Below are 72,089 nucleotides of genomic sequence, written 5' to 3'. Positions count from 1 at the left end.
ACCCATAGCTGTCCTTTTATTCCATTGTGTCAATTATGCATGAGTTCTGACCTCAGAGGCCAAGCCCCTAGAAACGATGGAAGCTGACCTAAAGACAAAAATAAACACTGGCGGCCTTTGAGGACCCAAAATTATACCAAATCATGACAAGTTGTTTCTACAGAAAGAAATGTTAAGAAAGTTAGTGGGCTTGTGAGGTTAACAATCCACTTTGGCTTACTAATCAATTATTTTCTTGTGAAAGTAAAGAAAAAAGATATTGATAGACAAGTTCTGACGTGGCAGAAGGAAAGCACCATCAAACCATCCATTAGCACTTATTTCTGATGGAAACTTCTAGAACAAAATTCTTCAGGCAGTTGATGATTTGCCTACTCCTCATCTAGACCTTTTTCCATAGCTATCATATCCACTGCCTGCTAAAAGCCAGTTATTGTTTAATTCTTATCCAGATCTCATCAATTAATCAAAGCAATTTGTCTTAGCTCACCGTGATATTTGAGTAATCTGGAATTGCTTTACTGATAATCAAAAAGGTTCTCTCTTGCTTGTCATTGGCACACCCTACAAGATGGTGATATAGTTGATGGTGATGACCTTTTCAGGTATATATTTTTTCAGGCATTTGCTTATACAGTTGCTTACACAAAGTTCAGTGGGTATAGCTGGCCACTTAAAGTGTTGATTATTTTTATTATTGCAAACATAAACCAAAATATATATTACAAGGTTAACAGGTAACAAAGGATAAAACTTTAAAGTTAAGCACAAAATGTTTAGTATAGCACATTAGTTGGTCCCTATGCAAGATTAAAATAACACTGGTGAACAATTTTGTCCCAAGGGTTGTGAAAGCATCCACCTTAATAAAAATATAAGTGTCCGTGAGTCTGTCTGTGTTCCTGTCAGGATGCTATGTATCTGTTATTTCAAAAGATGGCGCATCACAAATATTTTTAGTAATAAAATGCCTTGTACTTGTCATTCCAGTAGATGGCACATCACACATATTAACACTCCTTTTATGAGTCCCATACCAAATGGCATATAACAGAGAGATTTGCATTACTTAGTGCACTACAAGCATTAACGCTGAGGTCTACATTGATAACTTAGAATTTAACTCATCTTAGATGGGTAGCAGAGATGGTATTTTATACTGCTGAATCCAACAATGAAGTCAGATTGTTTTTCTTGTGAAGCCACCTTTGCATTTTCACAGTAAAAAAATAATAAATACAATATATATTTTTTATATTTTTAATCACTATTACAAAAAAAACCCAAGTTATGGAGACTCTTAGCTAATTGAATGAGTGGCACTTGTCCATTGAATCCTCAAAAGTTAGCTTGAAGGCTGTCCTTTTCCCAATAAATTCCTTTCCATACTTACAGAACAAGCTACAAATATGAACAAGCCATATGATAACATGAAATTACTATTAGAAACATACAGTATGAGAAATGTACAATAACTGGAACATTTGTAGAGATCTAAAGGTGACGTTTGCTTGGCTTACAGCATGGTTACACCAAATCCTGTTGTTTTTGTAAGTGTAGAACAGTGGATTCAAAAAGAATCACTATGTTCAGGAAGAGTGCTTAAAACATGCGCCTCAGTTGTTTCAGGAGAGAAAAATGTGCCAAACACTCCACTTAGTGATGGGAAAATAATGAACGATTCATATGAACTGATTTGTGAGTACAAACGAATAGGTTCAAAGCATTTCAATAGGACTAGTACTAAGGTACATGCATGTCCTTGCTGACGTTGTCATCATCTTCCATTTTGCTGCTGCTGTATGCTGGTGGATGTGTAAAGCATATGTGCAACAACCGCCTGACTCATGAGTCTCGACTCATTTAATTCGTGAACAAGTCACTCCCTGCGAATCAGTCCAATGACTCTCATTCACTTGAATCATGAATGAGTCCTTACCCGTGAATCAGTCTAATGATTCTTGTTCATTTGATTCGTGAAGGAATCATTACATGTCTTATTTTATGCATCTTAAATGTGTTATCATGCATCATGTACAGAAACAGGGCAATTTATATATAATTAAATATAAATTAACAAAAAGCAATATTAATTATATATTTACTTACACACATATGTACATATATATGAAACTAATGTATGAATTATTAAATATTTGTGAGGCGATCAGATGGGAACACATCCCTAAAAATAAATCAAATGAATCAAAAGAATCGATTCACTTTAGTGGGTAGCTTTAAAAAATCAATTTAGTAAATTGAATCGAAATGCCCATCACTAACGCCATTTGTTGACCCTTGCAAAGTTTATCTTTCATCTCTGCGTATAAGACTTGGACTTATAAAAACGTTTGTTAAAGCAATGGATAAAACACAAATGGAATTTATATACTTGATAAATACATTTCAGTGTTGCCAAGATTAAGTGGGGTATTTTTGCAGGTCCTCAGATCAAAGAAGTATTAAGAGATGGAAGATTTAAGAAAAGTTGAATGAAGCTGAGAAAACCGCTTGGCATAGCTGCTAAAGTGTACCAGCAAACTTTGCAGCCAGGATATACGGGCGGCTGCCCCAAACCTTTATAATGTCTGGAGTGTATTCCTTGTCACACATGTAAATGTACAGTATTTTCAAATATAAGTTGCACACACTCAAAAACATTACCTGGTAGAGATATTATGAAAGACACACAAAAATACAAAAGATTCAGGCATTTTCAACTTTGGGACAAAAAAAATATTTGTGTTCAACAGTCAATAGTTCAACCTATCAAGTCCAACAGAGGTAACATAATTTATTTTAATGTAAAGAAATGCATTTTTACTGCAGGAAGTGGTTTAGCATGAATGCATTGTAGAAGATAGTCGTCGCTTGATGCAGAATAAAGGCGTGGTGGTGGCCAAAGTAAAATAAATACATGTACATTTCCCTTAAAAACACTCAGACAAAGGGGGAAACAAGAGAAGTACCAAAAAATCCCAAAACAAACAGAACAAATGGTATTGCCTTTCTCAGGCTAATTGTACAGGAATGCACTTCTGAAACCCCCAGGCTTTCCTCTGCCAGTTAAATGCTTATCCAAGTCTAATTGACGGAAGGGGTTTTTAGGCCCAAGCCAGAAATCAGTTTTGGGGTTATGTTAGACAAACCTTTTTTGGCAGGATCACCCTCTTAAACTTCTAGTGATATCCTCCTGGAACTCCCACTGCAACTCAGGTATCTCTACAGTCTTGATCCCCAGCTTCAGCTTAAATGGCCAGATAACCACACTTGGCCACATGCCTGGTTATCACATACATATCAGTGCATCACATATAATGGGTGTTCAGTGGACATAGGCTACATAATTATGGCGTTCACTGTAAGATAGCCATGTAGACATAACAAAGACATCTTACAGAATCAACTGATTAACCCAACTAAAGTTTAGTTTCAAGACAATACTTGACATTGTCTGCTAATTTAAGTAATACTTTACAAAGATACTTTGCATTCTATTACAATGTGTGCCATATGTAGGTGTTTCTTTCAGCGGCACATATCAGGGACTTCTGTATCCGAGCTCACCATTTACTAAATCTGAGGCCTCTGTCACCATGGTCAAGCCTATACATAAGTCTATGTCAAGGAGTTTGAAAGAATGTCCTTGCAAAGCTTCAAGCGTATTCTCCAATTAGAGGTTCAGAAAATGGTGAGATGTGCTTGCTGTGCACTGTACTCCAATTTAATGGGTCCATTCTTTCTATTCAATACCTTGTATACCAACACGGCTGTGACTATATTTTCTTCATTTTAATCGGATTCAACAGGTTGCTTTGGGTTATGGACATTATGCCTCACAAAATCTCAAGGTGCTTGAATTACGTATCATTCTTCTTCATTGTGCTGTTTTAATGTTACTTACAGCCATGTATTTCCAATAAAACAATCAGACCCAAGGTAACAGAAATTATTGATGAAGGTTCTTCCTAAAAGGATTGTAAATCATCTCCTACAGGAGAAGAAATGAAGAGGCTAAACACATGAAATGATCTGACAAAGCAGTAAATATTACCAAGAGAGTGAATGTGTTTAAAACAGCAATAGGCTGAAGGTCTAGCAAGACAAACATGTCTCTGTTGGGTCATGGAAGTTAAGAACTACAGAGTAGAACAAAAGAGACCAGTGAGACTACTTTGCAATGGCCATAAAACAATTTTGCATCTCCAGAGCATGAATGATAAACCCAAAAAAGTAGATGATATAATGGCAAAGCCAAAACAACCCATTAACAGTACTGGCGAACATTTTCTTAAACATGGAAAAGAAGCATAAATAGCAACCATTCTGAAACAGTTTACTTTCTAGCAACATTAACACAGAGAGTGAATTGTTACAAAATGAATGACGGTGTCTTACAGATACCATTTCTTGATTTTCAATGGTCAAATACTTTAATTAACCGGTAAGAATCACATTCACGACAGTTAACATTTAGTTTTCACCAGATCATGTAGATGGTTCAATAAAATTATTGATCCAATGTCATTTTACATGTCATAGTTTGCCACTTTATTAGGTGTAGTATGCCTATCTAGTACCACATAGGACAACAACCCCTAACACCCAAAACAACCCAACTCTACTCCCCTACTTTTGCATAAAGAAATCTCTGAATCATGGATTCTACAGTCTTGAGCTTCACCTTTAGTTTAAAGGGCCAGATAACCATCCAAGGTAGCCTGGTCACTATAATATAGGATGGTCCAGATTTAATTATGCAATTTAATTACGCTATAACGTATTAAGTTTATTACATAGAGAATTCACAGCACCTGCACTGCACATAGAGATTTCACTTAAAATTCTTTTTGTTGCCAATAGATGGCAGCATCTGCCCTACATTCCAAAATGGCGGGGAGACAGTTGTCAGTCGAACAGTTGCATATATAGATCTGGACCACCCTGTATCAGGGCATCATATATTAAATATTCCTTTTGGATTTTATTCCATGTTGATTTGATAGCCTCGGGTATTGTGATTCTTTCAGACTATCAGTCACCCATTCATGTCCCTCTTCATTCCAAAGGTGGTCTACTTGACTAAAGCGTGGAAACTATCTGGAGTGACAATGAAGTCAATGAAATGCATGGAAAAAGCTTGACATGATGTGTGCTTTGTCACATGATGCATTATTCTGCTGGAAATATCCATTTCAAAAATTTTAAACTGTGGTCATTAAAATCCTCAACACAATGTGTGGATATGCATTAGCATTCAAATGTCACTCAACTGTAATTAAAAGGCATATTGTGTACCGCTAAAACATTTCTATCCTTAGCCTGTACTGTGTGTACAATGGATTCAAAGATTTATTCAGTTTAAGGCAAACTATGAATCTACAGCCTGCACGATATAGAAAAAGCAAAAATTTGTCCAATTTTGATACCTTTTTCCTTGTTCAACCTTCTTGTTTTGGTTATCGCATCTACAAGGTGAGACACAAAAATAACCGAATTGGTAAAAAAATATATATTTATTGATGAATTATAGCATTCTAAACATAGTCACCTTCTATATACTCCCCCTCCCAATCTCCACATCACTCCATACATATCTTCCATTGATTCAAACAGTGCTGGAAGCCTTCTTGCTTGAGGTGCTTCAACAAGCTTGCTGTTTCTGTCTTCACTTTATCCATTGAAGAAAAATGTGTTCCCTTCAGGTCACTTTTGATTTTCAGGAACAAATAAAAATCACAGGGAGCTAAATCGGGCAAATAGGGAGGATAATCAAGGACAGGAATGTTTTTGTCAATCAAAAACTGCTTTACGGAAAAAGCATTGTGCGCAGGAGCGTTGTCTAGTCTTGTCATGCTGTTCGCGTTTTTCACCTGACATTGTTGCGGCATCTCGTGTAGCGATTGTTGTGCAAATGCTGACTGAGTTTTTCACAGGATTTACCTAGCCGGTCGGCCGTTTGAAAGGGCATGTAGGAGGGGATATAATTCTATGATTCACACCCGGCTGACCTCCAGACGGTTTTCCAGGAAAGCCTCAAGCCCAGTCCGGTTATTTTTGTGTCGCACCTCATACTGTATATTAAAGCCTAATTTTCTTGTTCTTAGCTGCCACGAACTGGAATCCAGCATAGTCCTCTGCTGCTGCAGCCCATCAGCTTTAACACTAGATTTACCAGAGCCTACGAAAAAACTTGTAGATCCGGCCCACCTTAAATCCATTCGCACCTCTCCCTCAGCATCTTTTGTCCTGTAAATGTGCCGATTAAGACAAGCAGCAAGCAGCCTTCTATTTCATCTCCCACCGCCGCAGACCGTGCACAAACTTCTCCCAGCTCATGCCTTGATTGATTATCTGGGAGTGAAGTGCTGGAGTTTTAGAGTGGAAATAATCGATCATTATTTGGAACACATGCATTTCATGTGTGTTCCATTTCTATAATACAGTAATCTGTGTAAACACATTGTTAAAACAGAAACGTTTGTCATATTTTAGTAGTAAATGACAAAATGTTGGCATAAACTATATAATGAGAGACTGAGAGAATAAAAGTGAAAAAAAAAACGTTAACGTTCACAAGTCCTATAAATCTACACTGTCCGTTACAGACGCAAACCAAATGTTTGTGTGTACTGTATAATATTAACAATAAGAGCAGCTCACTACTGAAAACGGCAAATACAGGAGGCAGATGGGATCGAACCGGGGACTCTTGATTACAAGTCAGCAGATATTACCGCTACGCAACAGAAGCTGTTGTATCGTCCTTGAACCTTTTGTGAAAGTGTTTATTTGATTTTTGGACTTCAGGCTTCACACATTCTATAATTTATGCCTACATTTTGTAACATTTATTAACTAAAATATGAAAAAGTTTCTGTTTTAACAATGTGTTTACACAGATTACTGTAGAAACGGAATACACATGAAATGCTTGTGTTCCAAATAACGATCTATTATTTCCACTCTAAAACTCCAGCACTTCAATCCCAGATAATCAATCAAGGCATGAGCTGGGAGAAGATTGTGCACGGTCTGCGGCGGTGGGGGATGAAATAGCAGGCTGCTTGCTGCTTGTCTTAATCGGCACATTTACAGGACAAAAGACGCTGAGGGAGAAGTGCGAACGGATTTAAGGTGGGCCGGATCTACAAGTTTTTTCGTAGGCTCTGGTAATTCTAGTGTTAAGTTCCAATGTGAAGTGTGTTCAGAAATGTCCTCCACGTTTGTCAAAAGCTCTTATTTGAGAATTTGTGGATCCTCTGTTGCCCCAAAGGAGTGTGGCTATTCTCATCTAACATCTGTCATGAACATGGTGTTTTTGGTACACAAGTTCTCACATGGTGGATTTTTTTTTTGATTATTACCCCATTCTCTATGAACTTTAAAAACTGTTTCTGTGATGCTGATATTAGTTACCATGATCAGAGATGCTTAGGTCATTCATGTTGCCCTTACTAATTTTTGGTCAACAATTTTTTTTGTCATGAACCGAATGTGAGTTATGCTGAGTTGTAGCCACAAGACAGGTTGTTTGCAGTAGCAGGCCATTGGTGTTAACAAGATGTACCTGAAACATAAAGATAATTCAGAACATCAATAATGAAGTCTGATAGATAGCTCCTGAAAACCTATGCTTATCTTGTGGTTCAGACCATTAGCATATATATCTCAAATTCCCTTTTGGCAAGGTGCTGTCACCTGCCTTGAACGTTGATCACTTTTCTTGACACCATGCTGGAAAAGTCATCCGAGTGCTCTCTTTATCAGTTCACTTTCGAAGTGTATGCTTCTCTGGCACTTTTCACAAATGTTGAGAGTTGAAGAAAATTGCATGGTGATTAGACAGCCTGTCTTGGAGGAGATACAGACTCTAGGAGCATGGAAATTGAGTGACAATAAGAAAATAAACAAATAAATTATTGATACACGCTGATTTACTCACTTCCATGCCAAGAAGAATCTAAAGTGGAAACTGTTGCAGGGGATTGTGACTGCTCATCTATAACACATTCCCTTCATTATTTCCATACATTTGAACTATTGGTTGTTGTCAGTCCTGAGACTATAAAGTCTGCACACAAATTACATAAATTTAAAAGATGTAAAAAAAAAGCAATGGTAAACTTTAGATAGACTCTCTATGATTTTACAAAGTAGTAGATATTTGGGTTTAACCTTCAGAATTTCTTGGGTTCAAATTTGATGTTTGCACATTGTCCTTGCTGTTTTTGCAAATTCCTTCTATGTCTGTATAGGCTAAATGATGTTAGGCAAATTGATGGGCCCGTTGAGTATACATGCATGAGTGGGACCTTCAAAGGGCTGACGTCCTGTCTGGTGTTGTTTACTGCCTTGTGTCTAATACTGCCCCCATTGGCTTCACCCTTGAGTTTATTTGCAAATCAAAGCATTAATGTGTGTTCTCTGTTTGCTGAATGGACTGTTTTTGTCTTTGTACTCTTGAGTATTTAACTGTACATCATATGCTGGTGTAATAGTAAAAAGAACGGGAAACTCTGAGGTGGGTGGTTGGTGTCATATACAATAAGATGCTCCACAACAAATATGCCATATTATTTCACTCCTACACTCAGCTTGATCCTTTTAAATGGCTCCTGACAGTAAATATACAATTTTTTGGATACAAAACAAAATAATCTCAAACAGTTGACAAGTTAGCAGCATTCTGTATTTTAATGCATTGATGCCAGAAGCAATGATTTTACATTAACTTAAGTTATGTCAATATAACCACTGCAGAGAGAGCTAAGTCAATGCTAATAAACATACGCACTGGAGATGGTGGTTTAGTTAGGGGGGGATTGAAAGCGTGTCAAGTGAAAGGGATTGTTTTCTTCAAAAAAGTTGAAATTGAAACAAGTGATGGTGTATGTGTGTATGTGTATATGTGTATATGTGATTGAACGTGATTTCTGATGGACTTGTGCTACTCTACATTTGTCTCCTCCTTGTGCCCCGCGCTGCTGGTATAGGCTCTGGCTCTCAGAGACCCTTAGATGAATTAAGCAGATTTATGGAATGAACAGATGAAAAATCAATTTAGTGCATTTTGATTGCGGGAGATTCTAGAGGGGAAGTCTCAAACATAGCTCCTGAGGGACACAGTAATGTTAGGTTTTTACTGCTGCAAATTTCTTAATTAGAAGCAAATTATTGCTGTTAACAGAACAAGTCATTTAATTAGATGCCTACCTCAGCTCCATCTGCAGTCCAAAATATTTTTAAAAGTGCAGCCTCTGCTCCTCTGAAGATATCAGAAAGTGGCTTTTTGCCTTTTCAGCTTTTAGTGCAAATACGTCAAGTCCTTCTAATTTTGGTTAAGAATATTTGCTTCCCTTTTTCCTAACCAGGTGTCAGATAATAACCTGTGTATCCAACAGTAAAGCACCTGTGCATTTTTTATCATACGATAGCCGAAAAAATAAAAACTGTTGGAAAGGAGTAAAAAATGTACAGTCCAATCACCAAAACTTTTTGCTTTGGTTACTTTCTCAGAAAAGTGTTAATTTACAAAGACAGGAATTTCCAAAAAGGCAAATTGAGATCAACATCAAGCCAGCTAAAAAATGGTTTATGATTATTGGCAAGGTTAATTGCTTGAATAAATTATTAATTTAGGAATTGATTAAACACAAAACCCTGTAGCTCAGTTTCTCTTCTTAAGTTTATCATGGGCTCTTGCTGATTAATGAAATCGTTTAATTTCAAAACTTGCCATACAGACATAACCTGTTACTAAGTGTGTCTGCAATGAACCTTGTGAATGATCTACATCCACACTTATTTTTATATAAATTATTTCTTAAGTTTAAAATGTAGTAATTTTTTCTGTTATTTATATTTGGAAATGTAGGAAAAAACAATAAACTAACAAACAGCTTCTAGTGTAGGTTTATCAGCAAACAGCTTCATCCCGTGTGAATATGAAAAAGAATGGGAGGAATAGACAGAGATGATTGCAACTGCAAAAAAAAAAGATAATTTTTAAATACTTTGGAAATATAATGTCAATAATTACAATGATAATTGTTAACAATCACAATACACAATTACGGAGTACGTCTATAAAGGAGATGCATCTGCATGTAAGAGGTGTGAGGGGCAGAGGTCTTTAAACAGAAGCCAGAATCACAGTCATAAAACAGGCAGGGTCAATAGATCAAGCATTATATAGTAAAGGGGGTCAAACCAACATTCAGGGTTCACAGTGAAACCAAGTTGTAAACCAGAAATTCTTAATTTATTTTATTCTTTCGAGCAATACTGAATGTCAAGATTTAAGCAGTGATGTTAGATATTTATTGGTGATTTTTTGATTTGTTTTCCTGCATGTTTATAAGCTAAATTTGAGGATAATCCATTGTGTGTGTCAATACATATGAGTCAGGCCTGGCACAACTTTTAAACATGTGAAAGGTGTTTATGCTGGACTACACTTCATTTGGCATTTACACTTTGCGTAAATCAAAGAATGTAGTATACTTATAGAGGTTTTGCTTCCTCTTTAAATTAGTTTGTCAATCATTGATCATAAGATGGTGTCCAATAAACTATTCTTTGAAATTGTCCTTAACACTTGCAACACTTTCAAATAAATCTCATTATTCAGAAACAAAATAAAACAGTTTGGACGAATAATACATTTAATTCCACTTCTTCTTCTTCTTCTTTCGGCTGCTCCCGTTAGGGGTTGCCACAGTGGATCATCTTCTTCCATATCTTTCTGTCCTCTGTATCTTGTTCTGTTACACCCATCACCTGCATGTCCTCTCTCATCACATCCATTGACCTTCTCTTAGGCCTTCCTCTTTTACTCTTGCCTGGCAGCTCTATCCTTATCATTCTTCTCCCAATATACTCAGCATCTCTCCTCTGCACATGTCCAAACCAACGCAATCTCACCTCTCTGACTTTGTCTCCCAACCGTCCAACTTGAGCTAAACCTCTAATGTCCTCATTTCTAATCCGGTCCATACTCGTCACACCCAATGCAAATCTTAGCATCTTTAACTCTGCTACCTCCAACTCTGTCTCCTGCTTTCTGGTCAGTGCCACCATCTCCAACCCATATAACATAGCTGGCCTCACTACTGTCCTGTAGACCTTCCCTTTCACTCTTGCTGATATCCATCTGTCACAAATTACTCCTGACACTCTTCTCCACCCATTCCACCCTGCCTGCACTCTCTTTTTCACCTCTCTTCCACAATCCCCATTACTCTGTACTGTTGATCCCAAGTATTTAAACTCATCCACCTTCGCCAACTCTACTCCCTGCATCGTCACCATTCCACTGACCTCCCTCTCATTTACACACATGAATTCTGTCTTGTTCCTACTGACCTTCATTCCTCACCTCTCTAGAGCATATCTCCACCTCTCCAGGGTCTCCTCAACCTGCTTTTATAATACATTTAACTCCACTACTTATAGAAAATGGCATCAACTATATAATTATCTGGCACATACAAAAAAAAGCTAGATTGTGGTCACTGCATATCTAATAACCAATAATCCAATATATAATGAAAAAAATCATATGCCATTAAATGGAAAAAAAATCTAACCCCTTAGAAAAATAAAATAAACTAGCCAACCCACGGCGTAGCATACGCCGCATAATTATGTATTGATGGGTGAACACTTCCTGAAAGACACAGGGGTGGGTTTGAGGATACAACTGTAGGTGAATGAAAAGATGGAATTCTGGAGAGGGCAACATACAAATGTCCATAACTGACAATTGGAGGACCGCCGTGGCACGCTCATTCAGCGATTCACTTCTGCGACAAACAAACTGTTTTACACGCTGCATACAGTGATTCACATCCACGACAAACATGATTCTTCTTAGATGGTCCTGTCACATCCACCCTCGCTCTCAAAGCATACAAACTGCCTGGTCATGTGCCCGCTCGCAAGAGCAACTCACAGAGACCCGCCCACCAACTCTAAGACCATGGGATACCCCTTGCAAACTGTTTCACACGCTGCATACAGTGATTCACATCCGCGACAAACAAACTGTTTTACACGCCACATACAGCGATTCACATCTGCGACAAACATGCTTCTTCTTAGATGGTCCTGCTGCGTCCACCCTCGTTCTCGAAGTATACACACTGCCTGGTCATGTGCTCGCTTGCAAGAGCAACTCACAGAGACCCGCCCACCAACTCTAAGACCATGGGATACCCCTCGCAAACTGTTTCACACACTGCATACAGCGATTCACATCCGCAACAAACAAACTGTTTTACACGCTGCATACAGCGATTCACATCCACGACAAATGTGCCTCTTCTTAGATGGTCCTGCCGCGTCCACCCTCGTTCTCGAAGCATACACACTGCCTGGTCATGTGCCCGCTCGCAAGAGCAACTCACAGAGACCCGCCCACCAACTCTAAGACCATGGGATACCCCTTGCAAACTGTTTCACACGCTGCATACAGTGATTCACATCCGCGACAAACAAACTGTTTTACACGCCACATACAGCGATTCACATCTACGACAAACATGCTTCTTCTTAGATGGTCCTGCTGCGTCCACCCTCGTTCTCGAAGTATACACACTGCCTGGTCATGTGCTCGCTTGCAAGAGCAACTCACAGAGACCCGCCCACCAACTCTAAGACCATGGGATACCCCTCGCAAACTGTTTCACACGATGCATACAGCGATTCACATCCGCAACAAACAAACTGTTTTACACGCTGCATACAGCGATTCACATCCACGACAAATGTGCCTCTTCTTAGATGGTCCTGCCGCGTCCACCCTCGTTCTCGAAGCATACACGCCGCCTGGTCATGTGCCCGCTTGCAAGAGCAACTCACAGAGACCCGCCCACCAACTCTAAGACCATGGGATACCCCTCGCAAACTGTTTTACACGCTGCATACAGCGATTCACATCCGCGACAAACATGCTTCTTTCTATAGAAAACTTGTAATGACCTATATCCATGGATGATAAGGAATTAACTGTTCAGTTCAGATTCTTTTACTCACATGTAAAAAACACACTGAACCAGAACTTTGCAGATCAGGGCTGCGTTTGAAGACACAGGGAGAACATGCAAACTCCATGCAGGGAGGACCCGGGAAGTGAACCCGGGTCTCCTAACTGCGAGGTAGCAGCACTACCACTGTGCCACCATGCTGCCCGGTATTTAATCCTTTAAAAATAAAAAAAAATAAATTTAAACATCCCAAACATAAATCAAAAAGCCCCACAAATAAGAGTATAACTGTTAACCTCAGTTTCTGCACAGCAGGGCAAAAAAGAATCATGATCAGTCAAGAATTTACTAATAAATTATAAAAAATACAAGACAAATGCTCCAAAGTTTGAAAAGAGGCAAAAACATACATCAAATAAGGCAAACCACAGCAAACAACGTGCCAATATACAGTCCAAAAAAAACCAAATCCTTCAAACAAAAGCAAGTGATCAAAAAGTAGCCAGAAATTCAATACATAAACAGAAATATCCACAAACTCCTACCATAAACAGAAGCTCGACTGCTGGATCATGAGTCTGACTCTGAACATAAAGTCAAAAGGAGGACTCAGCAGCTGTGACATCAGGGAGGCCCCGCCTCTTGAGGCTCCACCCACAAGGAACAAGGAATGGAAGCAATTTAAAAAAGAACAGCACATTACTGCCCAAACAGAAAATACATGAAAATAAATGATGAAACTATTCATAAACAACAAAATAATAATAAAATACATAAATAAACATTAATACATAGCACTCAAAGCATCAGCTATGATCTTTTTTTTTTTTTTTCTCTTCTTTGCCATCATGAGCTGAAGTATGCTGTTGGTATTCATGGCACGCTATTAGGTTGCATTTGTCTGAAGAGTTTGTTTCATTTTCCACATGTGAGGCATATTCAGACTAGATAGATAGATAGATAGATAGATAGATAGATAGATAGATAGATAGATAGATAGATAGATAGATAGATAGATAGATAGATAGATAGATAGATAGATAGATAGATAGATAGATAGATAGATAGATAGATAGATAGATAGATAGATAGATAGATAGATAGATAGATACTTCATTAATCCCAAGGGGAAATTCACAAAAGTAGTAAAAGGTAGTAAAAGTGTCCAGGGAACGAGTCCATATAAAAGAAAGTGGTATTAGTGAACAGTGAAACTGAGAAAAATAGAGAAAAAAAGGCAGAAGATAAAGTCATACACGGAGCTGCTGGAAAGGCTGCCACTCGCGGCGGTGCCTGAGTCATTTCATTGTACACAATGATATTGATATATAGGATGCTTGCAAATTTCATCTGAATATTCAAACAAAAACTCAAAAATGAAGCCACTGTTAGCAACAGTGTGAACATAGCCTTAGTGAGTTAAACTTTCTTGTGTTCTAAATTGCTGATGCCTTTTATAGAAATCAATTTGAAAGGGAAAAAAAAGTTATGGTGACAAAATAAAGCTTTATACATTGTATATTCGGACTCAGGAAGGTCTAAAACGTCAAGATTCATCAAAATCTCGAGGTCGAAATTTTTCATGATTCTTATACTTTCTCTATACTATGTATGCGAGAAAGTAAAAACAGCAATTCCAGAATCTCTTATCTTAGAATCATGCAGTCTTACAATGAATAATACGTGTGGCCAATCAACTTTTCCAGCCAATAGCAAATCATCCCTGATGAAATGTAATGTAGTAATCAGGCATCAAATCAAAACACCAACAGTTTGTAGAGCATTGTGGAGCATCAGGATTATCTGAGTTTTTCTGAACTTTGTTGATTGTTGGAGCATCTCACACGTGTATACAACACAAAGATGAAGACTGTATCCACAAAAGCTGAAACTGATACTAGCTTTGGCAACAAAAACTATTGCTGACTACTGTAATATACTTTATACTGTAAAAGAGATATCATAAAATATTTTGAACAAGTTATTTTCAAATTTGTCATGAGGCAGCACCTTAGTCCCATCAGTTGATGAGCCTCCACTCTTCTGAAACTTCAAAGTAAAGAATGAAAAGGAAATATACACACACATGTTTAAAACTATAATTAATAATAAAAATAATTCATTACATTTACATTGCGCTTTTCTCATTGCTCAAACCACTACCACACAGGGAGGGCCTGGGATGTGAGTCCATGACCTTACTGTGAAGCAGTGGCACTATCGCTGTGCCATAATTTCCACTAGGCATACATGTTTTATTATTTTTTTCAGTTAACAATTGATAAAACAACTGATGATTCTTTCCATTAACCATATAGAAAACACAGTCTTGTCTTTGTGGGAATCACACTGACATGAGCTGTACTGCTGACATCCTTCATCCTTAATTCACAGCTGATTAGCAGCACGTACCCTTAAAGATACCTGTCGTTAATACTGGATCTTTTTTATTTACAAACAACATCCTCCACCACCCTTGAGACAAACTGTTAGTGTGCCTTTCAAACCGTAGCTATTGCTTTGGCTTATCTGTTGTTTTGGACACATATCCAAACTATTTTTTCTACAGAAACAGAAGAAAAAAGAAGCTCTGAAATAGCAGTCTGTTATTTGGAATAAAATATCATTCATGTCACTTGTGTTGGTGATAAAATGTCACGCTGTAAATTGGTGTGATCTTGTTTCATTGGCCTGTGTGACTATAGCACTTTAAAGAGGCCAAGTCCTCAGCGGAAGGCAGCTACAGCAATCCTGGCAATTTTCCCTTTTTATTAAATGTCAGCGCATATTTAAGGAACAGCAGAGAAAATTGCTTGTGTGCCATTGACCAAAGAATCCAACGGTCCACATTGTTAAAGGACATCAGTGTATTAATATTATAAAGTGTTTTTTTTTATTATACTGTAGAATTATTGCAACAAATCTGTAAAAGCAAAATACTGGAAGGGTGTAAAGTTACTGTGAACAGTAACAGAGTAGCTGGTTAATCCCGAAACTCTCCAGTCATAAACAACAAGCAAATCATTATCCTGCAGATGCAGATGACTGAAGCAGCATTTATTTGCAAAAAAGAGAGGACCGCCGATTTTAATAACATAAGCATAATTAATTAAGAGACATTGCTCATGTGATCTAAAATAAAACAAAAGGTTAACAGCAAGCCATCAGACATTAGAGAATGGTGTCTGATTAGAGAGAGAGAAAATGTTAAGGCAGAATATATTTGAACTCTTTCATTGTTTACCACCCTTGTCGGAACCAGCATTAAATGTCAGCTGCTGATGAAGGGCATCTTAAGGGAAAAGACAAAACTCTCTGTCCTGCTGGGAACAAACATCAGAAGAGGAGGATGTTGGTCCAAAACAAACTTATAATGATGGCATTGGGGGTTGTGTTCTCCTAGGGATGGCACCTATTTGCTAAACTTTGTGTGTTTGGTGATATCCTAACTTTCAGAATTCAGACCTTATACGTGGTACAGAATAGAAAGTAAGAGTACACTCTGTCTTCTATAACAGAATGGGTTTTTCCATTGCTGAAATGACAAAAGAGCAGAGACAAAGTGGACAAAGTGACAAAAAAAAGTCTGTCATAGACAGTGAGAAGGGAATAAATCAAGTAGATAGCAGCGTTTGTGATAAAAAAGAAAGAAGCCAGCAAGCTTTGGAGCAACAGGGCACAGTCAATAGAGAATAGCTGAAATGGAAGTCATGGGAGGGAGCTACACCTCTGGTGTGCAAAGCAACACTGCAAGGACCGAGAGCCTTGCAGTGTGCGAAATGCAAGACAAGATGCCATACAATGGTGTCCATAAAATAATAGCAGAGCCAGGGTCTGCAGCAACACAGCAGGCACACTGGGATGTGGAGCAACAAAGAACAAAGATAGTGTAGTGAGGACTTGACAGAATGATGTGGGCGAACACTGTAGACACATCATGGCACTGATAAACACATCTCCGACATAGGGTGAGGACTAACTCAGATGTCATTGTGTTGATGAACAGATCTCAAACAGAAGAATGTGGATTAACACTAGAGATACAGTTTGAACAAACACCACACAGGCAGCAGGTGGTAACAATGCAGATATCATGGTGAGGATGAGCAGCAGTGACAGTAAGATATGGGCTTGTACTGTAGATACATCATGAAGTACACAAACTGAGGACAGGATTAAGGACTGATATTCTTGACACATCCCACTGTGGACAAATATCATAAAGACAGCAGTGTGTAGAAAAGAACTGGAGAACAGATAGCATGGCGTGGACTAACACTTCAGATTTGTCATGATGTGAACAAATATGTTACAGACTGCAGGGTGTCCATGTAAAGGAGCCAAGATGTTAAAATAATAACGATAATAAAATGCGGACAGCAGGATACATACAAACACTGCACAAATGTCATGGGATGGATGCAAGGATTGGTGACAGAGGGATGATACTAACTCTGCTGTCATAGCAGGGACAAAGTGTGCTGAGAGCTAGATGCAGACTAACCCAGTGGACGCCATAGTGTGGAGGAATAACAGCCAAAACAGAAAGGTATACATTAGCACTGCAGATGGATAAAAGTGAAGACAAATAGCACACAAAGGGTATCGTGTAAACTGGAATTGCAGACAGCTTGGTGAGAATGAATAGCACACATATTATATATAAATGTTACACATGGAAGTGGAAGTCTGTCCAGCCCGGAAGTGAGCGGTGGAGTCTGGGTAAGGGCTAAATGTATACGCGTGGAAGTGTGTGTGTCTGTTTGTCCGGCCCAGAAGTGCGAGTCTATTACAGCATGAAGCACAGAGACCCGGCAAGACGGCTCCAAGTTAACGAGTTTGGAAGAAGAAAGTGACTCTGTTGCCAAAGTAAAACCACCGAGAAAAGGAAACTCTTATGCAAGCGAGACGAGCACATTGGCAAAACGGTATCCCTTTTATCTTTCCTCCCGCCGCTAATACATAAGCGAGGTGAGCACATAAGCACAACGAAACCTAGAAGAGAGACACCCACAGTAGTTCCTTTCAATTACCTGACATCTCTACATTTCAATTTTTTTTTTCTGACGATTTCAATAGTTTCTAGGAAACCCAGGCTTTTTACAGCATGGGCTTACATAGCCAGTATATTATATATACTGTATATACTATATATATATATATATATATATATATATATATATATATATATATATATATATATATATATATATATATTATACTAGGACAGCATTTTTTCACTTAAGAAACATAGCAGAAGTTAGACCTCTTATATCATTGAAAGATGCTGAGAAATTAGTTCACACGTTTGTTTTCAGTCGACTAGATTACTGTAACGCAATCCTCTCAGGACTACCCAAAAAAGACATAAATCGTTTGCAACTAGTGCAGAATACAGCTGCTAGAATCCTTACCAGAAAAAGAAAATCCGAGCACATCTCTCCAGTTTTGATATCACTACACTGGTTACCTGTGTCATTCAGGATTGACTTTAAAATTTTGCTTATTGTTTATAAAGCCTTAAATAATCTCGCCCCATCCTATATATCGGAATGTCTGTCGATTTATATTCCAAATCGCAACCTCAGATCCTCAAAAGAGTGTCTCCTTAGAATTCCAAGAGCAAAACTTAAAAGAAGTGGTGAGGCGGCCTTCTGCTGTTATGCACCTAAAATCTGGAATAGCTTACCAGTAGGAATTCGCCAGGCTAATACAGTGGAGCACTTTAAAAAACTGCTAAAAACACATTACTTTAACATGGCCTTCTCATAACGTCACTGTAATTTAATCCTGATACTCTGTATATCCAATTCATTATAATAAACATTCATGGTGGCTCTAAAATCTGTACTAACCCCTATTCTCTCTTCTGTTTCCTTTTCCGGTGTCCTTTTGGTGGTGGCGCATTTACTCTAAGTACCATGATGTTCCAAAAATGATGGATGGATTAAAAACCAGAAGTCTGTATGACCATCAGCATCAAGTGACTCCGTGAGAACCCTAACTACAAAGAGGACTATTTCATTTATGTTAGGTAGAATGTCCAAAGGGAACTGGGCGGTCTCGTGGCCTGGAACCCCTACAGATTTTATTTTTTTCTCCAGCTTTCTGGAGTTTTTTTTTTTTTTTTTCTGTCCACCCTGGCCATCGGACCGTACTCCTTTTCTATGTTAACTAATGTTGCCTTATTTTAATTTCTTATTTTGTCTTTTATTTTTCTTTTCTTCATTATGTAAAGCACTTTGAGCTACTTTTTGTATGAAAATGTGCTATATAAATAAATGTTGTTGTTGTTGTATGTGTATATATATATATATATATATATATATATATATATATATATATATGACAAAGTAGGAAAAGTAGTGCAGATATCCAATACAGAAGAACATTGCAAACTAATAATAGAAAAGATGAAAAGATGATCCAGTCTGCATATCTCATAATGTGGAAAAACAGATCATAGACGGTTCAAAAAGGATTAACATTGGCAGAGGATTACACTGTGAACAAATATGCACTGTCATCTTGGTGTAGAAGAAATAATACCAAGAGTGAAAAAACATAGTGCAGCCTGCAGGATATGAACGAACACTACAAACACATCATGGCATAACCGATCAATAAGAGGACACATAATGGAGAGGGCACACAAACAGCAGGATGTGGATTAATACAGAAGATACCATGCTGATAATAAACAGTGGCCAAAAATAAGACTGTTGATTAACATGTCATCACAGCATAGACCAAAACTATTCAATTACAAATTCAGTTGGGCCAGATTTTCAAACCAAGAAATTTAGCTGGGCCAGACATTTTCAGCGGCCGGTAAGCAGCAGGTAATAACAAATTTGAAACCAGCACAAATGAAAGTATTGAAAAACTAGTAATGTCTGTTCATTGTTTCCCTTTTAAATTTGGGCACATATGGCACAGGCACATCAAAAAGTGCAGATAAAAAGAATAAAAAAGCTATAACTGAACAGAATCTAAAGGTAGTAGAAACACTTTTGAAATAAAAAAATAAAAACATTTTGGTCCTATCTGACCTAGGAAAATCTCAACGTGCATAAAATTAAAATAGTGCACAGTGTTACAAATTTACATTTGTTTATTTCTTGAAATAAAATAAATATTTTGGTCATATATGACCAAGGCACATCACAAAATTGCATTTAACAGAATAAAAAAAGAACTATCAAAGCTATCAGTGCCCAAACCCTTGACAAGTGATAACAGTAACTAACACACATGAATACAACGTCTTCTGCATGCTGAGAGAACAGAGGCTCGTTTTAAATTACCACATGTGAGATTGGGCAGACTTTGTTACTCATCCCACACTATGGTGATATTGTGATATGCCACTGCCTGGGCTATGGGGGCAAAGGTCACATCCACAGAGAGAGCTGAGTGACACGGCCAGGGTGAGAGGGGAGCAAATGTTAAAAGAGCAGAAAGAGGCAGAAAGGCGAAAGGCTGCCTTTTTTTTTTGTTTTGGAGTTGTCCCTGTGACTCAGACAAGGAACAGTAGGGCACTACCTATAGTGCAGCACACCAAATAAAATGCCAGTTGGCATTTTAAAATTTCCCCTGGAGAAGCAGCTCTTGTGTGTCTTATTTGGCAGGTCGTCACAGTATCACAGACTACTAGACACACAACAACACGCTGCACTATAGGTTGAATGTTGCTAGGCTATGCGGAGTGTTATATTTATGTCTGTATTATTGTAAGAATTTATGTAGGAACTTCGGAAGGCTTGTAAAATGTGTTTTTCTCAGTGTTTCTCCAAATCTTATTATGTAATATCATCTACTGTTGAATTCTGCTCTGTACTTGTAATATTTCTATTGCACTATTATATTGTATTGAGGATTACCTGTGTTGTGTTCTGTGTATTGGACTGTAATTACCCTTTTATTTAACACCTACTGCATGCCCAACCTACCTGGAAAGGGGTCTCTTTTTGAACTGCTTTTCCCAAGGTTTCTTCCATTTTTTTTTACCCTACAAGGGTTTTTTTGGAAGTTTTTCCTTGTTTTCTTAGATCAGGGGTCCCCAACTCCGATCCTGGAGGGCCGCAGTGGCTGGAGGTTTTCATTCTAACCCTTTTCTTAATTAATGCACCGTTTTTGCTGCTAATTACCTTCCTATGAATTGATTTTAATTGACTTGTTTTTTTTTTTTTTTCAGCCGAAAAAGGTGGAGTGCCCTCTCAGGGTTGGGAGCGAGATTCTGCCCCAAGTGGAGGAGTTCAAGTATCTCGGGATCTTCTTCACGAGTGAGGGAAGAATGGAGCATGAGATCGACAGGCGGATCGGTGCGGCATCCGCAGTGATGCGGGCTCTGCATCAGTTTGTCGTGGTGAAAAAGGAGCTGAGCCGCAAGGCAAAGCTCTCAATTTACCAGTCGATCTATGTTCCTACTCTCACCTATGGTCATGAGCTATGGGTAGTGACCGAAAGAACGAGATCGTGAATACAAGCGGCTGAAATGAGTTTCCTCCGTAGGGTGTCTGGGCTTTGCCTTAAAGATAGGGTGAGAAGCTCAGTCATCCGGGAGGGACTCAGAGTAAAGCCGCTGCTCCTCCGTATCGAGAGGAGTCAGATGAGGTGGCTCAGGCATCTGATCAGGATGCCTCCAGGACGCCTCCCTGGTGAGGTGTTCCGGGCACGTCTAACCGGGAGGAGGCCCCGGGGAAGACCCAGGACACGCTGGAGGGACTATGTCTCCCGGCTGGCCTGGGAACGCCTCGGGATTCTCCCGGAAGAGCTAGAAGAAGTGGCCAGGGAGAGGGAAGTCTTGGCATCTCTGCTCAAGCTGCTGCCCCCATGACCCGATCTCGGATAAGCGGAAGAGGATGGATGGATGACATGTTTTTAAGATTTGTTCCCCGGAATTTCTTCATCATTCCTCTCAATTGGTTCATTTCTTTCCTTAAATGGCACCACAACAGAAATGAAATGTGAAGTGAGTGAGCCAACAGAAGACCAACTAAGTCAGGGTTAAAATAAAAACCTGCAGCCACTGGGGCCCTCCAGGACCAGAGCTGGGGACCCCTGTCTTAGACAGTCAATGCTGGAGGACTGTCAAAAGGCAGGGCCTATTAAAGCCCATTGCGGCACTCCTTGTGTGATTTTAGGCTATAGAAATATAAACTGTATTGTATTGTATTGTTTCTGGCAGGACCAAAGGCTGGGTCACTTGTAGGTTGATTCTGGCCCACATATGGCCCATGGGCAGCCATTTGTATAGGCCAGGTGTAGATAAATACCACACAGACAGTAGCATGGTAAGGATGAACGTCAAACAGACAGCAGGATGTGGCTATGCACTGCAGATACAGAACATCGTGATGGGAACAATAACTTCATAGACAGCAAAGGATGTTTGGGTTAAAACTCAGAAAGGAGATACTGGATTGTACATCAGAAACCAGCACCAAAGTGAGGACAGTAATGTAACATTGGCAGAAGGCTGTCAGGCACCACAGAGTGGAACAAAGTGATAACACTAGAGAAACAAGGAGACTTAAACAAACTGGCAGACTGTGACCCAAAAGAACAGACACATGATAATGTGGACTAATAGTCACACCACTAAGAGTGTTCTCCCAAATGTACATCAGACAGGAGAGAGCAGAGATAGAGAGACAAGTACAACAGTGTCAAGATACCACCCATAATACCATATATCATCAAATACAGAGAGAGGTGACATTTAGAATATCTGTTTCGGCCCACTTGCAGGTCCACTCACTGACATCTTCATTGTACACAGAAGTGCACACATTAGATTTTCCCATTTCCATCCATATTCTTTGAATGTGTCACACTTCAGGACAAAAAAAAGCCGAAGCCTACCTTTCTGATGGAAACCCTACACAGTCGACTGTCCACCCATTGGCCCTGCTTTAACAGTAGATCAATGATCTTTCAACTTACCTAAAAAAAGACAAAAGAAGAGAACAAGAAGATGAGTTATTTTTCCATTTCGTCAGTATCTTAAACGTTTCTGAAAGCAATTCCGGTTTCCCAACACATTCAGAACTCGCCACATCATATTATTAGCGTGGCTGCACACTTTAAATATTTTACTCATGAAATGAATAAAGCAAATGGCAGAGAAAGAACAAAGCAATTAAATCCAATGCCATCCAGTGACACCACTAACACTTGTTATCATAGCATCCTTTATGCATTTTAGTTTAAAGTTTATTTCTTTAGATGACTCCCTGCAGAAACATTTACTTTTCTTATAGAGCTCTCTGTTTGGTGTTCCTCTACCTGTTTTGTTTGTTCTAAGCTGGCATCCTTGTATATCTGCTTTAGAGTGACTTTCTTAAAACTATACTTAAGATGAAAGGCATTGTAATGAATATTTAATTCAAAAAGCACTAAATGGCTTTTAGTAATGTTAAAGAAATAACACTTTAGAAGAGGGGCCTGTGATAGTGCATACTGCATTACTCCCAAAACTTTTGTTTTCGTCTTGTTGCATAACAATAAGCAACTAATATATGGAGTTTAAAGATAGGTGTTGTTATAAACTGCCATTGGTGCTTTGCAAGACTTAGTAACCAAAGCTTCTATTAACCTCATTGTTGTTAACTTGACTTGGAATACTGTGTAATTACAGTCAAGACTGACTCAAGCTCAGGGTGACTCTTAATAATCTGCTTCATAGTGTAAAGCCTGAATAACTCACATGAAAAAGCATTCTGCTGCCATCTAGTGGATAAAATCATGTTATGCTGCAAAAATCACAAATATTTCTGTGTGTTTTTTTTGACTCTTTCCCATTCTTCAAAATTCATGAGAGTGCAGAGCTCTTCAATGAAAACACACAATGGCATGTAAATGAATAATTGTAAAACCTGTTTTAGAACAAACTGAAACTGAATCATTAGTTGAATCAAACGATAGTAATGACAAGAAAGTTGGTCATCAGACGTTAACACAGATGGCGATGCATATGGCACTGTACAAGGCAACTGCTGATATATGCCTGGTAAATTTGGTCCCAAATAACTGTGACAAAAAAGGCAAAATAACTGTGATCAAGTAGAAGGATAAGAAAGACATTTAGCTCCATAAGCACTGTTCATAATGCAGCAACCATCAATTTGTTTCAGGGGAAACATGGCAGTCACTAAGCCTTGTGGGGTGTTCAATACAATAACACAATGGGCATGTCTGTTATGCCCTGATTCTCTCTCAGTTGGATTATCACAACTTTGTCGTTTGGTGGAAATTCCTTCAGCTACAATAAGACATTTCCAGATCCTCCAGAATGCAGCTATTTGACTGATGTTCTCTATTCCTTGCTTCACTCCTACTCCTCCTGCAAAGATCCAGTTTAAAACTCTCATCTTGACCCACAGTTTTCTGAATGGTTCTCCTCAGAAAAAAGTGCAAATGAACTCGCTTCTACTGTCCCGATTACAACACTGGCCTGTGTTTTGGTGACTGTCTCAAAACATATTACATGAAGCACATATACTAAATATGCATCAGTATAACAGTGGACACCAGATTTTTAGTTCCCTTCCTACTGCGATTATGTTGACGCTTTGGTATTCACATATTTCTGCTACAACTAATAATATATTTTTCTTGTTGAACAAAATTCAATGTCTTTCCAGGGGTAAACATAATGCTAAGGAAGCTAAGGTGTTGGCAAAAATCATTAAGTTACAAATGGATACAGTTTTGGTTGCCCCTATTGCAAGGTGTTTTTAAGCTTTATTAGGACTTTTCACATAACAGCAGGTGATCAATATAAACACAATTGGTCACTCCTGTTCTAAAAGGTTGTCATTAGTCTATTGTAAGTCTTATAAAGACCAAACAAAACCTTTTTTATAACCTTAGTACAGAGCAGTAACTCATTAACAGATGTACCAAGGCAGCATCCATCCATCCATCCATCCATCCTCTTCTGCTTATCCGAGATCGGGTCGCGGGGGCAGCAGCTTGAGCAGAGATGCCCAGACTTCCCTCTCCCCGGCCACTTCTTCTAGCTCTTCCGGGAGAATCCCGAGGCATTCCCAGGCCAGCCGAGAGACATAGTCCCTCCAGCGTGTCCTGGGTCTTCCCCGGGGCCTCCTCCCGGTTAGACGTGCCCGGAACACCTCACCAGGGAGGCATCCTGATCAGATGCCCGAGCCACCTCATCTGACTCCTCTCTACTCTGAGCCCCTCCCGGATGACTGAGCTTCTCACCCTATTTTTAAGGGAGAGCCCAGACACCCTACGGAGGAAACTCATTTCAGCCGCTTGTATTCGCGATCTCGTTCTTTCGGTCACTACCCATAGCTCATGACCACAGGTGAGGGTAGGAACGTAGATCAACTGGTAAATTGAGAGCTTTGCCTTGTGGCTCAGCTCCTTTACCAAGGCAGCAAGCATTCTAAACTGATTTTGAAATCTACCAGCAAGTAGCCTACTGCACATTCACCCCAGCTCTAGAGTTAGCATACAGCATATCTTGGCCAGGCTGTTAATGGTACCCTCCTCGACCTGTCCCAAGTTTAAGATAAATGATAATTGTACAATTGGGTTTATTTTTCATTCTTTAGAACTAAATTAGCTTTAACAGGAAGGCTTCGGGCTTCTTGTTTAGATTATGTATTCAGTCATGAGTGGGTCTTTCCAATTTCACATTTTCTTGTGAGTTTACCCCACAAAGGCTCTTTTGTATCTAGATTTTGAATTAAAGGTATTTTATCAATCATGTAGGACAAATATCATTCATTTTGCAGCAAACCAATTATTCCTCTGTTTGGTGCACACCATTCATTCACCGCCTGTAACTGAAGCTGAAGTACCTAAAGCAACTGTGCCACCTAAAGATCTATTGAATACACTGTATGAAAGGTAAACCCATTGAGTGGGCTCTCTCTTGGGTTTTAGAATCATCTGGTCATGGAAATCAATAGCAACATTCAACAGAATTCAAACATCTAGATGACAGGCCTCCAATTTCCAAGTTGAATTAATACACCCGGGCAGCAGTGACTTTGACTCACATGATAAGGAGTCGATTCTTATTACAGACTTAAAATGTCGCCCTTACCCATGTCTCAATTTAGTGTCCCTGTCATTCTAGCTAATAAAAGAAAGCAGTAATTTGCTCAGAGCATGCCAGTGTAATGTGGTATAAATGAAAAACACTTTTCAGCTTCTGCTTCATTTAGCAATGTGATGGTAAGTTTTAGGCTAGTACTTTGAGAAAACAGCTGCTCCAAATTAAAAAATAAAATAAAATAAAATTAGAGAGGATTGCATAGTCCCAACCCATCTGTTATCAATTTGCATATTTTTCAAAAATCAGTTTGTTAGGGAGATGTCGAGCTGCGGTGTTTACTAGGAGTGGGAGGACAAGGGTAGCCAGAGAAATTAATATCAAGTGAATTTTGCACAATTTTAGTGAAAAATACAAATGCAAAATTGGGTATAGAAACACCCAAAATTATAAATATGGCATTACATACATTTGTAAACCTGCTTAATCCAATTCAGTGTCACACAGGCCCGGAGCCCTTTCAAGAAGCACTGACTGGATACAAGGCTGAAAAAAGTCATGGGAAGGCTGCCAGTCCATTGCAGAGCCCAAACACACATGTACAGTACCCATACTCACAGACAAACGCTGAATACCATTTCAATCCTAAAAATCATTGGTTTTTTTTTTCTACTGTAAGTCAAACTTTGAGGCAGTGAAAAAAACAAAATTGAATTACTGCAACTTTTGCCTTTTTGCAATTGAAGGTTAAATCTACCTATTATACAGTACATGAATGTCATAAACTTTGCCAAGACCAAGGATGAGTTAATCAGTCCCAAGATTAGCAGAAAAATCTTCTCAAATGAAATGTGCATGGTGTACAGTAAGGTGATACTTTATTTTAGCTAGAAAAAAAGGCTCAAAGATTTTGTTAATGACTGAAACTGAAGAGAACTATGCTTCCATCCATGCTGATTTGGCAATTTTGGACCAAGAAAAATCTGACATGACACATGAATCTTCAGAAACGAAGATACTATCTATTAAAACACAAGAACATAGAACACAAGAAATGCGACAAGTGAAAGGAGACCAGTCTCTCAAGCTTGTTTGCTTAGCTGAACTGTCCCGATATCTCACACAGATACTTTTTTAAAAGCTGTCAATGTTTCTGCTTCAGTGTATACATGTCTTGGTAGTTTGTTCCAGATTCCCACAACTCTTTGTGTGAAGTCCTAAGTGCATCCTCCCCTCCACTGGCATACTCAAGCATGTGACTCACCATTAAGCTGAAAAAAATCTGCTGGATCTACTTCATCACTGCCTTTGAGAATTTTGAAGACCTGAATTAGGTCCCCATGCAGTCTCATATGTTTGAGACTTAACAAGTTTAATTCATTGTTGACGTATGACACGTCCTTAAAACCTGGGATGCACTTGGTTGCTCCCCTTTGCACAGCTTCAAGTGCTGCTATGTCTTTCTTGTAGTGTGGTGACCACAACCACACAATACTCCAGACGTGGTCAAACTAGCGCATTATACAGTCTGAGGATGACTTCACTTGATTTACGTCAACATTTTTTTACGATATAACCTAATATTTTATTTGCCTTTTTATTTGCTTCTGCATATTATCTAGATGATGAAAATGTTGTGTCAACATAAATACCTAAATCCTTTTCAGAGGTTGCTTCCCTTAGGACAGTGTCTCCCAACTTGGATTTATAACCGATTATTTATTGATTAATATATTACTTTGAATAAGCTAACATTCTGAAACCTTGTATATCCTTCTTAACAATATGTTTAACCCCAGAAAAACAAGAAAAAATGTTATTGACTTGGAGCCTGTTCATTGGGGTTTACCCTGGTGGACAAGAGGGTAGCCTCCCTCTGCCTTCGGGTGGTGGGACAGGTCCTAACTGTTGTTTGTGCGTATGCACCGAACAGCAGTTCGGAGTACCCACCCTTTTTGGAGTCCCTGGAGGGGGTGCTAGAGGGCATACCTTCTGGAGACTCCCTCGTTCTGCTGGGAGACTTCAATGCTCACGTGGGCAATGACAGTGAGACCTGGAAGGGCGTGATTAGGAGGAATGGCCCTCCCGATCTGAACCCGAGCGGTGTTTTGTTATTGGACTTCTGCACTCGTCACGGATTGTCCATAACAAACACCATGTTCAAGCATAGGGGTGTTCATATGTGCACTTGGCACCAGGACACCCTATGCCTCAGTTCGATGATCGACTTTGTGGTCGTGTCATCGGACTTGCGGCCACATGTCTTGGACACTCGGGTGAAGAGAGGGGCGGAGCTGTCAACTGATCACCACCTGGTGGTGAGTTGGCTTCGATGGTGGGGGAGGATGCCGGTCAGGCCTGATAGGCCCAAACGTGTTGTGAGGGTCTGCTGGGAACGTCTGGCAGAGCCCTCTGTCAGAAGTAGCTTCAACTCCCACCTCCGGCAGAACTTCGACCACATCCCAAGGGAGGTGGGGGACATTGAGTCCGAATGGGCCATGTTCCGTGCCTCTATTGTTGAGGCGGCTGACCAGAGCTGTGGCCGTAAGGTGGTCAGTGCCTGTCGTGGCGGCAATCCCCGAACCCATTGGTGGACACCAGCGGTGAGGGATGCTGTCAAGCTGAAGAAGGAGTCCTACAGGACCCTTTTGTCCTGTGGGACTCTGGAGGAAGCTGATAGGTACCGGCAGGCCAAGCGGAATGCAGCTTTGGTGGTTGCTGAGGCAAAAACTCGGGCATTGGAGGAGTTTGGGGAGGCCATGGAGAACGACTTTTGGACGGCTTCGAGGAGATTCTGGTCCACCATCTGGCGTCTCAGGAAGGGGAAGCAGTGCAGTGTCAACACTGTATATAGTGGGGATGGTGAGCTGCTGACCTCGACTCGGGACATTGTGGGTCAGTGGGAGGAGTACTTCGAAGACCTCCTCAATCCTACTAACATGCCTTCCAATGAGGAAGCAGAGCCTGGGGACTCAGAGGTGGGCTCCCCCATCTCTAGGACTGAGGTCACCGAGGTGGTCAAAAAACTCCTTGGTGGCAGGGCTCCGGGGGTGGATGAGATACGCCCGGAGTTCCTCAAGGCTCTGGATGTTGTAGGACTGTCTTGGTTGACACGCCTCTGCAACATCGCATGGACATCAGGGACAGTGCCTCTGGATTGGCAGACCGGGGTGGTGGTCCCCCTCTTTAAGAAGGGGAACAGGAGGGTGTGTTCCAACTACAGAGGAATCACACTCCTCAGCCTCCCTGGAAAAGTCTATTCGGGGGTCCTGGAGAGGAGGGTCCGTCGGATAGTCGAGCCTCGGATTCAGGAGGAACAGTGTGGTTTTCGTCCTGGTCGCGGAACAGTGGACCAGCTCTACACCCTTAGCAGGGTCCTGGAGGGTGCATGAGAGTTTGCCCAACCAGTCTACATGTGTTTTGTGTCCCTCGGGGGATCCTGTGGGAGGTACTCTGAGAGTATGGGGTACCGGACCCCCTGATAAGGGCTGTTTGGTCCCTGTACGATCGGTGTCAGAGCTTGGTCCGCATTGCCGGCAATAAGTGGAACCCGTTTCCAGTGAGACTTGGACTCCGCCAGGGCTGCCCTTTGTCATCGATTCTGTTCATAACTTTTATGGACAGAATTTCTAGGCGCAGCCAGGGTGTTGAGGGGGTCCGGTTTGGTGGACTCAGGATTGGGTAACTGCTTTTTGCAGATGATGTTGTCCTGTTTGCTTCATCAGGCCGTGATCTTCAGCTCTCTCTGGATCGGTTCGCAGCCGAGTGTGAAGCGGCTGGGATGAGAATCAGCACCTCCAAATCCGAGACCTCAGCCGGAAAAGGGTGGAGTGCCCTCTCAGGGTTGGTAGCGAGATCCTGCCCCAAGTGGAGGAGTTCAAGTATCTCGGGGTCTTGTTCACGAGTGAGGGAAGAATGGAGCGTGAGATCGACAGGCGGATCGGTGAGGCATCCGCAGTAATGCGGGCTCTACATCAGTCTGTCGTGGTGAAAAAGGAGCTGAGCCGTAAGGCAAAGCTCTCAATTTACCAGTCGATCTATGTTCCTACCCTCACCTATGGTCATGAGCTGTGGGTAGTGACCGAAAGAACGAGATCGCGAATACAAGCGGCTGAAATGAGTTTCCTCCGCAGGGTGTCTGGGCTTTCCCTTCAAGATAGGGTGAGAAGCTCAGTCATCCGGAAGGGGCTCAGAGTAGAGCCGCTGCTCCTCCGCATCGAGAGGAGTCAGATGAAGTGGCTTGGGCATCTGATCAGGATGCCTCCTGGACGCCTCCCTGGTGAGGTGTTCCGGGCACATCTAACCGGGAGGAGGCCCCGGGGAAGACCCAGGACACGCTGGAGGGACTATGTCTCTCGGCTGGTCTGGGAACGCCTTGGGATTCTCCCGGAAGAGCTAGAAGAAGTGGCCGGGGAGAGGGAAGTCTTGGCATCTCTGCTCAAGCTGCTGCCCCCGCGACCCGACCTCGGATAAGCGGAAGAGGATGGATGGATGGATGGACATTGGAGAGGCAAAATGCATAGAAATATTTGTGACTTTTTGCAGGATGTTATTTTTTTTATCCTCTAGATGGCAGCAGAATACTGAGAGTTATTTAAGCTTCAAACTGTAAAGCGGACAGCTGATTGTGACTCTGAGTCTGATTCGGGATTAACCGTAATTACACAGAATTCCAATCACGAGTGATGCTCAGGTTAACGACAAGAAGATTAGTTAAATTCAGGGTTAAAGGTGACTAAAGTCTATCCAAGCAGCACTAGGTGAAAGGGAAGAATTTGGATGGAGCAGCAACATATTGCTAGGCAAACTCAGTCCCACTGAGTTATCTGAGTATCACAAATGAATGTACCAAACACATGTTTGGCAATGACATAAATGCTCTCAACCACTGTGGTAGTACTAGGGTGTTGTACCGTGTTAGCCATTATGAATGTAGAGAAAAGCCAAGCAAAATGACACCTTTTATTGGCTAACTAAAAAGATTACAATATGCAAGCTTTCGAGGCAACTCAGGCCCCTTCTTCAGGCAAGATGTAAGGATTCAGGCAAGGATTACATCTTGCCTGAAGAAGGGGCCTGAGTTGCCTCGAAAGCTTGCATATTGTAATCTTTTTAGTTAGCCAATAAAAGGTGTCATTTTGCTTGGCTTTTCTCTACAATCACTGTGGTAAAAATGTAAAAAATTTCATACGACAGTCACCATGCCAGGAACTAAATTCATGCCTCTGAAGCTATGAGATAGCTTCCCTAAGCTGATACCCACACTCACAGCAGACCAATTTAGAGTTACCGCTTAAACTTCTTTAATATGTCTGCCTTTAGGCTTTGGCCTTCTCTGACCCCAGTTTGGAAAAACTGTATTCCCCAAATGAATGGGCTGATGTTGTGAAATACAGGCAGCAGAAAAGAGCAATCCAACAAGCCTAACAGAACATACTGTAGATAAGGACAATTCAGGTGAAGAATACCATTTATACACTGATTAAGAAAGAAAATGTCAACTTTTTATTTACATGGGAAACTGGAAATACAGACTTTTGATAGCCAGCTAGGGTTGGCTCCTGCCTTGCAACAAATACTGCCAGAACAGGTCAAATGACGCTGAATTTGACAAAGCAGGTACAGAAAAAGAGAGATTGAGGTTAGATAATCAAACATTTGTTAACACTGTGTTAATCATGTTGTCATGGCCAGGTCTAAGGAGTACAAGTCTACTCCATTTAATAAGATTCTGAAGAGCTAAGCTACAGCAGCTGCAAACAAAGACAACGCAAGACAAGCTAGAAAGTTTTATCTGCATTACTTTGCATAGTGTGCATTCCCAATGTCTCAGACTGTGTAGTAAGCTTACAGACTAATTGATTACAATGTGAATTGCTGTTAATCTAATTAAGATTAAATGCAGCAGTATTGACTATTTTTTTATCTTTGAAATATCTCTTTGAGCCAGGCTTAATCCATTAAAAATAATGACTAATGGGGGTTGACTGGTTATTGCAAGTATAGATCAAGATCAGGCCTACAGAGTGGAATCCCACAAATTAAAGTTTTCCTGGATTCTTTCTAATTCCTGTTGCCCTTAATTAAGTGTAAAGCCTAATTATGGAAAGATGGAGTTGCTCTGTCAGCGATCTGTTGAAGAGCAGACACATTTTTCTTTGTCACATTGGTTTACTCTCAGGCTTCGGTTTTGCCACAGTGGAAAACTTATTCATTTTTAAATGCCTAGAAATACTGGGATTCACATGGTACAGACACCATCCTGATTTAAATTTAACACTTGCCTTTGCAGGTTTAAAATCTCTTATCCATAACATAACTTTTTTAAATCCACTTAATCATTAATTAATAATGTGAATTTCCCCTTGGGATTAAGAGAAAAGCCAAGCAAAATGACACCTTTTATTGGCTAACTAAAAAGATTACAATATGCAAGCTTTCGAGGCAACTCAGGCCCCTTCTTCAGGCAAGATGTAATACAGAGACTGGAGTTCCCTGTGTTTATATACACACTCTAGGACAAGAAACAACATTGGTAAATCTTTAAATGAGAAATTTTAAATGAAAAAAATTAATAGATTCATTCAGGCTAGGGTTAATTTAACAAGAGAGAAAAGAACAATGTATTGTCAAGATCTCTGGATAAGATAACTGTTCAAAAAGTCTTTTGAAGTTTGTAATGAGTGTTTTTCAAAGCAATGTGGGTCTGTAGACAGGTTGTCTGTCATTCTGAGAGATGTAAACAATCCTCATATCTGGCCATAAAACTCTTGTCTTTATTCAATCCATGTTGTAAAGTATTAAATTTTAGCATGAGTTTAACTTCCCATTCTTTTCTCTCTTGCTGTGTTTTGAAGTTGCCCATAAGCACTGTGACTTTAAAGTCCCTCTCACAGTGTCCATGGCTGTTGAAGTGGGCTGCTACAGGAACATCTGTGTTGCCATGTTTAATGTGGAACCTGTGTAAATTCATGCTCTGGTGGAGTGTTTGTCCAGTTTCTCCCACATAGAGTGCAGTGTCAGGACATTTCATGCAGAAAATTAGGTAGACTATATTAGATGATCTGCAGGAAAATGATCCCTTGATGTGATGTTCAAGTCGGCAGTGTGGTATAACTATACGGTCTGTATCATAGATGTGGGCACGTTTTGCATCTTTTCTGTGAATTTACACAGGTTTCACATTAAACATGGCAACACAGATGTTCTCTACATTCATAATGGCTAACACAGTACAACACCCTAGTACCCTTGGGATTAATAAAGTATCTATCTATCTATCTATCTAATCTAATTCTGCAGGTTGTGTGTTGTTTAGACGTATCCAAAAGTTTCACAGCCCCCTGAGTTCAGAGGTCTGTTTCATGACACCAGTGCCCTGGGTTCAAATCCTGTGCTCAGGCTCTTCACAAATCTACAAGGACTTTCCTCTTCAGTATGCAAAAGGTCAGGTTAGCCTCTACATGAGTGTGTGGAACTGGTGTATTATACAAGTGTCATGCATGCACATCTGGAGTTCGACTTCCAGGCTCAGCTGAGGTATGCAGTACCACTCTGAACCGAGAGGGGATGCTGTTGCTGTTCCTTGTCACGTGTTTCTGACTTCACAGCTCAGAAAAGACACAGAGTGAGGGTCGGCAACTGATTCTGTCCCTTCTGGGCCAGCATCTGAGTCAACCAAGAGAACAGAGCCCCATGAGAAGAAAAGACCTGGGGCCTCATGTATAAACGATGCGTACACACAGAAATGTTGCGTACGAACGTTTCTACGCTCAGATCGCGATGTATAAAACCTAAACTTGGCGTAAAGCCATGCACATATCCACGGTACCTCATACCCTAGCGTATGCAATTTCTCCGCTCGGTTTTGCAGACTGGCGGCACCCAGCATCAAAAGCAGTGCTACTGTTCCTGTGTGGTCACCCTTTCTTTCTTAGATCCACATTCCTGACGCGGCTTTATAAATACACTAAAACTAACTGCATATTGTTTTTTAGTGTAATGCATCTGATTGTAATTAACCTGCAACAATATAATGGTCCAGGGAATAACCATAGTATTCTAAATACCATAACTGCTTTACCGTTGTTGCTCTCAATGCATCTTCTTCTTCTTTCAGCTGCTCCCGTTAAGGGTTGCCACAGCAGATCATCTTTTTCCATATTACTCTCACTGCACCACTCAGAATATTTATATCACTGTATCTGAGTGGGGAATCACAGCAGCAGCTAATTGGAAAGAGAATTATCGGTATACAGCATGAAGCAGACGCTGCCTGAGCCACGGCAAAACATTTCAGAGACTTTCCTGTACGGACTTCGCGGTTTAGAAAAAGTTTCATCCCAAGAACTATAAACGCACTCAATCAGTCCATCAAGTGCTCCTTGTAGAACTGTTTGTACTTATAAGTACAATTATCCCACTGTAAACTTGGGATACAGTTATAATATTGCACAACCTGCGCCACTTTATAAAGCGCGTATGATGATGATATTATTTTTAAGATGAAATGCAGCAAAATATGTTGCTTATAGTATACAGATAAAACTTTAACTTCATTTAAATAATCAGTATTGTTAATAATTAAACATGCGAGGACACGGTGCCGCAGCGCTAGCTAGTTCACGGATAGCTCCTGCCTTGCGCTGTATTATTGCTGGTGTTGACGCGACACTGGAAGGATAATTAAACATGTACTACGAAGATATTTCAATGTTCCTTAAAAGTTTTGAAGCATCTGTGTTCTAAGCTTACAGATGGCTTAACGTCTATTACAGAGCTGATTGTGTGGCGATTAGGTATTTGGAGAAAGAAAAGTAAGGACAGGAATTGGAGGTTAGTATGTTTGAAAGAGACAGTACTTCTGTAATAAATTATTTCATCGAAGGTCGCGCAGCAAGCCTCTTGCGTGAGATATGAACAATCACTGTGCCACCGTGTTCCCATGTTTAATAACATGCTTTCATTCCTATCATCATGAAAAAGATATCACATATACATCTCAGTATTTTAATTATTCAGAGACCTGTAATCTCACGAATGTAATGGATTATGTGTCCTGTCGGAGAAAGAGAAAGCCCGTTTAAGAAGCAGGTAGTGATTCACACACAGAGCACATAGAAGATCAAATACGGAACAAAGCATTTAACGTGCTACTTTAGGGATTTGAGAAACTAGTAAATTAAACGATTTTAAGATGAAGTTTATGATGTTCTACTTCAATGGCAAAATAAACTACGTGATTAAAGTGGAAATTTCGAGATTAAAGTTGACATTTCGTGCTTTTTTCCCACTGTGTGCCTATTTTTTTTGTTTGTACCCTAATAAGCTTTCATATGACACTCAGACGGTGGGCTACGACTCACCTTTTCACGGTGACTTTGATATGTGATTTCTTTTTAATATCGGGCACTGTGCAACTTTGTGAACTTGAGCTTTCAAGTTTCTCCGACACTCTGCCACTCGATCAGCTTCATTTTGTTGATTATACCACTGTTTAAACCAACAAATAGTTCGTTTTTCCTTTACCTCCACTTGGTATTTGCTGAAATTCTTATATTTTCTCCCATGCTTTTCCCATTGTCTTTTCACAGAAGGCTATTTATATTGATTTGCATATTCAAACAGGCGTAATTCTGGGAAGAGTTGGGGCGGGACAGAAGGCGCGTGCACGTGCTTTACTTTTCACGCTGATCGGGATTTATATAGTGGAAGAACGTGGAAGTTTGCGTACGTACAGATTCCTGCATCTGGATTTTTCTGTGCATACGCACATTCCCACTTTTGTGCTTACGCCATGTTATAGTGTGAGTTCTACGCACGGCGTTATACATGAGGCCCCTGATCATCAAGGCAGCAGCACTGTTAATCACTGCCATCATTCATTTCTTTTGTTTTCAGTTAAAAGAATTAAATGGGACAACCCTGTTTGTGTCCCACCATTTTATCCTTGAAACCAGGTTTCACTACCATTTGACCAATTTCCCATCTTGTCCCCACTTCTGCTGGGATAGACTTGAACCCCACATCCTTGATAGTGAACTGGGTATGAGAATGTAATGAAATGTTGGGCACCCAGGGCTAGAATGCCGTATATTGGAACTTTGCTTTATTATATACAGCAACTGTTCTGTGAAATTTGCATTCTTAGTTTGTGTAGTATTTATTCCAGTACTTTGGTTTTCTTCAAACTCTTCAATAATATGCAGGTTAGCTTAGTTGATCACAGAAAGTGTTCAAATTTGCGTGGGAGAGTGTAAACTGAATTAAGCTGGCCCAATAATTATTAGATGAATAATTTGAACTTCAATGTTCTTTGAAACATCAGGAAGACACTAGTTCATAAAATACTTCCAACACTGTCTTGTGCCTGTGGTGTTCTGAAAAAACAGCTCTCCTGATTAAAAGTATTGTCCATTGACATTATTACTATATCCCCATAACTGTGTTCTCTTATAGGTGAACACATACTGTGAAAGATGCATACAATACTCTCATATTATGAAATAAATTTATGACAGTTAACCGACACCACGACTTGAAGATTATTTTATTATCCCTCAAAGTCACAACTTAAGGCATTCCAACTACAACTCATTTGGAACTATTTGATGCATAGGAAATGAAGAGTTGTGTAAAACTGAAAAGCCTGTTCTCCTCAAATCTGTTGGTCCTGTAGACTCATAATACATATGACTTACTGTAACATTAAACCTTTATTATTGCATACATATATCTGACCTTTTCTAAATTGTGTTACATCAATGACTCCTGTCTGCCTATGAGGTAACATCCAGATTTAAAATAATAATAATTCCCACGGGTGAAGGACAGCAGGGCACCAGTGTGCCATTGTTACTCTGATTTCCCATGACAATAGAATTCCAGGATGTTATGGGTATGCATTTGAAACTAAAAGCCAGCTCTCCTTCAGACTTGTAACATCATGAAGAGTGCCACCATGTGCTTATCATTAATCCTGTCATTAATTCGTCTCTTACATAAAAGAAAGCATGAGCCTGACAACAAAGTGAGCACAACAAGCAGGCAGCAAGTCAGTTAGCAGTCAATAGTGCTCATAGGAAGCTACAATTCTGCCACTTTAAATTCAGTGCTGAGAGAAAGACGAGCAGTTGTAGATGAAATTTGATTAAATGCTGGTATGGAAGAGAAACTTGAAAGCATTCACTTACTCAGCAGGTAATAAATATGTTTAATAGCCCTGTCGAGAGAATTTGTGTCATCTGAAATGGTGACTCTTGCAAGTGATTTCACAGGAAGAAATGGATCACTGAGATGTGCTGGAAAGAACAGCACCGATCAAACAGCTGAAAAGTACTTTACTGGGTGTGGTCCCTCTAGGGCAACTTTCACAAAACTGGACCATTGTGCCTATGAGCTAACTTGTAACAACAAGACAGGATTGAAAAGGAGAAGATGGGCAGATTATCAGTATTACATATCCAAATGGGCCTGTAGATAATATGACTTTGTTGCTCATTTTACAATTATCCTTTAATGCCTTCCTCTTCACCTTCAAGTACTGCAGTACAATTACCAAGTATAACAGTCAATAATGCCTGCTTCACATAATTTATAACTGTTTTTTGTTTGACTTGTTTGTGTGGACTGAGGTGACAACATGCTGAGCTAAACAGGCTAGGCCAAACTATGTCCAACAACGAACCCCATCCTCTTCTGATGGCATCCTTGCTACATGTCTAAACCACATCAAGTGGCTGCCCGTAATTTAGAGGAGTGGTGGTTATCAGGTGCATATGGGGACATAGACTGAATGGTAATATGAAAATTTATTTTTTAGACTTACCACTCTATCTATCTATCTATCTATCTATCTATCTATCTATCTATCTATCTATCTATCTATCTATCTATCTATCTATCTATCTATCTATCTATCTATCTATCTATCTATCTATCTATCTGATTGCACCTCATAACCAATTTAGTGAGCTTGAGAATGTTACTTTAATGTTACGTTTCATGCATGACAATTGAAATTACCTTGTTGGCTTGAGAAAAAGAGAGCTGTCAATAATCATACGGCAAGTGGAGAAGGGGTTCAAGCACCATTCTCCTGAGAAGGCTGGATTGCTTTGACAACTGGGCTCAAAGTACACCCAAAATAAATCTTTTTATCGTGCCCATTCGCCCCATATTAGCTAAACCTTAGAACTATACAGCACTGAGGAGAGATAAGGAGGTGACCTCTGTGAAATGTAAGACTTCATTTGTAATTCAATCCTCATGCTGATTTAGGCAAGACTTTATCAGAAAGGCTTGAGGATGAGAACTTTTTAGAGTTCCACTTCGGGAAATGTCTGGAATTACAAAGGTTATGTGAATGAGTAGCCGAGTCAAAGAATGTTCTTGGGTCAAAGACGTCAGAGAAGAGAAGATTAATTTAGGGGCAACACTTGCTGCCTATACATCCATCAAATCTACTGGTTGAGCGTAGAGAAGCATTCTTTACTGGATTTGATTTTTTTCCCCATTGATTTCCTGTAGACACAAGCCAGCATGGATTGAGCTACAACCACAAGCCCTGATCTGCCGGCCCGGAACAAATTAATTTGAAATAGATACAGTCGTTCGCTTGAAAAATACATGATTACAGCATTCTGTAATACAAAACCAATACACTCTAATTATTTCTATTGATTTATTTTTAAAAATGTCCCAAGGAATTCAATCTAGTCAAGAGCTCAACTATTTTTGGCTCTATTGTATGTCAAGGTTTGGATGTTGCCATGTGAAGAGAAGTCCATGACTGGCCGCTTATATTAACAAGTGACTAAATCAAAGCAGAGAAGACTGATAACAAAATAACTTTACCACTGCTACTGACTGCACTGTGCACACGCTGATCAACATTCAGACTCACCAAGACTCCTCATCACTAATACAGATGCAGACTAGAACATATTCAGTTTCTCCCGCCTGGACGCCCTCTAGTATCATAAACACTTCTGAAATATGTATAAGGGCAGAATACAATCTGACATTGCAGGCTGAAAGAAAATTATGTGTATTGGCATAAGCCAACCTAATGCATTAATTTATAAAACAAAACTACCAATCTCCCCCATTCCTCCTCCATCTGATTACAGTGGGCGCCTTCATGCAGAATTTTAAATGCATAGCTCCGTCATGATATGGAAATGATAGCAGAAATGCTGCGGCTTCAAAATAACCTGGAAAAAAGTTCAAATGTAGCCGCCTCTGCACTCGCCTACCCCAGGTTTATTTGGAGTGGAGAGGAGCAAGGTCACTTCTGCATATCACATCCAGGAAATTAGCATTGAATGGTTTATTTAACTTGTTAGTTTCCACTGATGGAGAAGATCTGTTGTTTCGTTTCACTCATTTATTCAGGGAGAATTATATTATGAATTGAAAATTCTCAGTGTATAGTTATGTATAACGCATTGATATTTGGTGTGTGCACTGCATTAAAACCTGAAATAAATCTAATTTTACAGAATACACAAATGGGCAAACAAACATCATGGATCTCGTCATTGGTGTGGAGTTTTGTGGGAGTGCAGGCCAATTCGGGATTTGCAGGTTTTGCAGCAGACGTCACAGGTAAAAACACCACTGGCTAGCTGTCTTGCTGCTTCTTTCCTTTGCATCCTCCTTGCTTCCAGCTGTGTTAAGTCTGCTCATCTCAAAGTGCTGGACACCTTCATGACAGATTCATTGCCAGGTGGACCGGTTCAGAGCAAGTTGATAAAATTGTATTGTAAGACCACAAGTCTTCAGGATGGCTTTGAGAGTAAAGGACGCCCGACTGAACGATGGCCATTTCACAACTGTCCAAAGAAGATTTGTTTTGGGATCCGAGTATCTGCCATGTGCACCACATGTCCTGCCCACCGCAGCTGTGCAGCTTTGATGACTGCCTCAATGCCATGCATACCACTTTTACACAGCACCTCTGTATTTGGGACCAAGTCTTGCCACTTCACATGAATGATTCTGCGGAGACAGCGTAGATGCAACTGGTCTAGCTTCTTCCGATTGCGGTGATACAGTGTCCACATTTCACATCCATATAATAAAGTTGTTAGGACAATGGCTTTATAAACTGCCAGTTTCGTGGACAGTGTAACTCCATGTTCATTCCAGAGACGATTCTGAAGTTTACCAAAAGATGCGCTGGCTTTGACGAGTCTTGCAGAAATATCATGGTCATTGCCCGCAGAACTGCTCAGGACACTGCCTAAGTAAGTAAACTTGTCTACATATACAAGTGCTGCCCCATCAACAGTCACTGCTTGTTGTTGGAGGTGACTACAGGAAGATGCCTGAACTATGACTTCTGTCTTCTTGACACTGACTGTGAAACCAAAACATTTGGCTGCACTGGCAAAGTGATTCATCAAGCCCTGTAGGTCATCCAGAGAATGAGCCATGAGACCAAAATCATCGGCAAATAAGAAGTCACATATGATAGCATTATGGACTTTGGACTTGGCCCGTAAGCGGCTAAGATTGAAGATGTCACTGTCTGTTCTGAACTGTACTGGAATACCAATATTGCAATCTTTGAAAGCTATATACAGCATAAATGAGAAGAAGATGCTGAACAGGAGTGGGGCAAGCACACAGCCCTGCTTCGTGCCATTGGAGACCATGAGACATTTTGCCATCCTCAGTGACACAAGCTTTCATGCCATCATGAAATGAAGAGACAATATTCACCAGATTTGTGGGACAGCCAGTTTTATGCAGAATGAGCCAAAGTCCTTTTCTATTTACAGAATCAAAGGCTTTGGTAAGATCAATAAACACAGCCATCAGATCTTTGTTTTGATCACGGCACTTCTCCTGAAGCTGTCTTGCAGCAAATATCATGTCCATGGTGCTACACCCAGGACAGAAGCCACACTGACTGGCAGTATGCCATTTTCGGACACATGCATGTATAATCTGTTCATGAACACGCATGCAAGTATTTTGCCAGGGATAGATAATAGGGCTATGCCTCGATGATCATCACATACTGAGCGAACCCCTTTACGTTTGAATATGTGAACTATCTGTGCATCCTTGAAATCTTGTGGTACTGTTTCCTGTCCCCAGATCTGCACAAACAGTTGTGTTAATTTGCATGCTAGCTGGAGGCCCCCATACATAAACACTTCTTGAACGAGACCGTCTATTCCTGGTGCCTTTCCAGATGCCATGCATTTGATGGCATGTAAGACTTCATGCTCAGATGGGGGGTATACCAAGGTTGTCAGCTATCTGCCACTGTGGTATTTCAGCTAGCACACTCTCATCAAACGAGGATTCTTGGTTTAATACTGCTTGAAAGTGTTCAGCCCAACGTTCCAAGATCTTGTTCCAATCCGTGATCAGTGAACTGCCATATTTGGATCACACAGGTACACTGCCAGAGTCGCGTGGTCCATACACGGCTTTCAGGCCATGGTAGAATGCCTTCATGTCATGACGATTTGCTGCCGCTTGAAGCGCCATAGCTTTAGCTTCTCACCACCGTTTCTTCATTGCACAAAGCTGGGCTTGGGCCTCTTTTCTTGCAGCAGCATATGCCATGTGCAATGTCAGTGCAATGTTTGGCACGCATTCTATCTAACAGCACATGAGGTGTTCAGAATCCTGTTCATCAAACCAGTCTTTGTTGCCCGTTTTATGGAAACTGACCACGTCTGCAGCACAGCTATACACCGTGTTCTTAAACCGGTCCCAGTCACCACAGCCTTCAGAAGTGTCAGCCAACTTGGACGTAAGTTCTAATTGTAGCTTCAGCTGTGTTTCTGGGTTCTTAAGTGAAACCACGTTTAATTTCCTCACTGTTGTTACACAACGCTGTCTGCGCGGTAGGCGGATCGACAAGAAGACGGAACAACGTACTAGTCTATGGTCTGACCAGCATGATGTACCACGCATGACCCGTGTCAAACGAACTTCTCTGGCATCACGATTCCTTACTAATGCATAATCAAGCATGTGCCAGTGTTTTGAGCGAGGGTGCATCCATGTTGTTTTATGTTTTTTTGCTTGCTGGAAGACTGTGTTCGGAGCCACCAGTTCATTTTTGGCACACAACTCCAGGAACAAGGTGCCGTTTGAGTTCTCATTACCAACACCATGGCGCCCAAGTACTCTTTTCCAGGTCTTATAGTTACGGCCTACACGTGCATTGAAGTCTCCAAGCACAAACAGCTAGTTCTTAAATGGGACAGAAGAAATGGTTTTGGTCAGCTCAGCGTCAAATACTTTTTTGTCTTCATTAATTGCTGTCATTGCGATGGGAAAGTGGCGACGGCCACAGGTGGAGGATACTGGGAGTGTCTAGTTGCAAACCTGCACGTAGGCGGCTCAAGTGTGATGGCCGCTCATTGTAGACCTGGACCTACTGCAACGTCTGTGTCCTGCTTGAGTGGCAGAGCAGCCCTATTTATGGATAGCACTGCTCTCTTCGAGAAGAAGGCGAGGATAGAAAAGATTCCTGAAACAAATGCTAGTTCCATCTCCTTCTACTGTAAGTTCCCACATATGCATGAATTAAGTACATTTTCTTGGGAATCGACTAAAAAAATATTTTAAATGAGGGAAATGTGTTGATTGTAGGAAAGTGTTAAATGAAAAAAATTGTCACTGATGTATAAGGATCCCCTTAGTACAAGACTGGGTTCTTGGTGTTTCTACGTTGCTCTTGTTTTCTTTTTACTGACGTTACTTTTGTGATTACTTGTTCTAATCCAGTGTGAACTTATTATGATTTGTGCTATTTAGAGTTTTTCTCAATCGCTTTGATGCAGTTCACACATCAGGAACATCCTTACCTTTAATGCAATTCTCAAATCTGTAGCACATTTCCCCACCCACATTAGCATTTCTCATTGTACAAATGGCCATTGTGTCTACACACATTTCACTTTGTCACTGTGTTGTTGCATTTCTCATCTGACTCTGACATCTCATTGAAACATTTTGTACTTTTGTCAATCAGATCTCTCACTCACCTTAATACTGTCCAGCATTGCATTAGTGTTTTCAATCAAATCAATTTAAACTTTAATATGTATGAAAGAGCAAAGCCAATAACACACTGACTGTGATAGTAGTAAATTGCTTTCAACTGAAAGCAAATAGAAATGCATGTTCTCAGAAGAGGTTTGGTTGAAACAAATAGAAACACCTGCTCTCAGTCTTGTATCAGAGGTGCATGTCATGGCACTGCAGTAATTACACACAAGTATATATGATGCTCGTGTTTCACCCAGTGAGTAGTGCTGAAAATGGAGCAGGAAGAAGGTGTCATGCAGGTACAAGAACCAGGCTTTGTGAGAGGACGTGGTGTCTGAATACATGGTATGGCAAGGGGGAGAGGGGTACACAGACGACAAGGATGTGTCAGGGGCAGGAACAGAGAAAGAGGAGTGAATGCATACCATAAGGTGTCTAATGAAATAAGGGCAACAATTGTGGACCACGTTATCATCCATGGCCTACGTTTGGCTGAAGATGGTCGACAAGTGCAGCCTCAGGTGACATGGTCTTACAGTGACTTCTGTAATATAGACATTCAAAAATGAGAACAGATATCTGATCCTATATTTACTCTATTTCTGTATCATATGCAACATTACATTTCTGCAGTTTACTGTAAATAGTAGAATCTGTGACCTTTGCATAACGGTTGATAAATTGATGATCTTTGTATTTTCTGAACAGTACCACTGCCTCATTCCACTTTTGACACGCAAGCAGCAGATGGCAATTGTGGACGTGGCAAGAGAAAGCAATGCCATTAGACTAAAAGAGATCCAGCGAGCTGTTGTGGAGGACAATGGAACTTTTCACAATATTGCTCTCTCTGAATCTCTCCACCTTAGACAGAGTCCTGAAAAGACTTGCTGTTTCTATAAAATAACTGTACAAGGTTCCATTTGAGGGGAACAGTGGGAGAGTAAAAGAGCTTAGACACCTGTAAGTGCAGGTAAGGATATAGAGATGTTTTCTCTTTTTTCTAAGCTACACTATGTCAAATGTTTCTAATGTGAACACTCTGTTTGGGTTTTACAGAGAATACTTGAGTTTGAGGCCAAATAGACACCACACAATTTTGCGTATGTGGATGAGGCAGAATATGACCTGAATAAAGTAAGGAGACATGGCAGGAACATTATAGATCAAAGGGCCACAATGGCAGCGTGGGGGCAACATCCCAATGTGTGCTGCTATTGCTGAACATGGGGTAGTTCACCATGCTGCAATCACTGGGCCCTGCAACACATTCCAGCTTCTTCAGTATTTAGATGGGCTCTAAAATGCCCCAATTCCCGAAAATGAAAGGGTGATTGTGAGAGCCAACAGGTCACTTCATGTAGTAATTTGGGACAATGTAAGTTTTCACCACTCCAACTGTGTGAGAGAATGGTTTGAAACCCTCCAATAAATGATGATGGTGTTCCTGCCACCATATTTACCATTCCTTAACCGAAATAAGGAATTCTTCTCTGCTTGGAGGTGGAAGGTGTATGATCGACAGTTTCATAATCAGATTTCCCTACTGGACGCAATGGATGCTGGCTTTGAGGACGTCACACCTGAGGCTTGTCGAGGCTAAGTGTGGCATGCAAAAAGATTTTCCCCTCTGTGTCTCAGAAGAGAAGACATCAGGTGTGACGCAGACACAATGATGTGGCCTAATAGAGAGGACAGGCAGGATGCCCCTTAAGACATTTCATCTTTTTAGTAATTATAATTATGAATAATAATACTAATATGCTAATAATAATATATTCATAATAGTAATATGTTTTGTATTTATTATTAATAATTTCATAATTTTTGATTTATATATACATATATGAAGTGTGACTTTACTATACTACAAAGTAGTTGGTACTATGTTCTGAGTTTGTATATTTTTTATTTGTTTTCTGATGCATACAGTTTCATGTACAGTATATCATTTTGCTTTCCTGAGTTTCAGCATTAAATATTGTGTAACATTTCAAAATAATTCTTCACATTTCATTTTTGTGTTTGAACATTTTTTACTCTACATTGTTTGCTGTACTCTTTACAAAGTCAGTAAGGTTTTGATAAAAGTATAAAAATATTTGGTGTCTCAGTCTTAAAACACGGGTGAAAGGATTTTATTCATTGGTCACAGTGTTGAAGTGATTGACTGACTTTGCATGTTTTGAAAAAGGTTTTGATTATTTTAGTGTATTTTGTACAGGGAGTCTGCATTATGAGAAATGCCTGAACTGTTTGGAGAACTGCAATAAGAATGGTGACAATGAAGTTCCTGACAATTGAGAATTGCATCAAAGCATTCGAGAAAAACTGTAACTGTCCTTTTTGCTGCTTCAGATTGTTATCGCTTTTCACGAATGCTGCCATGGTGTTGACTGCAACCAGAAAAGCCTGAAGCCAATTATACCTTGCGCTTATTACTTTGTGTTTGATTTTTGAAAACAAAACAAAACTACAATGTTTTTACTCATATTTGACTCAGATTTCATCTTTTGAGAGAAGTGTGATCAGAATCACAACATCTTCAAAAAGGATGCATCCTACTTTAATAACCACTTTGTTGCATCCAAAACCCCGATTTCTCTCATTCCAACCAGTCCCGGCTCCTCTCTGATGGCCACAGATCCACCAGTGATACCTGCACTCAAAGCAACAGCTATAATTTTTCATTCTCTAGTCTTTCCCTTGCCAGCAGGCACTGATTAATTTGTTCTACACTGAAAATGACGTGAAGAAGCTCAGCAACCAACATCTATTAGGTCACATCTGTCTGATAAAAACTGCTTTTATTTATTTTTTACATGCTGGAAGCCATTCTGGATTTACCGTTGGAACCTGCACATTTAAACTCAGAGACAGTTTCTATCAACAGGTCATGAGGTTACTGAACAGCCAGTCATAATAACTAATATTGTAGCAAGTACTTGTACTTTTTCTGCATGTCTTTTTGTTGAGATTGTTGTATTCTCAACTGTTGTGGCTATACATGCACATAAGAATTCCAGAGTGCTGAGTACACTACAAACTGTTCAAAATTTAACATTAAAGTTGAATTTATATAATTTGCACTGTATCCTGTGTATGCATGAGCTTTTCTCCAAACATGTCCAAAGGTTGGCAGGGAATGATTCACTGGATCGATAGCCCATCTAAAAATGACATCTGATGCTTTGGGATAGGTGCTAGAGCACCATGATCCACATTCTCCCTCACACCTCTTGTATCTTTCTCCCTTTGTTAATGGCAGAGAGTGGCCTGTAAATCCCTACCCAGAGTTCAGGGCCATTCATGATTATTTCAAGGCATCTGGATCATTAAAAATATGAGGAATGTTGGGCCAAGGCACCCTCTGATGACTCCTGGCAACACTGCACTAAAAGATCCTGGCGGACTGAGTTGCTTTCAGGCAGCATGCCCTTCATAATAAGCAGCTGGTATTCATTTGTACCACATAGGAATCTTCTGCCAGCCTGAGGAATGTCTAAAGTCCTCTCCTTCTATTTCTCTCTTTCTTGCCCTTTTGCAATTAGACTGCCTATTTCTGAGGTACTCTGAACAAGGGCCTACTGCCTCCAGTGATGCCAGTTAACTCTCATACTGACAAGCACAGGTTCAATCCACATTACACTGTGGGTGTCTCAACTTTCAAATTCAAATTCAATCTAAACTGAATTTCTGCCAGGGGTTGAAAAAAAGCAGAAACAAAATGAAAACTGGGAGATAGCAGAACCAGAAATCAAGGTCAAAATTCAAGAGGGGATCATTAAGAAGGCCAGAAATATCAAAATAAACCACAATCCTAGAATACATTCTAAAGTCTTAAGTTCTAATGACAGCGGCCAATGCTAACACAACAACAATTTCTTTATTTGTTATCCAAAATCTTGGCCAAACATAAGTGTGTAATGCTAACCTTTATGTTGTTGCAATGTTGACATCATATGTCCAAACTTCTGGATGTACCACAATGTAAAAGCTAGCCCGGCCACAGACAGACATGACAACGCAGTGTCCAGAACACACAAGTTTATTTACAATTATATTTACACGATTGCACAGTCCTTGGTTCTTCTGGCCGCCTCCACTCCTGTCTTTCAAGCTCCGTCCTTCTTCCACCTGACTCCGGCTCTCTGAGTGGAGTGAGGCGGCCCCTTTTATCCAGCCCCGGATGTGCTCCAGGTGCCTGATGACGGACTTCTGGCAGCACTCCCCAGTGTGGTGGAAGTGCTGCCCTTGCACCCGGAAGCACTCCGGGCATAAACCATCCCTGTATTGTCAGCACTTCCTGGTGTCCCGGAAGTGCTGTCCCCCAGGGATCAAGGACCGGCCGGGTACCCAGAGAAAAGAAGTGCCGCTCTCCCAGTTTCTCCTTCCTCCAGATTAGCAGCTGTACACAAATAGTATCAAAAAACGGGGGCATGTACTGGAAAAAGAAAAGAGCAACACAACAAAAATATGTATTTCCTTGAAAATTATTTTAAATCTAAAAACTAATAAAGAGAGTTACATTCTCCGTATCAAAAATTCCCTATCTGGACGAAAAACAAAATGAAAATATATCGAAACTGGAGAAAAATGAAAAAGTGTTCAAATCATGGCATTTCAATACAAAATGTCTTTATTGGCATGACGGCTATCAACATATTTTTCCAATGCAGAGGCAGATTCACCATTAACAAATATAAGAATAAAGAGACAAGGAAATAAAAAAAAAAAATTAAAATCACAAAGGAGAAACATAATATACAGTGATCCCTCGCTATATCGCGCTTCGCCTTTCGCGGCTTCACTCTATCGCGGATTTTATATGTAAGCATATTTAAACATATATATCGCAGATTTTTTGCTGGTTCGCGGATTTCTGAGGACAATGGGTCTTTTAATTTCTGGTACATGCTTCCTCACAGTTGGTTTGCCCAGTTGATTTCATACAAGGGACGCTATTGGCAGATGGCTGAGAAGCTACCCAACTTACTTTTCTCTGTGTCTCTTGTGCTGACTTTCTCTGATCCTGACGTAGGGGGTGTGAGCAGGGGGGCTGTTCGCATACCTAGACGATACGGACGCTCGTCTAAAAATGCTGAAAGATTATCTTCACGTTGCTACCTTCTGTGTGCAGCTGCTTCGTGAAGCGACATGCTGCACGGTGCTTCACATACTTAAAAGCTCAAAGGGCACATATTGATTTTTCACTGTTTTGTTTTTCTCTGTCTGTCTCTCTCTCTCTCTCTCTCTTTCTCTCTCTCCCTGCTCCTGACGGAGGGGGTGTGAGCTGCCGCCTTCAACAGCTTTGTACCGGCGGTGCTTCGCATACTTAAAAGCCAAACAGCCCTATTGATTTGTTTGCTTTCCTCTCTCTTTCTGACAGTCTGTGCTCCTGATGCGCACTCCTTTGAAGAGGAAGATATGTTTGCATTCTTTTAATTGTGAGACAGAACTGTCATCTCTGTCTTGTCATGGAGCACAGTTTAAACTTTTGAAAAAGAGACAAATGTTTGTTTGCAGTGTTTGAATAACGTTCCTGTCTCTCTACAACCTCCTGTGTTTCTGTGCAAATCTGTGACCCAAGCATGACAATATAAAAATAACCATATAAACATATGGTTTCTACTTCGCGGATTTTCTTATTTCGCGGGTGGCTCTGGAACGCAACCCCCGTGATGGAGGAGGGATTACTGTAATCATTTGTTTAAAGAACTAAAGGTTAATGGAGTTATGTATATACATATTCTATATTATATATATTCAATGTTTTATATATATATATATATATATATATATATATATATATATATATATATATATATATATAAATGTCTATGTGTGGAAGTGTGTGTGTGTGTGTCTGTCTGTCCAGCCCAGACGTGTGAGGCTACAGCATGAAGCTCAAACAGCTGGCAAGGCAGCCCCAAGCTCACAAGTCACAAGAAGAAAGACGTACAAGGCTACAGCATGAAGCTGAGAGAAACCAACTTTGTTGCCAAAGTGAAACCGCCGACAAAAGACAAATGAGAGAGAAACTCGTTTAGCCGCTGACAGACAAGGGGGGTAAACACGTTCACAAAATGAAACCACCAACTCTGCATAATAGTCTTTTTCAGACGATTTCAATAGTTTCTAGGAGCCCGGGCTTTTTACAGCACAGGCTTACACAGCTAGTATATATATATTGAAATTGAGATGAGGAACAATCAGTTTGTTACTCTTGTTAATGTCCCCAGGCCACTACAGCACACTGAAGGTTAAAATCACAGGAGTATTGGTAGGAGCACAGACAGACTGGTCCCCTCCGACTACACTCTGTGGCAGGAGAAGTCTGCAGGGAAACATAGTGCCACTAGGGGGAGCTCCTCAGGGGTACCTACAGACCTTTGTGTGCTGGCCAGATAACACGGACTTATCTGAAATGGTTTCCTAACCCAGGCATAAAAGACCCCTGCAGTTAGTATACAGGGGGCCTTGGATATGGGAGGAAGCCATTTATAAGTAGCTTGGCAAAGAATGGAGGCTAGAGGATAAACAAAATGGTCAAAAGGCTTAGGTTTTTGTTATTGTTAAGCTCCTATGTGTTTATGGGGCACTGTCTTGAATTTTCTTTTGTCATTACTGTTCTTTTTTGATCATCATTTGGATTCAGAGACAAAGTCTGAGTGAAACCTGTAATCAACGATATTTATTTTGTATATGCATACATATATAGTTTAATGCTGACTTGGCTTCCCCACACAAGCACCCACAGCAGAAGCAAAAGGAAGCATCTGAAGTGCAGCTTGTCAGAGACTGGACAAAATAAGCGGCAAAGCAGGGAGAGTGTAGCCCGGGGGAACAGAAAGAACAAGTAGCTGACAAATGCGTGTGACTCAGGAGGATAGTGGAGACAGAATAGTAAGAGACAGAGAGGAACAAAGTGCTAGCTAGCTAGAGCAGTGAGTGAAACTGTAGGTGTTTGTGATTTTATGATTTTCTTGCTTTGGTAGTCTGCCCAGGACCTTACCATCAGGCTGATGAGAGAGAAACCGCAACAGGGACTGTATTGCATGAATAAACCAAGGTGCTCTGGCGTCCACGAAAAACCTTACCTGGTGTCCTGTGTGGTTCCAATATATATAATACAATATATATACTGTTGCTACAACATAAATATAAATCAGTCAAAGGTTTTCAAGTTCGCTCCTGAGGTCCCAGTGTGGCCTTGGGTTTTCATTCCAACTACGTTCACATATGCATGGCTCAGTCTTACTTCTAAATGCTCTTGTTTAATTATTCTTTTTCTTCTCGTATTTTGCTTTCAGAAATATGTACTAGCTTATTTATATGTAAACAAAATTCAGAAATGTGTATTTTTGTCGTATCTTTAAATGTTAACTTTCTTTTACCATATGCTTTTTCTTTCACTTTTTTGTTAAGGAGTTTTCTCCTTTAATTGTATCCAAATGCTGATGATTAGTGATGAGTAGGTGCAAATGACACCGAATAATAAACAGTAGCAGCTACTTCAGTATGAAATTTACTTGTGAGCTAATTAATAAGAACATAAAAACAAGCAAAATTCTTTAAAAGCCACATGAAGAACAAGAATTAATGTTAAACACACACACAAGCGCTTGCTACATTGCCGTAAAAATTTAGCAAACCCGTTTTGAAATTTCTGGATTGATAGAAAAATGCAGCAATGCTGAAATAACAGCTTGTTTAGTAAAGGCAGGAGTGCAATTAAAAGCAGAAGGTGGTTGGGATTAACACAGTTGAGGTGGTCCACAGGATCAAACTTGACGATCACTTAGTTAAGCCTTTTATTACTAATTAGCACACAAATGAATGTAACTTTGAAGCAGCACCTCTGCTTTATCGTTCAGTGTCATTTGCACTTCATAAAACACACTTTTTTTTTTTTTAATTGGATATTCTTTTCTGTGTTATTGTAACTATAATCATAAATGTGTGTTATACATAAATGAATGGTATTCATCATGAAAAGGGTATATTTGTGCAGAAGTTATGATAACAATGAATAAAGGCTGGAATCAAAATATTGGCTTTAGGCTGAAACATGCAACAGCTGTCCTCAAAATATATTCAAAAAAATGTGATGCTCTTGGTTAGCTGTCAGTGACAGACCACAGAGGCCATTCAACAAGGATGAAGTTTAATTCAATTAATTCAGATGTGGCCTTTCGCAGTCCCAACATCGATTCCATACATCTAGGCCAATTCATGAAATTCTAATTGCATTCCATTTCAGAGCTCTTTTCCCTTGCTTCAATTTGTTTGCTTTTCTACATGAATCTTGATCAATTCTTTCAAACCCAACTCGGTGTTGTAGTTTTACAAACTGCCTAGAATTATTAGAAATTTCTCAGTTGAAGGAGCTCAAACTTTATTCTGTAGCATGAGGTTCCAGTCCATCACATGGTACAGTCTTACACAAACCCAAACTGACAGGATCATAGCTGCCAATTAATGTACAGTCCAAGACTAGAGGATGTCAGAAGAAAACCTAACAAGGCATGGGGAGAACATGCTCATCCACACACGTAACCACTGTAATATAGCGCCCGACCCGACACAGATCCACACGGGAGGCACAGGTAAAATAAACAAACTGTTTATTTTTCTTCAGATGGAGGGCACGTCTTCCCCGTAATCCCTCTAGCCACAACACAGTCTCAAGCACAGTACCATAATAACACCAAGCACTTTCTCTCTCTTCCACCACCACTCTTCCTCAGCAAGCTTTGTCCTCCTCTCACCCGACTCTGGCCCCTGATTGGTGGTCGCTGGCTCTTTTTTATTGGGAAGTGCTCCAGACGCTTGATTGGCGACATCCGGCTGCACTTCCGGGTAAGGCGAAAACAGTGCCCAAAAGGGGCCAGCAGCTTCTGTTGCAGCACCCCCTGGTGGCACCTGCGGAACCCCATAGAGCTGCACAGAACTCCAACCCCCATGAAGCCCTGGGGGAGTCTGAGGCACTGCTGCAACCCAGGGAGGCCCCCATCTAGCGTCCAGGGGGAGATGCTGGGCTTCCCACTCTTGTCCCCCTGGCAGATGTGGTGAAGGGGCGTCCCAGCCAGGCATGGACCCCAGCCATCCGTCACACCACCAAACCATCCTGTTGTCCAAGACACCCACCGACCACCACACTTTAGGCAGTGCAACCTAGATGCTAGGGCACTTGGACAATAAACTCTCAGGCTATTGAATGAACCTTCACTTTAATTCATTACATGACCTTTAGCATGTCAGTTAAGATGATTGTTTTCTAATTGTAAAATTATTTATACAGACGATTTTAACAATCATGAAGTCATTAATATGAGGCTCATTCAAAATGAAAATGTGAATAAGTCTAGGCAACTCAAGTCTATTGCCATGTGTTCATTATATAATGAAATTCGTAAAGCAACTCTGATAGAGAAAAATACAATACAAAAAATAAATAAATAAAAAACACGCTTAACATGCAGCATATACAGGATAAACTGTTTTGTATTTATGCATATTTTTGTGTTGCTTCTGTTCACTCTGAATCACTGTTTTTCTTATTCTTATGTTATTTCTGTTGAATTTGTTAATTAGTGGTTAATTACATACTCTCTCTTTAAGTTTGCATGTGGTCCTTGAGTTTTGTGGGTGGTTCACGAAGAGGAAGGACCACCACCCTGAAGTCCTCCTTCTGGTTTTATATTCAAGCCATTAGCAGGAATCAGCAGCCAAGCATTTTGTTCTCCGGGATTGTGAGTATTGTTATTTGTTATGGGATTTTCTGGTTTTCTCATTCTCTTGTTTTCTTTAAAGATTCTGGTTCTGGATTACGTATTGAGATTTTGCTTATTTAGGGTTGTCTTTTTGGCAATTCCTTTTTGCCTCCTTTGCTTTTTTGGAGATTTGATTTTTCATTGTTATATTTTTTATGAATAAATACCTTTTGAGACCTTTTTGTTCACAAGCCATCATTTACAGTGACCTACACGTGAGACTTTTTGATATGTTTTTGAAGTTTTAAGTATCTTTGGAAGGATTAAATCCCCTTCGGACCTGCTAAGCCTGAGATAGGCCAATTCTAGCAAGGATTAAGCCCCTTAGGGTTGAGGCCTTTCAAGACAGGCAAGTCGGTCTGTCCTGGCCAGTAAAACCTTTTAGTCAAGTCTTTTGGAGGCCTTACACCCCTGAATTGAAAAATGTGGGACTCTAGTTCACAACATATACTATATAACGTGTAATTTCGAATATTATACATTTATACACACTGACAAGTTTCAATATTTGAATTATTGTGATTGATTTGTCAGCAAACTTGCCACCTATGGGTAAAAACTCTCTCTGAATAAACTGGTATGAGTGTCAATGCCCTGTACCATTTATAATAATAAAATCCTAGAGAATGCAAACTTCTGGGGTGTCATTTCTTAAGAAGAGGCTAGCCAAAGTGTCTCTAACCACAAAGACCCTCCCTGGCCCTTGTACATTGCATTATGGAATAACACAAAGTCGCATAGGTTTGGATGGAGACCCCAATCCTGGCCTCTAAGCCTATTCTTCATTTGGATATTAACCTCCAACCATCTGCTTTAGGCACTCTGTATAAATAAATTATTATCTCACAGCCTACAAGTAGCTTTTCAAGCAGACCTATTACATCTTGCCTGAAGAAGGGGCCTGAGTTGCCTCGAAAGCTTGCATATTGTAATCTTTTTAGTTAGCCAATAAAAGGTGTCATTTTGCTTGGCTTTTCTCTACATTCATAATGGCTAACACGGTACAACACCCTAGTACTACAAGCAGACCTAACAAATTCATAGCTCCCTCGAATCACCTGCCTCCGTGAAAGTGACACAGTATTGTGGTGCCAGTCTCCAGACACCACTCAGACTACAAACAAAGACAGTAGTAGCCCCCTGATACTAACTTCTAGTAACAAACGACACCCATATTTAAACATACTTTTGATTATAATATTTAGTCTTTTACTTTTGAGTTTTATAGAATTATTATGGCTGTACTCATGTAAGTAAATTTAATTTTTAACAGTTATTTAATTACAAAATTAAAAACATTCTCCTGGACCGCCACTTAGTTCTCAAACTAAGATAAAAATTCAACAATGTTGTTGGAAAATGGTGTAAAACTGCTTAGTTTATTGCAGCAAGCTAATATCCCAGCTGGATTTTGTTTTTACCCGGTGCCTGATGCTGCCAGGATGTACCCTGGATCTCCCACAACCCTGAACCGGATTCTCCAGATAGAAAATCAATGGATTGATAATGGCAACATTTGGACACCAAGGTGCGGGTATTACATTCCTCCTCCCCGAGCCCGGATTTGATCCCTGGCAGCTGTTCTCCCTGTGACTGTTCTGGGTAGATTGTCAGCTTATAAATGGCACTGTATAAGTGAATGTGGGTGTGGGACCAACAGTGCCCTTCAAGGAACTTGTGCCCCATCCACGGCTGATTCCTGACTTGTGACAAACAAAGCAGACAAAGAAAACAAATGGATGGCAGAAAATCAAGTTATCTGAAAAAACTGTAAGCCATGCAATTTAATCAATTAAGACACCAAAAAATAGAAAACATTAGAATGTTATTTTTAAAGTGCCTTAAGCGTAAAGCACTTTGAAAATCACTTTCCGATAATAACTTAAACTACAATAAATAGAAACTAAGGGGACATAAACATTTAAGCAAAGGCTACAGAAGCTCAAATCTGAATCTGAAGTCAGTGAATGGAACATGGCTGCTTTTAACACAAGGAAACAAAATTAAGACAAATAAGGAAAGAAAATTAGGGGTGAATATGGACTGTTATTTTAATGAATGCCGTCATTCAGTGCCAAACAAAGCAGATTATCAAATCATCGGAATAAACAGATTACTCTCCACTATACAGGGCATGAGTTTAGACTGTAGCACTGTATTTACAGATGATGGTGAAATAAATAGGAAACAACATTGTAGCTGACATATTCCCCATGTATAGTTGACTTTTCTCTTCCTAAAGGATAATGTCTATAAATGTGCCTTCCTGCTGTCCCATTCTAACTTTAAAGTAGAACAGAGGCAACGGTGAACATTCTTGGTCATTTTAATTGTTTTTCTTTATCAAGCTTGCCACCCTGATGTTCAGAGAGCTACACATACAAACCTAAGGTATTTACTATAAATCATTAAATTAGCATTTAGTAAAATGCAAAACACCATCTATCTATCTATCTATCTATCTATCTATCTATCTATCTATCTATCTATCTATCTATCTATCTATCTATCTATCTATCTATCTATCTATCTATCTATCTATCTAGGGATCTGCACTGGCAATCGGAAGGTTGCCGGTTCGAATCCCGTAAATGCCAAAAAGGGACTCTGCTCTGTTGAGCCTTTAAGCAAGGCCCTTAACCTGCAATTGCTGAGCGCTTTGAGTAGTGAGAAAAGCGCTATATAAATGCAAAGAATTATTATTATTTTTATTATTATTAATGTAGACCTATTTTAACTAACTCTGCTACCCATCTAAGATGTTAATTGAAATCTAATTAATCAGCGTAGAGCTGAACATTAAATTACCAGTGCAGCAAGTCCATCTGGTTGCTGTGTCTCTGTTACATACCATTTGGTATAAGACTTGTAAAAGCAGTACTGTACTAATGTTTGTGATGCGCCACCTGTTGGAGAGTAGAGACTTAGAAACTGGACGGACTCACAGACAGACACACAGTCACTGGTCCTTTTATTAAAGTGAATAGTACCTTATCTATATACAGTATGACTCAAATGTACACAAAAATGATTAAGGCTACTAACTGTTGTAATATATAGCCAATTGTAATGTAAGATACTTTCCGATAAGGCCATTTGTCAATATCATAAGGCAATTTAACCTTAAAATTATACCTTTTTACAAGATTGTTTAATTACAATATGACTGCAATATAAAAATAGATAAATGAAAAATTGATTATTTAGAAAATAAACAGGTAAAAAGCAGAATATATCTGACTGACATTTTAGCTATTTGGGTGAAAAGTGATATTATTTAAAATGAAATAATGCTAAGAAAAGACAATTTGTGCAACCTTCTATGGACCACAGTTAAATCAGTATAATCTTCAAATACTGCTACTAATTAAAGTAATAATAAGCATGTCATGTATGGCGCCATGGCGTAGTGGTCAGTGCTGTTATCTTATGGCTTCAGGGACCTGGACTTCATTTTCAGCTTGAGTACTGTGTGAAGTGTACACATTCTCTCTTTACTATTTGTTTTTTTTTTCCAATATTCTGTTTTTCCTGCATTTGAAAGGTTTTCATGTAGGCTATGAATTGACTCTAACTTTGCCCTGTGTGGGTATATACAGTATGTGAGTATATTCTGTGATGGACTGGCATCCCACCCGGTGGTTGATTCTGCATTACCATTGTTAGTGCCAGAGTAAACTCTAAAGATTTTTTATTCTTGGATAAGCTTGTTATTTGAAACTAAATAAGTAAATAAATAAATAGATACCCACTATTTTTGTACCAGCTTAGTTCAGTGAAGTATCACAGTGATCAAACATATAATTAAAAATTTGCCTAGAAAACTGTGAATCTAGGCCAGAGTGTATACCTATTTTTGGTTGGTACACACACATAAAATCATGCATACAGTATATGCAGTTTTGCATATATACTGCACTGTAGACCTTTGCCATCTTGTTTACTACCATAACATTCAAACATGTAATTTAATTTAGCTCATTACCCAACACAGCCCTGTCACAGACAAAAATATTCTTTTTTCTCTTGAACAATGCTGCTATGTTCTGGTGCTTTGTGTGTGCTGCTCTTGAACGTATTTCCAAAGAAACAGGTGTATTTCATCCTTGAATCGCCTCTTGTTCCTTTAAGAGAAGCATTGTAGTCACCATATCAGAGTGCAGAAGATATCAACAGATGCCCTCTGGGTTGTGCATTTACGTTTATATGATCAAGTACTTGATTTTTTTTTATCTCAGCTATTTTGACAGGTTATTTACTCCAGCTTCCTGCAATCCCAAAATTGAAAAGAAGTACCAGAAAATGGAGGGAAGGTTAAATGTTAGCACCTGGAAATCTCACCCATGCCTCAACACTGCAGGCACTTACCCTTATTTTGTGAATCATTTATCTCATTGCATGTGTCATTGTGAAATACGCTGTGGTGATGGCCAGTATAACAGACATTTATATTTGCTGAAAGAAGAAATCTCAGCATGGCAGATAGAGTGACCTAAATGAACAGTTGTTCTCTGTACTGGACACCTGGGTAGGTGGCATGACAAAGAAGACAGATAATTCCAAAAATATTCACGGTCTTAGTCAGAAATGTACCTTTTGAGTTTAACAATATCACCTAAGAATATATCAACAGGGATTGGAAGCACACTCGATGCAAACAGAACAAATATTGGCTGTGCTGAAATGTCCTATCCCTAACTTAAGACAGCAGCTCGACTTCATGTTAGTTAGCGCCTTTACACATAAGCAAAGCTAACTGACTTATCAAGTGCACATCTTTTAGGTGTTGATGACTGGACCACAACACTCAGAATTCTCGACTTTCTGACATTTTCACATAGTAACTGTACACCAGAGCGAAAAGCTTACACTATATGGAATATCTTCAAAATTTGACATTGTCACTTTTTTTTTAATGGGGTATACACAGGATTTTGCACACCCTCATAAAACTAGGGGCCTGCTTTCAGAAAATGAAAATACCAGAATCTGCCCAAAGTCACAGTACAAGCTAGCACTGAAAACAGACCGGCCATATAAGGTGGATCAGTCCCTTGACAGGGCTATTCATTCAGACATTGACCCTCACTTGGACATGGCCAGTAAACTACTTAGTCTTAACAATATGGTGAAAATATGAACATGTGCCTCACAATTATAGTTATAACCTCTATCCATCCATCCATCCACTTTGTAAAGCCTCTAAAGTATTGCAAGTATTAGGCTGGTAGGAGACTGAGAACCTAATGTCTGACTTGGATTTTAACTTATTTAAGGAACTTATTTTTATTTTTTTTTTCCTCAAAAATGCATGTATTTTATTGTGTGGCAGGAGGCTGGGGGCCAGACCCAGCTGGGCCGCCTGGAAGGACCGGTAGGTAGTTGATACGTCCCCTGGGCCATGAGGGGGCAACCACCCTGGATAATGAGGGGACCATGGGGACAGAGCCAGGAGGCACAAACCCATTGGGGCCCGTGGAAAGCCAGGGGGCGACCCGAGCATCGTGGAGCCCAGGAAATCTGCACTTCCACCACACCTGGGCAGGTGGAGGAAAAACCTTCCAGGGATGCCTGGAGTGCTTCTGGGTGCTCGTGTGGCACTTCTGCCATACCAGGAAGTGCCGCCGGAAGGTCATCAACAAGCACCTGGAGCACATCCGGGTGAATATAAAAGGGGCCGCCTTCCTACAGTCGGGGAGCTGGAGTCGGGTGCTGGAGTAGGACAAAGCACCAGTGGACAGAAGAGAGGTGGCCTATGGACATTGAAAGGACCATGGAAGGGTGTTGTGGTGCTGGAAGCACTGTGTGTGTGCGGGACTTGGGTTTTGGGACCTTTGTTTATTAAACGTCTGTGTTTTAAGCAACTGCCGGTGTCTCTCTGGTTGTATCCGGGCTGATTATCGCACAATTGGAATATTTATTTAAAGAAGAAGACTGTACTGCTCTTTATTTATTTGTTTGGTATAAAAGCACAATGCACTTAATTTGCACCAATCGTGTTATTAGGTGTCACCCTAGTCCATCTTGGTCTCTGACAACTGATATCCCGGGTTCAAGGAAGGGTGTGCCAGTTACGGGGATCCTGGGCATCACACCATGTCACTGAGCTTGAGAGTCTATACAAAGCAACCAATTAAAATTAAATGAAATTGGGTGGCATGGTGATGCAATGGTTAACACTGCTGCCTCAAGGGTCCAGCATCATGTCCAATGTGGATTTTGAATGCTCTCCACTTGTCTGGATGGGATTATTTCATTGTGCATATCACTGTTATTACTACTGTCGCTAGTCTGTGGGAGACATACAGTACAAGTGAGAATTTCATTGTACTATGTACACACTGGAATATATTTGATCTTGAACTTGGTCTCAAGGTGTTCCGACTTTCCTTCCACACATCCATCTGTGGTAGATTCATTGGCAAGTCTGAACTGACCCTGTGTGGGTGTGTAAGGTGGTGGGTCATATGATGACTGGTGCCCCATTCACATTTAGTTCTGTGTTCCTGTCCCAGGAACCTTGAACTGGACTGGTGAGGTTTCAGAATGTCATGTTACGTTATAAAATTAAAGTGAGAACATTAATTAACCTATGCCTTAACATTGGTACACTTCTAATGTCATTCCCAAGGATCCTTATCATTTCCAAAATGTAATCCTCCCAGATTTTTCCCTCTGTCATATTTTAGTTCTTTTCAGAGTGTTATTTGGCTTGTTGCTTGAAAACTTAATAAAGCGTTACACTCAAAACAAAAGCAATTACCAAGCCATCTACAAGCTGTCATTAGCCTAATGTTATTTATTGTGACATTCAGTCAAGAGCTGCCTGCAGCCTCTTTTGAGAGAATACAGCGATATAAAGGACACAGGAGGTGAGATGAAGGTTTATAAATAAGTATAACTAACAGAGCGTAGCCAAGTTGAGCGTGGATGAGGTGGTAACCCCCTGATTACAGCCCACTATTCACAAAACAGACTTATGCATCACAATGCACAAATGTCTAAAGGAAATCCACTTCAAGTATCTGTGAAGAAAGCCATCTCCTCATTGGGGAGAGCACAAGGCTGCAGGATAACAGATACTCATTTTGCAATATGAAAGGCTGGAGCTGCAGCTCGTTACGTGCAATTTAAACTCCTCTTTCTGCTTCAGAGACCCCACTTGTGCTGCGTTTTATGCAAAGCTTAAAGGCAAATCTGCGAGAGCATACACTTTATAATGTGACACAGTTGGCTGCTCGCAGAATAAAATAAATGTACTTGGGTAAAGAAGCCGAGTTCTTCCCCAATAAAGGCAATTAGCAGCATCTGCTGACAAAGTAACGCAAGGTGTTGTGAAGGAAGTAATATCATTACACATCGGTGCTTCATTACTTGTCTTCTGGGCTGAAACAAATTGGTCATGGATTTTATGTTTTAACAAGATAATCACCATAAACCTGGGCTTCGAACACAGAGTTGCCATTACCTGTGTGCTATCAATACACAATCTGGCAACTCCTGGCTTTTTCCAACCTCTCCTTCATTGGAGCACAGATTTGAACAGAGTTACTCCCACAATCCACAGAGGCTATCAGTTTCCTTTCCAATTGTGTCACAGCTGCAATGAGACGTCAAGCAAAATGACACCTTTTATTGGCTAACTGAACAGATTACGATAAGCAAGAATTTTGGATTATTCCTTTTCCAAACCTTGTGCAACCAATAAATACATGTCTCCTATAGAGGAATGGAAAGTCCTAATTTCATACCTGTTTTGACAGACAGCGTACAGCAACAAATGCAACAAAGAGGAGAAGTGAAGTTCAGCAAAGTAAAATTCTTAATAAGAACCACCTTGATTGTAACCATCATAGACAAGTTCCAAATTATGAGCTCATTTAAAACCTTCAGGATGAAGAGAAAACACAAACTCTTGAAAATGATTCACAAATTGACAAGTCTTCCATGATCATAATTGCATAGCCATTGTGTGGTCTCTGACTGTCATGACACCTTATTTGCTTGCATAATCAAACAAAATTTAGTGAACACAAGGAATGGATCCTGAGGCCCCCACCCTACACTAGATGGCATTGTTTCTTTTTTTTTGAAAGTTTATACTTTTGTATTTTCTGGAAGAATTACAACGTCCAGTTTTTGGGAAATACAAGTTGGAATCACACAATTACAATTGTAAAAGCAGTATCTGAAAAGAAGAATTTCTCCTTCACTTTTATGATGTCATATCAAGTATAATAGTCACACTATAATTGCCAATACAGTCAAAAAGCTTGTGAGTTAAAATAAAGATGTTCCCTGAAACTAAAAAGCGGAGCAGCTAAACAAAAAAGAGCACCCACACAGAACACTGAATTTAGACATGGATGGCAGGAAAGGCAGAAAAATCACAAGCAAAGGACAGACAGACAGACAGACAGACAGACAGACAGACAGACAGACAGACAGACAGACAGACAGACAGACAGACAGACAGATAGATAGATAGATAGATAGATAGATAGATAGATAGATAGATAGATAGATAGATAGATAGATAGATAGATAGATAGATAGATAAAGGAGAGTTGGGATCCGTGTGGCTGTGTTTGTGGAGGGACGGAGAGTTAAGGCGGGTGTTGGAGTCACGTGATCATCTCCCCTCCCATTCACCTCATTTCATTCCCTTCATTTCGCTCTGAGCTGAGCTCCGCAGCTGACGCAGTCTTGCTGTTCTTTTTCCATAGTGTTTAGTCCTTTCTCCTTTACTGTTTAGTAGACACGGTACTTACTGAATAGTATTTTTTCCTTTAGTGTTTCTAAGTGTTTAGTAGATGCGGTGTGCGAAAGGAGAGTTGGGATCCAAGAGACTAGGTCTGTGGAGGGATGGAGAGTTAAGGCAGGTGGGGGAGTCACGTGATCATCTCCCCTCCCATTCACCTCATTTCATTCACTTCATTTCGCTCCGAGCTCAGCTCCGCAGTTGACGCGGTTAGTCCTTTCTCCTTTACTGATTTACTGTTTAGTAGATGCGGTACTTACTGAATAGTATTTTTTCCTTTAGTGTTTCTTAGTGTTTAGTAGACGCGGTGTGCCTGTGTTCCCGGCGGTGTTGCGGTTTAGTGTTACTTTCTACTTCGTTTTTGTACTTTAGTGTTTAATAATAAATAATAATAATTCATTACATTTATATAGCGCTTTTCTCAGTACTCAAAGCGCTAAAATAGTGAGTGATACTTAGCTGATAGCAGTGTAGAAGCAGCAGAGCACAACGGAGCCGGTAGGACAGGCGGGTGTGGTAGCGTAGGTGAGCGGCAATAGCAAGCAGCAGAAAGCACAGCAGGAGGAGGAAGCAGGATTTGGATGTTCCAATACACAGCCATAAACAGTAACGCTTGGTAATTTCAGGCGTGATCGCCCCAGAGCCATAAGCCATAAACCAGGTTAGTATGAACATCAGATCAGTTCCCGGTCATAGGGTACTGTAAGATGAAACGGGAGCAGATCAGCATAGCGAATATAATCATGGAGACAGATCATCCCGAGGTGCTAGATCGCCAGGTACAAAGAAATGTTCGTAGGTCACGTACTCAATATAAGCCGAGTTTTTCAACACCCAAAATGTGCTGAAAAACGTCACCCTCGGCTTATATTCGAGTCAGGCGAGAGAGAGACACGCGGGCGTGAGACCGAGAGACACACACATGCGAGAGAGACACACACACACGAGAGAGAGCTAGCGAGAGAGATACCATATTGTTTTTGTTAACCCTCTTCTCCACTTACACAGCTAGTTTACTGTTTTTCTTTGAAATAAATACTCAAAAACATTTAACCTACTGATGCCAAATTAATGTACGGTAATTTTATTGGTATTTATGTTGATTATTGAAACTTATCAGCTGTATTTCCCACCCTAGGCTTATACTTGAGTCAATATGTTTTTCTAGTTTTTGTAGGTAAAATTAGGTACCTTGGATTATATTACTCGGCTTATACTTGAGTATATACGATAGATAGATAGATAGATAGATAGATAGATAGATAGATAGATAGATAGATAGATAGATAGATAGATAGATAGATAGATAGATAGATAGATAGATAGATAGATAGATAGCAGCTCACCTGTGCAGAAGGCCAGTCATATACAGTATTTGTTTATAAATCCATAATCTGAGAATCCAGAAGGGTTAACCTACTCCATTTTGTTTCTCATTGCTCAAGACCCCTATCACTGCACAGTTTATATAATATGGACATTTCAACGGGTTTTCACACATACCAATTTTTATGTGAGACCACTAAATTTTTGAGGCTTCTCTCCAGTTTTGCTTATCAGAAAATATTCCTTCACTTTTTGTCTGGTAGTAGTGAATGTAAAGCTGTCTACTATATGTAGTTGTGGATCTATTGAAGCTTTACGCTACATACACACTGCAAGTGGAAGGATCAAGCCCTTTAAAAGTGTGAGTGTGAAATATGTACATTTTTAAAATTACATTTGGCTTTTAACTCATGCCATTTCTAGTCTGTAGCTACACTTATAATAGTGTCACTATAACATCTGCATGTCTTTAATGTAGCTTATGATCTTCCTCTTTCTCTTGTTCATTTTTTGTATACAACCAGCTAAATTTTATTCTGCTAAAATAAACTACCATTTAGGTAGGTCAACTACAATGAATATTTGCAGGGTTGATCTCTCTAAGGATGAACAATGAATCCTCCTAACGGTGTCTCTTGCTAAACTGCCCAAAATTGATTCTGAGTAACTCAGCAGAGTATATTTGAGAGTTCAACCACATCTGTCAGAACTTCTCACAGCTCTGAGACTCTCTAAAGAGGAACATGCTGCATAATAATACATTTTAATTGATTTTCAATGACACGCTCAAAGCTTATGATCCAATGTTTGTCTCTCTAAGGCTGCTCTAACTAAACAGACCTCTTCTTTCACTATGGGCACATCAAATAATCAATCAGTCAATCTTATAAATATACATAAATGATACTAGGAATTGGTAAACAATAAAGTAGAGCTCAGCTAAAGAATTCAGTTAGAAAGTAATCTCAGGTATTTTTCACTCTTTTTTCAGGCACTATTACTCTTTGGAGTAGTGTTAAAAGGGGAACATAGCCTATCCCAGCAAAGGATGAAATGAAAACTAGAAGGAGTGCCAGTCCATTGAATGCATGCTTCAACAAAGAGTGTCACTTTAGAGTTAGTAATCAGTCTAAAGTACTTGTCACTAGGCTATAGGAGGAAACTAGTGTATCCAGAAAACACCTACTGTAAGTAAACACAGGGAGGGCATGTAAACATCATATAGACATTTTCAGCTGGTATGTGAACCCATTGTGTCACCACAACAAAAGTAGTCAATACAAAAAGGAAAAGAGAAATGCTTGTATTTAAAATGTGATTTGAGACATTGACAGGGACAAAGCATCATCAAGAGAATTATAAATAGAGATCTGAAAGACAGGATAAACAAGCTTAATTATTGTTCACAGACTGCCTTTGATAAACAGAGGACACAAGAAGAGGAGCCTTGTATGTAGTTTTTGGCAGTTTTAAATTTGGCAAGTCTAACCTTTTATACACTTGGGCTCCTTATATATTTATATACAGTATACAGTATATATAGATATATATAGATATATATATATACTGTATATAGATATATATAGATATATATATATACTGTATATATATATATATATATATATATATATATATATATATATATATATATATATATATACCGTATATACTCACGTATAAGTCGGGTCTTGAAACCCGAAAAATTAATCATAAAATCAGACGCCGACTTATATTCCTGTTCAAAAATGCGACATTTAAATTTTTTTTCTTACATCTTCTTGCCTCCTCCAATCTCACACCAGTTTCTTAGACACAAAAAGAATTTTGTTGCAGTAGTGCAGTTACCAATTTCTTTCACCATTTCAACGACTTTTAATTTAAAACCAGCTTCATATTTTATTCTGATCAAACACTCCATCGTAAATAAGGGATGCTCTTACAATAAAGGTGTATGAGGGGGTGAGATACAGAAAACAAAAAACAGTGCAAACGTCGCTTCAGAATAGTTTAGGTATTACCGTGTGGTCACGTAGGCACAATACATAAAAAAAAATGGCAGTGTGCCCCATGATTACTCTCTCAGGTGGGCATTAGCATATCATCATCTCTTGGATCAATAGCATGAGTTTTCTGCATTCGACTTATAAGACCGATATTATAAAATACCAGAAATTATATGGTCAAATCAAGTCCCGACTTATCTGCGGGAGAACTTATCTGCAAGTATATATGGTATATATATATATTTAGTAAGTGCCAAACAGAATTATCTGCCATTCTACCTCGACAGGAGGACAACCCAAAGTAGCAGTAGGGAAAGGCTGAAATTTTGGAACATTTTAATCTGTCATCATCTAAATGACAGCATCCCAGGACCTCAGTAACCATGCGGACACCTGCAGGGCATTATGGGAGTTGTAGTGCTGCATGTCAGCTCTGCTGGGTAACATGGGTGCTGCCAGGGGTTACTGCAGGGATTGACGATCCCTGTTTTTGGGAATTGCGCTTGACCTGGTAGTGCATCCATCAATCCAATATAAAAGGAAGTCATTCATCCTCCTTAAGACAGTCAGAGTCAGGAAGAAGGAAAGCAACATTCACTGGAGGGAGGTGGGCAAAGAGAGAAGAAAAGGAAGGAAGAATAATTTGATGGGAATTGTGTTTGTACAACCTTCTCAAGAAACCTTTGTGAGGTATTTGTAGAATAAAAACCTTTGCTTTGAACCCTTGACTGGACTGGTGCTGGTTGTGTCCAGGGTTTGGGGCTCTGTGCCACCCCATATCAGTCACTATTTAGACGGGCAGCCACAGCCATTACCAGGCCAGGACAACAATGGAATGGAACAACTGAGGGAGAGAACATTGGTGAGGAGGCAGTACCTCCCCTGGGATGCTAGAGGGCAGCCCTCCTGGGTGGCTGTGGCACCACGGAACCCAATAGGGCTGTACAAAGTCCCAGCATGCCCTGCGGGAATACATGATGCCACAGATGCCCAGGAGGGTTGCCCTTTGCTCTCTCCCCCACTATGTACACACACACACATATAAATATATATATATATATATATATATATATATATATATATATATACTGTGGTCCACTGGGGTGCGTACAGCTGCCCTATCCTGACACAGACAGGCAGAGACACGAGTTCTAGCACACAACGCACTTTATTTCGGTGGTGGAATAACAAAGCCCAGCACAGTCAGTTCTTTCTTTCTTCTTCCTCCTCCTCCTCTCTCAGCAAGCTTTGTTCTCTGGCTCCTGACTCTGACTCCTCGAATGGAGTGAGGCGGCTCCTTTTATTCAGTTCCTGGGAGTGCTCCAGGTGTCTATATAGCATTATGTGGAATCACACTCAGGTGTGGTGGAAGTCCTCTATAGGGCTCTGCAGCTACCCCGGCGGCCCCCACAAAACCCAACAGGGATATACCAGACTCCAAATTCCAGCATGCCTTGTGGGAATCCGTGGTGTCACAGCCGTCCAGGAGGGCTGCCCTCTCATGTGCCAAGGCAGGCAGTGCCTCAGAGATGCTCTCCCTCCCAGTCCTTCCATCCTGCTGGTTTCCCGGCCGGGTAATGGCCGGGGCCTCCCATCACAATATATATATATATATTTTTTTTTTACAAAACTCTTGCTTTTTACTAAGATCAAAAGTGCATTAAACATGAAATTAATCTGATATGCTAGCAAAAATATATAAAGTATCTGTATTATATTTAAAAATGAAATTTTTAACATTAACATCAAAACAATGACAGAGACTTACTTTGTCCAATTGGAAACCCATTAAATATTTTCATTCCAACTCCCAAGAGGCAGGTTAAAGCCATGCCTCTTACTACTGGCTTCCAAAATGTCTTAAAGAAGCAGATCTCTAAAATGAAGCAGATCAGGTTTGACATTATCAAGATCACACATCTATATTCACATTGGAAGTTGCACGTTGTTGTTTACCTACTTTCTACATTTCACAATTCGAACAACAGAAAATTCAATTAAATAATTTATGAGAAACAATGTACTGGCACTTGATTTACAAAGAAAATTTGAGACATAGGAAGGAGAAGAATGTTTACACAAAGTATGTAAGATGATGTTGATAAGATTCCAATGACAGGAGTAGGTAAACTGGGGGCTCTAGCTTTAGGCAGGATAAGTGACTCCCTCAGGCAAGCAGGGATCAACCTGGAGCTGGATTGTGGTTTAAATGAATAGTCGACCCAAAAAAGATATTTTTTTAAATGTTACTTACCCCATGTGATGCCCGGGAAAAATTCTTAATCTCATGTTTTCATGCAAAAAGGATCTAATAACATTTACGCTTTAATGGAAGCGGGCACTGATCAATGCTGCACAACAAGCTAAGAATATCAAAATGTCCATTAAAAACATCTCATGTTACTTGTATCACATGATCCGTGTGTATTAATTGAGTCATATACTCAAAATGTGCAAAATGCATGCATTTCTTGCTAAAATATTGTTAAATCAATTGCTCCGGTAAATAAAAGTCACTCACAACACAAAAAGCCCTTTCACACAGGGTTGTGCTTTTGAACTGAAGACAGGACTCTTGGCCAATGTATCGGGGGGATGAATTGGGTCTTCAATTGAAAAGCACGACTATGTTTGAAAAGGCTTCTGGGTTGTGGGCTACTTTTACATTGATTTAACAATGTTATAGAAAACATGCATTCATTTTGCACATGTTAAGTAAATGTTACTGAATGATATGACATGGATCATGTCACATGAGTAATGTGAGATTTTTTTTTCATGGACATTTTGATGCTGTGTGCATTGGTCACTGCCTGCTTGATGTAGAAAACCTGACAACCTTTAAGAGGAATCTAGATGACATATTAGTTAAACAAACAGGCTTGATGGACTGAATGGTCTCCACTGCTTTGTCAAATTTTTTATGTTCTTATATCTATGCCAGGCTGCCTATCAAATGTGGTGCATGTGGATGAGGACAATTGAACCACCTGCAGAAAGCATACATCTTGTGAAATCCATAGACGGATTATACATATTAGGTCATCAATCAGTTCACCAAAATGCATTTTCACAATCTGTATTTAATTTTATGTAAGCTAGGGCACTGTGCTAATGCTGCCACGCACAGACCTTTTTAATGCATCGCTTAAGCAGATGCTGTTTTCTCCTGCTAGCCAAGCACCACCCTCTCCACTTACACAACAAAAGAGACCAAAGCTGAGGGTTATGGTTCTTTATATTTTTTGCTCAGCAGCATATAAAATAACTCAAAATTGCATTTTCTGCTCTTGCTGACTATTAAGGATATAACGGAATGCTTTCAAAGCTGTGAAGAAAGCAGAGCTTCCTAAGAGTAAAAGGGCTTGTTAACACACACACAGCCCTCCAAGGTGCCCCCCTCTTAGCAGTGAAGACTACAGTATTCAAAGAATGAAACAGCAGCCAGGCCGCAGACTCATGACAAGAAGCATATCATTACTTCAAACAAAATGCGAAGCATTTCTAGACAACACACTAAAACATCAAAAACAGAGAAAACCCATCCAGCATATGCAAAGCAAGGGATCACTGGCACAAGGAAATGAATACAAAGCAGTCCAGTAGGGGTCCAGGCAAAAGAATGACTAAAAAATAAAGAAATACTGTACAGTGCAACCCCATAGATCCAAAATCAATGGTTCAAATGTCATGACAAGATCTCCCTGTCTCTGTGAGTTTTATGTTGGGCACTCTATTATCCCAAAGAAATGCAGGACATATGAAATGGCATCTCTACAGTGGCCCCAGGTGAATGTGTGCAAGCGTGTGACCTGTAATGGCCTGAATCCCTGTCCATTTTGTTTCTCCCCGTGTGCATTATGCTGCTGGGATAACTTGGGTTTGAGAATATATGTACAGTATGTCTGTATGTAAAAAAACCATCAACAATCATGTTCTGAATTTCAGGCATTTTCTTTTGCCCAAAAAAAGTCTATTTGAAAAAACATTTTTGTGTTTGGTCATGTCATGCATGAACAGATGCTCATCTGAGGTATCTGTTAATGGCCTGGGTCAAGATGGTGTTAATCTGATGTTAACCTTTTACTCTCTGGTTCCCTCTGCAGCACCACGAAGATACCCAGTGAAGGTATCTGACTCCATCAGTTTCGGTCCCCAACCTATAAACCTTGCTGCTTCTGAAAGAAGCTGTTCAGTCTTCTACCGAAACTACCACAGGGCAGAGTTTCCTTCCTTCCCATACTTCTATTAAATAGCTTGATGGCAGTCTAATTTTTGAAAGCTTCCTTTCTGTGGTCACGCATAGAAACACTAACTTCTGTTGCTTTTAGTTATAAGTTTGTTGGAATTAAATGGGGATGACTGCATTGGAGCCCCAACATTTTCCAGCGGAGATGTGCAGTTCTTTTTTCGACCACAAATGGCTTAGCCGGCAGGATATCCAACCAAGGGAGCCTGGGATGTGCAGTCCAGAGGCTCGCCAATCAATCGAACCAGCTTCAAGTACAGCAGGCAGAGCGGCTTGACGCATTCAAAGGAGCATTTTAGCAACATTCATTACTTTGACTTGATCTCCATTTCTGCATCTCAGTATTTGTGTTTTCTATCAAACCTTATGTCAAATTAATACAAACAAGGAAGTATTCAAACTGTACAGTAATTTCAATGCTACAGGTTGCAACACTGAGCAGCTATGGACAGAAGACAAAAAAATGAAAAACTATTAAATAATGAAATAATACCAATACTACTACTGAATAACTATTAATACTACTAAATTATATTTGTTTATGTACTAGCTATGTCCTGATATAGCACACTGCTGCACCCACAACATGACAAACCATCTCAGGATCCCATATTAGGACCCGAGTGCAGCCATGCAGCATTCTAGTCATTGAAGATGTGTTAAAATCCTAGTCCTCAGTGTTAAAGCTTGCAGTGCACCGTCTATTGGAATGTATTTTGCAATACATGCAGTAATAAAACGCATTACATTTGTCATCCCAGCAGATGTGATGTCTGTGATGTGTCATGTGTTAGAATGACAAATGCAATGCGTTTTTTTTTACTACAAATGTTTGTGATGCACCACAGCAACCAGACTAATGCACAGATACACAGACACTTGTTTTTTTATTAAGGTGGATAAGCTGATTTCTGTCCATCCATCATTTACTGACTGTTAACAGAGTTAACATTTGCAGTGCTGTGTGTCTGTCCAGTTGGTATAGCTCTGTGATATGCCATTTGGTACAGGATTCGTAACATCAGTGCTAATGTTTGTGATGCGCCATCTGTTGGATAACAGACATAGCAACCAAATGGATGCACAGACACTTATCATTTAAAAAAAATGCTACTGTATACAGTAATGTGCCTATGGTAAGCTCCTCTCTCCTTCTCTCAAACACACATACTGTACATGCAATGTATTCACTGTTAACGGACATACAACTTGGCATAAGGTCACACATCAAGCAAATCGCTGGATAAACGGACAGCCTGAATCCAGTATTTTAACTTAATATTTGAACAAAGAACATCATTTAAACAAAATCTACAAAACCCTGGAGCAATTGCTTTTAACTCACAGTGCTACCAATACTTAGCACTGCAGATTCAAATTATATCTGCCTAGGATATTTTTATCATTATCTAGGTTTTTTTGTAATATCATCTTAAAATGTGCAAAGATGAGAAAAATATCTTTTGATTAAAATAGTCTTTAATTAGAGAGTGTGCGGGTGTTCCTTAATCTAAGTTTTTGCTAAAGAGTGTGCTGCTCTCTTCTCTGTAATTTCTGTTAAAACAGTGAACGAAGAGCTTGCTTTTTTACAATACAAGTGAGAATCTTTTAATTGTGACTACTCCTCCTACATATACCTGTTAACTCTCATGGTTCTCCCATGAGCCTGAAGGTTTTATATATTGAAGATCATCTCACGAGCGTGAAATTAATTTCTTCACATTTAGTTCCACTGAGGTTCAACAACATGTCCTAATGCATTGTAATTCACCACTCCAAAAACTGACTCTACATTTAATTACCATAAAGTCCCTGATGTATTGTGGCCAAAATCTCCAAGGCACTACACTCCACCCTTAGAAAATGATTTGCACACTGAATGGTGGTGCTGCTGCTGCTTTCTTACAAACCAGCATAATTCTTTTTGGAAGAGCCCATTGGTATGTGTACACATAGACTGGAACATACGATTACATATATTATGTGTGATTACATATAGGCTCATATAATATTCCCCTTAATAGTGTTTACTGGTTGCTTAAAAAAATATCTATACATTAATTATTATTAAGTTATGTCAGTGTTTCTGTAATGTGATTGAGTGGGCGAGAGGACAGGCGGGGCTCGTACTCGGATAAGAGAATGACTACACGGTTTGAGTTTGTGTTTTACGTTGTTTACAGAGGCTTTTAAGCTCCGGGTGGTGTACACGCGAGAACCTGTTGGACGCAAAGACAGGAAGAAGCCGTCATCAAAGAAAAGGTGTAGTTCAGATTAGCATCACAGGCGAACTAGCTGAGTTAGCCTGCGAAGAGGCACGGGATACTTTGGATCATGCCCAGGTGACAAAAGGAAATCCTGGGAGCACCTCTGGCAACGAAGAAAAACAGCAAGTTTCACCCCATTTGGACGGACTAGCTCCTTTTTGCTTGCAGCGTTTTGCCTTGAGCCTGCCGGCAGGATAACTCCATCGTTTTTCCACAGCGTGGAAGTGATGTGTTTGGACAATGGACACTGATATTCACTCCGCTTATTTGTGAGTACTGTGACCTTTTATGTTGGCTCGTTAGAGTGAACGGGACTTAATGATTTTAGCCACCACGTTCACGAGCGTCAACCAGGCCTGCAACGAGGTGGGTTTGTGTTAATATTATTTTTATTTTGGTGGGCCCCTAAAGTTGTTAAGTTAAATTGAGGTTTTAGTAATTAAGTTTGCTCATATTATAGATTTGATTATTGCATTTTCTTTAACAGTGGGATGTTTTAAGTGCTGGTAAAAGCAAACATTTAAAAGTACATTTGTAAGGTTTAAGTACGCTGCCTGAACCTATAGGTATTTGTTATGAAGGGTAAATATACTGCAATTTGTGTGAGTTATCCAATTTCTGTAATCTATGATTTGTGGTAATTTTGATTGGACTTAACTATAAATA

This window comes from Erpetoichthys calabaricus, chromosome 4, assembly GCF_900747795.2.
Source record: "Erpetoichthys calabaricus chromosome 4, fErpCal1.3, whole genome shotgun sequence".
Taxonomy (NCBI): Eukaryota; Metazoa; Chordata; class Cladistia; order Polypteriformes; family Polypteridae; genus Erpetoichthys; species Erpetoichthys calabaricus.
The sequence above is the reverse complement of the archived record's forward strand: the minus strand, read 5'-3'. Positions refer to the sequence as shown.